Genomic DNA, 72,089 nt, shown 5'->3' with positions numbered 1-72,089 from the left:
ACCAACAAATATCTTCAAAATGAATAAAATAAATCACAGTATTCAGTGCAACACGAGCAACAAAATTACCTTTTCAAGTATTCAAATATCTTGGATGAGACATGAAAACAAATTCAATAATTTTAGTGTAAGTAAAACAACAAAAGTCCCTTTAAGTCCAAGTATCTCTTCTTTTTTTAACAAACCAACAATTTGCATGGACCTAAAACTAAATAACAAATTTTGGTGTAACAAGGTTATGACTAGCAGTTTATTAAACCATTCACAAAAGCTTTGGTGCACATGTGTACAGTTGCAGACATATTGTTGTAGACATTACAGTTGTCAGGGTTCTTGCACCAAAGTAAAATTCAAGCACTTTTCAAGCACTGCCAAGGTGCATTTTCAAGTTTTTCCAGCACTGTGGTAAATTACATGTTCACATACATGAGTTCTTCATTTTTAAAACAGATGTTATTGTGCTATTAAAAAACAACTGTCTGGATTGCATATAACATTGCCTAATATAAATAGCCAACATACAGTAAACAAATTCTATAATTTAAATATATAATTAATATAATTTACAGAGTATCTGCACAAATAAAAGTAACACTGTATGAGTGGGGTAGGGCAATGTCTGGCAACATATTAATGACTGGTATGAAATGACTGTAAAATAAAAATAAAAACATGATACTAATGGCATTTCAGCCTTTATACCATTAAAAGGGATGAATCTAGTATATAATTGATTATATTTATTTAAAACATAAATATTACTGTCTTAATTGTTTAGATTTTTAGAAAGCACATTAACTTGTTTCACATTTACAACTCTATGTGTTTGCTGGGTAAAAACGTGGGTCGGTATTTGCAATAATCTGACTATAAACAGCTGAAAATTTGCAAATTCATTCTTTTGTCACGAGGTGGCGCTTTAGAAGCGCTGAAATATTACGCTTTCCATAGTAACGGCTGAACACAAAGCAACGCTGTTTTATCAGGCACGGAATGAAAATGCCAACGACACGTTTCTGAGGACAGTCTGTTCCCTTCAGATATATTTATATAAAGACATCCGTGCCGCGTTTTGACTTTGAAACATGCAGTACATATATTTATTCAGTGACATCAATGCCTTTTGAAGTTTTATCCAGCCTTATCGCGATTCTCGTCTTTCTGTCCCCCAACTGTAAGACGTCTTAAAATTATAATTAAGCATTTTCTTTTTCTATTTAACATATTTAAAACTTTTTATGGCCTTAAATTTGATACAACTAACGTTAAATTGAGGAGTTTTTAAGAACCCGCAGGAGCCCTATTTACGATAGACCGTCGGGCAGTCCGGTCAAACATTTTGGTAGCCCGACTAGAAAACACAATAGCCCCGGGACGTCGGGCTGGGGATTTTGCGAGCCCCGAGATCTCGTTTTAAACATAATTCGTATTTGTCGTTTTCAAGCCATCGCGGACTGATGCGACAACCTCCCGGCATGTTTTCGCTTGATCGCTTGGCTTCTGACTAGCTCTTCCAGGTGTCAGTCCTTGGTTTCCAGGGCGACGCTGATAGATGATTGGGACGCTCGTCACACTATACGCTATTTTTATGTCATCAAAATACAGAGTCTCTGCTGTAAATCGGTCGAGGAAACTCTTTTATTTTTTGAACACTAGGACACTAGTGCTGGGGTGGCAAATGGGGTGGCAAGGCTTTTTCTTAGGGTGGCAATTGCCACCCCGTGCCACCCCGGTAGATCCGCCCCTGGTTCCGTATGTGTTCAATTCAGAAAGTCCTTTCCAGTTCCTTGAGAGTTTTAGACCGCATGGCTTCGAAGAAGGGTGAGTAGGCCGCATGGCTTTTCAAGTAAGTTAGGCCTCATCTCCTAATGCTAGGTGAGCCGCCCCTCCCCCATGGATATGGGGGAGGTGCGGGATGACGTGTGTCCGAGTCGAGAGAAGGGAAGAGAGAGGGTGGAACTGTGTGTGAGCCCTTTAAAGTCTGGAAGAGTCACACCTCTCAGCATGGGCTTGACCAATGAAAGAAGCTGAAATTCCAAGCGGGAGGTTTGGATATAAAGTGGGCTTTTATTACCCTCTGTCTGACAGCAAGGTACTTTGCATGTGGGTATTCATGCAAATCTACTAGGGATTCATGAAACTCTTAATATGTTACATGTGTATCGACATATAATATGCATCATCCTTTAGACCATTAAAATACGAATTCAGAGATACCAAACATGACCATGTGGTTATACTACACAATATATCTATCTATATCTATAGTAACACATGTATAAAAACATTACATAATACAAAAGACAAGATACTTAAACCACAATGGAATTAATGAAAGGAGTCAGTTACTATTGCAGTCTGTTTAAGAGAGAGTTGGTTGGGGAAGTTTTGATTCACATACTTGAGTCGTAAAGTTTATCTGGTCTGGCAGAGGTGTCCTGGTCACTATAGCAACCGAAGGCTTTGTGGGCCATCTGAGACTTCCCTGCACCTACAGGGGTGGACTGGGTGAAAGGGGGGGGGGGGGTCTGTGATTGTTTGATACTCTAATGAACAATTGTGTGTTTGATTGGCTCAGACACTACATCCATTCACTCTAGAGCAGGGAGAAAAAACTCCGGTCCTGGAGAGCCACCGTCCTGCAGATTTCAGCTCCAACCTTAATTAAAACTCACCTGCCTGTAGCTTTCTAGTAACCCTTCAGATCTTGATTATGTTGTTCAGGTGTGTTTGATTAAGGGTTGAAGCAAAACTCTGCAGGTCTGCAGCTCTTCTGGACTGCCGTTCGCCACCCCTGCTCTAGAGGATCTCCAATTAGCACGCCGCTCCCAAAGACAACACCCGGTTCCCCCTCTCATCTCTGAGAATTAAGTCCTCTGCTCCATGGAGCTTTGTGAGGCAACCATACCAGGTGTATTATGCTTCTGTATGCATGCTTCTCCCTGGAGCTCCAATTATGTGACTGCCCTTATGCTTTAGTTGGCAGTGTCTCCTAACCTTAACTCAATTTATGTCCTGTTATGTCAAGCTCTGGGGGCTGTTTCCAAAAGACTGTAAGAAAAGCTGGGATTAAAGTCCAAAACCTGACTTGAGATAAAATAACAAATCTATCTGGTTAAAGTGGTTCCATAAATGACCATTTAAGGTCACACAATCTCACTAATGTGATCCTGGTTCAGTGAGTGAAAGCAATTTGATATGCACGCTTGTTTTTAAGCAGTCCTTAATGTCGGTTATGAATCTGTTTGTATTGTTTAATACATTTGAGATGTGTTTTGCATATTCTATTCATATGTTTGCATGACTTTCTAACATTCACAGATGAAGTTTACTGTAAGGAGTGGACAGGGTTTACACAAGTAAACGAGTGCTGCTGCACGCTAAACAGACTGAGCACAATATATTAGTAGCTCAATAATTCTGGAAAAAGTACACTGTAAAAGATTTAACGTAAAATCAACAGTAACTTACTGGCAACAAATATCCAGCAAGCTCCAGTATTTTATTCCACGGTAAAATTACTGTAAATCTGACAACAGTACTTCACAGCATACCGTATATTAACTTACAGTATATTTATACTGTAAAATTAATTACAGTTCTTATTTTTGCACTGTATTTTAAAATACAATAGTTAACAGCATACTGTATAATAACTTACAGCATTTTTATACTGTAAAATTAATTACAGTGCTTGTTTTTGCACTGTATTTTAATATACTGTAAAGTTACTATGCAGTATAATTGATTATGGTATTTATATATATATATATATATATATATATATATATATATATATATATGTGTGTGTGTGTGTGTACACACAACATATAACCAACTGCAATCTGTTACATGCTTAAAAAAAGAATGAAAGCTAAAGGCACGTATGCAAAAAATATTTCAGACAGTTATATTACTGATTATTAGATGTTACGTCAATTATGACAACACACAGAAGTCAGTTTAAAATTCTTTATTAAAATTTAAAGTAGAAACACTCCAGACTTGGCAGGGCCAAGCAAAGAGTGAAACTCATCCTCAGCACGCTGAAATCTTGAACAACTGTACACACTGAAAGAAATGAAAAACATATTCAACACTGCATAGACGTACACACAGATTACTTTTATGAATTTTAGTGCATTATTCAATAACTGAAATGACTTACCTCTATTTATAATGAAGGAGCGAACTCATCCTCAGCACGCTGAAATCTTGAACAACTGTACACACTGAAAGAAATGAAAAACATATTCAACACTGCATAGACATACACACAGATTACTTTTATGAATTTTAGTGCATTATTCAATAACTGAAATGACTTACCTCTATTTATAATGAAGGAGAGAAACTCATCCTCAGCACGCTGAAATCTTGAACAACTGTACACACTGAAAGAAATGAAAAACATATTCAACACTGCATAGACATACACACAGATTACTTTTATGAATTTTAGTGCATTATTCAATAACTGAAATGACTTACCTCTATTTATAATGAAGGAGAGAAACTCATCCTCAGCACGCTGAAATCTTGAACAACTGTACACACTGAAAGAAATGAAAAACATATTCAACACTGCATAGACATACACACAGATTACTTTTATGAATTTTAGTGCATTATTCAATAACTGAAATGACTTACCTCTATTTATAATGAAGGAGAGAAACTCATCCTCAGCACGCTGAAATCTTGAACAACTGTACACACTGAAAGAAATGAAAAACATATTCAACACTGCATAGACATACACACAGATTACTTTTATGAATTTTAGTGCATTATTCAATAACTGAAATGACTTACCTCTATTTATAATGAAGGAGTGAAACTCATCCTCAGCACGCTGAAATCTTGAACAACTGTACACACTGAAAGAAATGAAAAACATATTCAACACTGCATAGACGTATACAGATTACTTTTATGAATTTTAGTGCATTATTCAATAACTGAAATGACTTACCTCTATTTATAATGAAGGAGCGAACTCATCCTCAGCACGCTGAAATCTTGAACAACTGTACACACTGAAAGAAATGAAAAACATATTCAACACTGCATAGACGTACACACAGATTACTTTTATGAATTGTTCTAAAAATTAGAAAAGGTTAGACTTTTTAATTGATTTATAGAGCTAATAAAAAAATCTGATGTTTAAAATGTCGATTTGTGCCGTGCAAAGAGCATGAGTGCTTCCCAATACACAAATTGATGCATCCTTATTTTCTCACTCCGCCCTTCACCCCGAAACTGCGTCTTCCCTCGAAATTGGGTGTCGAAATTTTATTGAATGTTTAATGTTGTGCTTGTTCAATTTACGCAGCTCCCCCGTTAATGATCTAGCTCCCCCTTAGCACCTGCGTGGCTGCGTTAAGAATTCTCTGGTGCTGCCCCACGGGGATTAACGCTATATTGGTCATTTTCGTGAATATTGAAACTAATATCAAATATACAACTAAATTAACCGCAGACCGTTGGCAGTGGTTTTATCCAGACATTAATAAACTAATACAGTCCACTTGAATTAGGCTAGGGAATGAAAACGAATGAGCAAAATCGAACTAAAGTTTGAGGATGTCGAGACTCGGGAATTCATTCGGCGGGACTTTCACTGCCTGTGTATTCACTTTAAGTGTGCATCGTACTAACGTTATAAAATGCATAATATGACTAATAACACTGTGGTTGTCCATTCAATTCGTGTAACGTTAGGCCCTATAACATAACTTGCTACCGGTAGGGTTATGTTATAACGTTATGTTAACATATTGTTGTATGAGGCCTCGATCGCGACAGGCAACACGCACACAGTGTAATTTACACACAAGTGTTCAGAAATAAGAACATTTCGATTACTTTGTTCTAAACTTAAAAAAAAAAAACATCAAACCTTGTGATAACTAGTATTTGACTAACTGGCTAGAATGTTCGCGTTAAAAAGCTAACGTTACCTTAACTTTACCGGTAACACTTTACAATAAGGTTCATTACTTAAACATTAGTTAATGTATTAACTAACATGAACTAACCATGAGCAATACATTAGTTACTGTATTTACTAATCTTCATTAACATTAGTTAACGGAAATACAGTTGTTCATTGTTTGTTCATGTTAGTTCACACTGCATTAACTAATGTTAACAAGATTTTATTAATGCATTAGTAAATGTTGAAATTAACATTAACAAAGATTAATAAATGCTGTGTAAGTGCAGTTCATTATTAGTTCATGTTAACTAATGTGGTTAACTAATGTTAACTAATGAACCTTATTGTAAAGTGTTACCACTTTACCTTTATATCAAACTCACCACCGATTAGGATACTTAACAGTTAATGGTAAAACGAATATCTTCACATTTGTAGTGGTGAAACATTTCGAAATACACATTTTTAAGATTTTGAATACAATTTTACATCTTACCTAGCTAGTTCTTGCTGGTTCTGCGTGCTCCGTCCGAAGTCTCTCTCAGTCAGGATGAAATGGAAAATCCGAGAAGAGTGTGACGGCTGACGGTTAGATGATTGGTTGCCAGGTGTATATCCCGTGCGATTCGCTCTTTATGTAATTAACTTAAGTGTGTAAATCGAAAGCAAAATAATAGTAATAATAATAATAAATCATAGAAATAGAATTTTATCTATTTACATTGCCTATATTATTGATCATTGGATGGGACTACATCTCCCAAACAAACATTTTAGGCTATAATAACCTTTGAGATTTGTTGTGTTTGTGACAAAATCTGGCAACCATAAAGAAAAAAAAAAGAAAAAGACACCCAAGCAAATTTAAACTTTTTTTAACTATAGGATAAATGCCTTAATCTATGGGTTACCTTATGAAACGATGTATTATAAAATTCCTAAGCTGAAATAACCTCAATAAACCAAAAAATGTCCTCTGTCGGGCCTGTCTGTTGGAATATTACTGTCATCAATTTAACAGGAGTATAAGAATTACTGTAATTATTTTTTCCCCCCACCAAAGAAAAGCATAAATTGACAGCAACTTTCCTGTAAATGGTTATACGGTGACAAAGCTGGAAATTCAGCAAAAATGATGTAAAAGCTATAAAATTGACAGCAACTTACTGTAAACTGTTTCTACAGTAAACTTTCACTGAAAATACAGCAATAATACTGTGAAAACAACAGAAATCATTTACAGTGTAGACATTTTGTAAAAATATTTGGTTTTGGACAAAATGTGACAAATACAATTATAATCCTAAATGTAAGTTATTTTTATCAGAGCAGTAAATGAAAACAAAATGTGAGCTGACTAATACGGTCTTAATTACTAGCTCAAATGACTAAATGTCTGTTCCTCTTCCCAGTTAAAATGTAGGCTGTTTTCTGTTATTTCATTTTTAATGTAGTTCCTTAAAGACTCATTTTAGATTTGTAATTTTTTTATATATGTTTTAAAACAGCATCATTAAATCTTGGGCACAAAACAATAAATACAGTTGTACAAAGTCTATGGTTTTTATTCATTTATTTATTTATTTTTTTTTTTTGCGTTGCATTTCCTATTTACTTTTATATTTAAAGTGATTGTAAAGTTAAATATTTGTGTGGGAGAGAGTGCTCCGGGTGTGTGGGTGTGTGTGTGTGTGTAAAGTTAATTTCAGTGTGTGTGTGTGTGTGTGTGTGTGTGTGTGTGCACCTGCGTTCGTGTCTATGCACGCACACTTGGATGGATTAAACGTAGAGCACAAATTCACCGTACTTCAGCACATATCACTTCACATTTAATTGGTGTTAAAATGTTGCCTGTTTTCTTTTAAAAGATATGTTCTGATGCAATGTGTTTTTATAAGGCTGTCAAAATGAACACATTAATAACGCGTTTCACTTTAACGGCACCAATTTTTATTAACGCGCAATTAAGGCAGCGCACATTTTCTGTTTGACCCACTACCTAGCCCATAGTAAAAGAAATGGATGCACAATGTTGCCAACCTAGCGAAAAGTGTCCAGCAACAATACATAAACACATAACTGGACAAACCCAATATAGTTTCTGAGGCTCTCTGGTTTTGCTAAACGAGCGTGAGGTCTCCCAATGCGCACACTTCCCTCTCTTTATATCTGCGTCTGCACTGTTCAGCGAGCAGTGGCAGTGGAGCAGCGCTTTCAGTTAAACCAGATATTATGTTGCTTCCAGTGCTTGAAGTAAGCAGGTACGCAGGCACGTCTGTATTTTATCCTTTTGCGTACTTGCACTTTTTCATGCATACCGGCACTTCGGCCATATTTAATGAATGCAAGTGGAGTCGGTCTACGTTAGGATTGGTGCTGTGGGGTTGATGCGTATAGCCACATAAGAGTATGCAAGTGAAAACGGCGTATTATATGCACATCAAATACATGCATATCATATGCACGTCAAAGTTAATTTCAGCTTATTAATTGCACACCAAAAAGAAACAGAAAATCGTGCTACTATTACGCATTTTCATGAGACTAGGCTCTCGAATCAGTGCATTATAACGAAAACAATACCTTAAAAAATTAAAAGAAGCATGTTTTTGGGATCACATAACTTTAAATGGGTAAACTCCTAAAAAGTCAAAGGATCGTGAAGGCATTCAAGCAGGAAGTTAAAAACAACGATAATAATGCAGAGAATAGTGACTTATATCCAGATGCCGGCAAATGATTCTTTTCAGCAATTGAATCATGATCATAATTCAGGGTTTTTTCAGTTATTATTTCATATTACTTTGGTTGTCTGATAACAGAAACACTAAATTATAACAATGGAAACAGTTTTGTTGAGAACTTGGCTGCATCAAATTACAGTATGTGGGCACCGAGGGGGCAAACAAATGTATTAATAAATGTACATTTTGCACGCTCAGAGAAAGGGAGCTGCCCTGTCCAGCAAATGGGAACCTGGTATTTATATGTTCTTTTTTTCCATGTGTCAAATAGACATGAACAAGTTATTTGAAAAACATCTATGACCTTTGAAACATGTCTAGTCTTCATGCTCTACGTCGAGTATGGTTTAACTAATAATAAACGCATATTTGCTTAAAGCAACCATATTTGCCCATGCCAATGTTGATTAGAGTATTAAAAACTTAAAAAAATATATTAATTTAACCCTCATGTGGTGTTCATGTCATTTTTGACTGGAGAAGATTTTCTTTTTCCTGAAAATACTAATTAATGTTATCGTATTGAACTGAAACTTAGTGACTTTGTTCACAGAGACTATAACAACTTGTCCACATTTTTTATTTATTTATTTTTTACTTTTTTGTGTTGTTTTTTTCACCTTGTTACACCTATGGTGTTCCCGGTCAAAAATGACAGGCCTACACAAAATATCTTATAAATCCCTCGTTATGCTATATTATCCCCAAAAATTGGATTCAATCTTTTTATCAACTTGTTTTCTTTCAATTAGGACTGGTTTTGTATTCAATTTTCAAACAGTTTAATTGTAGGAGTCATTTATCCGAGCTTATGCACCTCAGTTTTTGAGTGAAAAAAACATTATTTGTTAATAATTTTGGCAATATTGAGAAAAATTTGAAAATAAATTGCAGTGTTGATCACACTAGTCTACTTTACTGTTTAACCAGGAAATTTCTTTTGAAATGCTTTTATTTTGTACAAAATGACACAGAGTCACACTTGTGATGTTCCTGGTCAAAAATGACGAGCCTACACAAAATATCTTATAAATCACTTGTTATGCTATATTATCACCAAAAATTGGATTCAATCTTTTTATCAACTTGTTTTCTTTTAATTAGGACTGGTTTTGTATTTCATTTTCAAACGGTTTAATTGTAGGAGTCATTTATCCGAGCTCCTGGTCATTGAAAGTGAATGGGGGAGACTGAAAATGAGAGAGAAATTTAGTTGTCAGGAGCATGTTTATCATGTTCACATATGTATATGTGTGCTTGCAGACATAGAGCCATTGGACATGTGCATGCATGGATACATGTATGCCACACACACACACACACACACACACACACACACACACACACACACACACACACACACAAACTATTTTCTGAAAGAAACATTCTTTTTCACAGTGATACATTTTTTTTATCTAATATCCATTCATCAATCTGACATTACCACATTCGAACACACACTCACACACCTAAACTCACACTCACGCACAAACTGGCTGTGACTGCAGTGACCCTGCTTCAAAAGAATCTCTCTTTCATGTTCTTGTTTCATCACACCTTCCAGACAAAATATTATGACATTTTGTTTTGGAACTGTGATGTTCTCATTTTTTTACTTAAAAAATTAGATGCCTACTCTCAGATAAATGAGGCCCACAATTAATTAGATGCAAATAGAAATATAAAACCAGTCCTAATTGACAGAAAACAAGTTGACAAAAAGATTGAATCCAAGATTGGGTGAAAATGTGGTTAAATGAGTGATTTATAAGCTATTTTTCATAGGCCTGTCATTTTTGACGGGAACACCACAAGTGTGACTATGTGCCATTTTTTACAAAATAAAAGTTTTTCAAAACAAACTTCCTGGTGAACCATTAAAGTAGACTAGTGTGATCAACAGAACCAATATTTGTTCATATTTTTTTAATGTTTCCAAAATTATTCAAAAATAATGATTTTTTTACTTAAAAAATTAGATGCCTACTCTCAGATAAATGAGGCCCACAATTAATTAGATGCAAATAGAAATATAAAACCAGTCCTAATTGACAGAAAACAAGTTGACAAAAAGATTGAATCCAAGATTGGGTGAAAATGTGGTTAAATGAGTGATTTATAAGCTATTTTTTATAGGCCTGTCATTTTTGACCGGGAACACCATAGGTGTAATAGGATTTTGAACACCACATGAGGGTTAAGATACATTTAGAACAGATAAAAATGCGCGATTAATTGCGAGTTAACTCGTGACATCTGTAACGAAGACGCGGAGTCATCGGGATCCATTTGCAGCTTTATTGCGATATCAAACAGTACAAGGTCAATCACCAACAAATGGGGTCCTCAGAGAAATAACACAGAGCGTAAACAATGAAACAGGCGGAATTCGGGGGAAGGCGGCTTAACCCCCTGGGGTCTGAGGGTGTTTTGGGGACCTGAAGAAGTTTTGACATGCCCTGACATTTGTGCTTTTTTCAGTATCTTAAAACATTTTAATGGTTAAAGTCAGATTACATTGTAATCAGCACATATTGGGCTACATAATGTGCATGTTTGTGTTTTTGAGAAAACTATGTGGTTATTGAAAATCTAAAGTCATTGAAATAAGGCCATGAAGCACATACAGAACATTTGTCATCAAGGCTGTTGATAATTGGATGTCGTAGGCTAGAATTTTTTCAACCAAATGATGTGAAAATCATCTCGTTCACTTGTTCAGAGAAAACAATATATTGATGTAAATTTTCGAAAACGTGTTTTGTGATCGAAAGGGATTATTCATAGGTGTGGCAATGACCTATGAATATTTAGCAATTCACACCCGAGAGACAAAAGAGCCCTCCCTAATGGCCCCATCAATGACTGACTTTACTAGCAGGTAAGAAAACAATGTGAGAAGATTCAGAGAATGGAGTTTTAGATTATTTGTATTTTATTTACAACACTGTATAACCAAAACATACATAATGAAGGTCAAAGACACATTATTGAGCTCCCTCATCTAACCACACAGATGTGCACAGACTTTGGCATTTCTGAAAACCTTTTTCTGAATTCTGTTCAACAAATGAAACAAGTAAATCTTACCTGCTATTTTGCGTGCACTTAAAAAAATACAAAAAATAGTCAAAAACTTGTTTTACACTAGAATATCGGTGTAGTTGAACATCTGAAGTTTCTAGTGCTCTCAGAGGAAAACAGTTTGAAGGGACTCAAGGGAAAGAGGGCAGGATTCATCTTTTGAGCATCACTACAAAAATATCAGGACAATATGTCAGTATACAGTCATAGACTCTAGCATTTGTACTAATGTAAAAAAGGACATGTAATATCTGAGAAACTAATAATTATCGTTTAGCACTATATTACTAATAAATGTGATGTAAACATACATTCAGTGTAAGCACTCATATTACTTTTACACCCTACTGTTATACAATAAAATAAATAAATATGATTCTACAGTCATAAACATATCATCATAAATGCATCTCACAGTCATAATCACATTGTTTTTCTAGAACATTATAAATATCCTGGCATCGTGAGAGATGCAATGCAATCAAACGTACTTCATAATGTTTCATTTGATATAGTCAGGAATTTTAGTTTGGAATAAGTCTAACTAGTAAAATGTGTACACGTTTTGTCAAAGTAAATACTGAAAGCTAGTAGGAAAATGAAAGTAAGACTTACTCATGTAAATGTCTCCTCCTGCTGGGTTTGCATCGCATCGCGTCCTCCTTCTGATCGAGGTAAATATAAGTCTTATTCCTCACAGCATGTCTTCATTCAGAAACAAACTGTAACCAAGATGAACTTGAAAAGTCCTGTTGCTTTGTTTGCGTGATGTGGGAGTTTCCTCGCGTACAGATACTCCAGTCCTTGCCGCGCTTGTAGCACATGGCTAATTTGAAGGCCAAAGGGATTTCGCTAGTGGGCGCTGTCACATTAAAAATAATTAGTTGCAACTGGATAGACTAGACATCTCCTTGGTTTCATATAGATTACTTTATCATAGATTATTTGTTTTCGACAAAGCTTACTTCATTTGAAAGCATAAATCTCAAGCTTTCTGTAGATACCACTTTTCTGTTTGTGTGCTGAGTATTCACCGTGTTTGAATGATTTAAGTGACGCATTTCTAAAAGCAGTTCGCGGAGACAGAGAAAATAGAAATCACCCTGTTTGTTTTCTTTATTCTAAAAAAAAGCACAACTTTCTGCTGTTCTTGTAAGTGTGCACAAATAAAAGTACACACTTTACAGTTTCCAATGATGTATATCTCTAATTTGTATGACTAAAACCGACAGAGCATTTTTAGTGTCTTTTGCGCTGATCTAAAAAAAAATGAGCTGGTATCGCAGGCGATACAGCTGTCCTCAGGGAGTTTACAGCAAAAGTCAATACACTGTCCAAGGTCGAAATACACAGAACAGAATCACTAACCGTAAACAGTCCAAGGTCTATAATGGGTAGGCAAAACAACAGATGAATAAACGCTCAGAATGATAGCCGTGGCAAATCAAGACTTTGCGGTGTACATTTACATTTACATTTACATTTATTCATTTAGCCGACGCTTTTATCCAAAGCGACTTACAATTGGGAATACAACAAGTGATTCATCCTAAGGAGGCAGATCAACATAGGAAGTGTTCAAAAATACCATATATCAGGCGTTGTTAGAAGAGTGCAGGCTAGAAGGAGAAGATCAAGAAAGAGAGGAAAAGCAGGCTAGAAGGGAGGATCAAGAAGAGGAGTTTTTTTTTCTTTTTTTTTTTTATTGAGTCACATAGTGTCGAAAAAGATGGGTTTTCAGCAGTCGTTTGAAAGCTGTTAAGGAGTCTGCATTCCGGATAGGGGTGGGAAGATCATTCCACCAGGCAGGGACATTGAACGAGAATGTTCTGGACAGTGATTTAATACCTCTCTGTGGTGGTACAATGAGGCGTCTTTCACTAGAGGATCTCAGTCTTCTGGAAGAAGTGTAGATGTGTAGTAGTGAATGGAGGTAGGCAGGTGGCTGTCCTATATGCCAGCATCAGTGTCTTGAATGTGATGCGTGCTGTAACCGGTAGCCAGTGCAGAGATATGAAGAGAGGTGTGACATGGGCCTTTTTGGGCTCGTTGAAGACCAGTCGTGCTGCTGCATTCTGAATCATTTGTAGAGGCCTGATTGTACATGCTGGAAGACCAGCTAAAAGAGCATTGCAGTAGTCCAGCCTGGAAATGACCAGAGCCTGTACGAGGAGTTGTGTAGCATGCTCTGTTAGGAAGGGCCTGATCTTTCTGATGTTGTACAATGCAAACCTGCAAGATCGAGCGGTCTTAGCTATGTGGTCTTTAAAAGTCAGTTGGTTGTCAAAGATAACACCCAGATTTCTGGCTGAAGTTGATGGGGTAATTGTTGATGAACCTAACTGGATGGAGAAGTCATGCTGTAGAGATGGCGTGGGAGGAAAGATAAGGAGTTCCGTCTTTGCTAGATTGCGCTGTAGATGGTGTTCCTTCATCCATGCAGAGATATCCGCCAGGCAACCTGAGATCTGTGCAGCTACCGATGGATCGTCTGGTTTGAATGAAAGATAGAGCTGTGTGTCATCAGCATAGCAATGGTAGGAGAAGCCATGTGCCTGTATGATGGGGCCCAGAGATGTAGTGTATATGGAGAAGAGGAGAGGTCCAAGAACTGAACCCTGAGGAACCCCAGTGACCAGTTGATGAGTTTTGGATACCTCGCCTCCCCAGGCCACTCTGAAAGACCTACCAGAGAGGTAGGATTTGAACCAGCGAAGTGAAGTCCCTGTGATGCCCAGCATTGAGAGGGTGGACAGGAGGATCTGGTGATTTACAGTGTCAAAAGCTGCAGATAGGTCCAGCAAGATGAGTACTGATGATTTGGACTCAGCTTTTGCCGTCCGCAAGGCTTCAGTGACAGACAGTAGCGCAGTCTCAGTTGAATGGCCGCTTCTGAACCCTGATTGGTTAGAGTCCAGTAGATTGTTCTGTGAGAGGAATAAGGATAGCTGGTTGAAAACAGCCCGTTCCAGTATTTTTGCTATGAATGGAAGGAGAAAGACAGGTCTGTAGTTGTCTATGAGTGAAGAGTTACGTGTAGGTTTTTTGAGCAGTGGGGTTACCCGGGCCTGCTTAAATGTAGTGGGAAAAGTGCCTGTGAGAAGAGATGTGTTGATGATGTGTGTGAGCACCGGTAGGATTGTAGGGGAGATTGCTTGGAGAAGGTGTGAGGGGATAGGATCTAAAGGACATGACGTCAGATGGCTGGAGAGGGAAAGTTTGGTTACTTCTGCCTCCGAGCAAGGACAAAAGGAGAAGTGGGGTGTAATGGTGTGTGTGTGCGGCTTATATGTTGTGTGTGATGAGCTGCAGGTGTGTGTGGGTGTGTCAGTCCCAGGTATGAAGGAGCATGGGAATTAGAGTCCGAATGTAACCGAATCAAAATTCAGGAGAGGGTTCCCTCTGGTGGTGAGGAGGAGGTGGTACGGAAGCCTTCGCTGTAAAAGAGCCTTCCCCCTGCGAGTGGCTCCTGATGCGAGGAGGCGCCGGGGTCTACCTCGTGGTCGAGGGGCTGGTTTCTCCGGGTATCTCCGATGGAATTCATCCGTGAGAGAAGGGTCAAGAATATCTCCAGCGTTGACCCAGGAGCGTTCTTCCGGGCCGTACCCCTCCCAATCTACCAGATATTGAAGTGTTCCTCACCGGCGCCTCGAATCCAGGAGTTCATGCACCTGATAAGCCTCCTCGACGTCAACCAGGATGGTTCTCCTCTCGGACCACCAGCGGGCTTCAGATGGGACATATGAAAAGTGGGAGAAATACGATAATTAGCTGGTAAATCTAAGCGAAAAGACACGTGTAATTTCTTTGATAATTTGGAATGGACCAACATACCTTGGACTGAGTTTCCTGCACGTGAGTTTGAGATGTAAATCCCTGGTGGATAGCCAGACCCACTGTCCGGGGGTATATCGAGGTCCTGGGCGACGATGTTGGTTGGCTGTTCTGGTTTGTTTTCTGATTGCGCGTTATAAGTGGGTGTGAGCTTGATTCCAAGTTTCTTTACTGCGACGTAACCAGTCGGTGACGGATGGTAAATTAGATGGTTCGCCGGACCAGGGGAACATAGGTGGTTGATAGCCAAGGATGCATTGGAAAGGTGTGATGCCTGTGGCGGGTTTGACGAGGGAACTCTGAGCGTATTCTGCCCACATGAGGTAGCGGCTCCAATCCGATTGATTGTTATAGCAGTAGGATTGAAGGAATCGTGCAATCTCTTGATTCAAGAGTTCAGTCTGTCCGTTGGATTGCGGGTGGTTTCCGGAGGTTAGACTAACATTCACGCCGAGAAGCTTAAAGAATGATGACCACACTCTGGAGGTGAACTGGGGATCGCGATCTGAGACAATCTCTTCGGGGATGCCATAGAAACTAAATACTTGATTGCAAAGGTGTTCAGCTGCTTCGAATGCTGAAGGAAGCTTTGGCAGAGGGATAAGGCTACAAGCTTTGGAGAACCGGTCGATTATGGTGAAGATGACTGTATTCCCTTTAGAGTTGGGGAAGTCTGTGATAAAGTCGATGGCTATGTGGGACCATGGCTGTTGAGGAAGCGATAAGGGTTGTAATAGACCAGCAGGTAGGTGCTTGGAAGGTTTGGTGGTTTGACAAATGGTGCAGTTATTGACAAATCATATAGTTTCAGTTGCTAATGTGGGCCAACAGAATCGATTTCTAGGTAGCTGGATGGTGGCTTCGATCCCGGGGTGACCAGAACTGGGAACATTGTGAACTTGAGAGAGCAGCCGATGACTGAGTGTTTCAGGTACAAATAGCTTCCCTGGCGAACATTCAGTAGGTGGTGGTTGTTGTTGCTTAGCTTGCTCAATCTCTGTGATAATGTCCCACTGAACAGGTGCCAGCAGAAGGGTAGTAGGGATTATAGTTTCTTGGTTATCTGGACGAGGAGAGGTCTCTGCCTGTCGAGAGAGGGCATCCGCCTTAGTGTTCTTAGAGTCGGATCGGTAGGTGACTGTGAACTGAAACCGAGTAAAGAACAGAGCCCATCTGGCCTGCCGAGGCTTTAATCTTTTCGTTGACTGAAGGTATTCCAGATTTTTGTGGTCAGTAAGAATGGTAAATGGATGTTTTGCCCTTCAAGCTAATGCCGCCATTCTTCCAGAGCCAACTTCATGGCTAGAAGCTCACAATTTTCTACATCGTAATTGCGCTCCGTAGGTGGGAGTTTTTGTGAAAAGTAGGCACATTGATACATCTTGGCTGGATCTCCATGTCGCTTAGAAAGAACTGCCCCCACTCCAGAGTTAGATGCGTCCTCTTCGACTATAAATGGTTTATTAGAATCTGGATGTTGGAGAATGGGCGCTGAAGTGAATCGTTCACGTAGTTCATTGTATGCACGAAGAGCCTCTGTAGACCAGGTTAACCGATTGGTTTGGCGTTTAGTCATGGCGGTCAGGGGAGCTGCCACGGAGCTGAAATTTCTGATGAACTGCCTGTAGAAATTTGCAAATCCCAAGAAGCGCTGCAGTTCCTTGAGAGTTCGGGGTTGTGGCCATTTTAACACAGCCTCTACCTTCCTCTCATCCATGGCTACTCCTTATTGACTGATGATATAACTGAGGAAGGAAGTTGAGGTTTGGTGAAACTCGCACTTCTCTAACTTGGCATAGAGTTGATACTGGATTAAGCACTTGAGGACACTGCGTACGTGCTGAATATGTTCTGACAGAGTTAGAATAGATCAAGATATCATCAATATATACGATCACCCATTTGTCCAGCATGTCTCGTAAGACATCATTCATGAAGGACTGAAAAATTAATGGACAGTTGGCTAGGCCGAAGGGCATGACCAGGTACTCATAGTGTCCACTGGTGGTTGAAAAGGCAGTCTTCCACTCATCACCCTCTCGAATATGGATCAGATTATAAGCGTTACGTAGGTATAGTTTAGTGTAGTATCTGGCTTGACAGAGTTTTTCTAAAGCTGCTGGAACAAGAGGAAGGGGGTAGTGAAATTTGACTGTTACCTCATTGAGACCGCGATAATCAATGCATGGCCGAAGACCTCCATCTTTTTATTTCACAAAAAAGAAACCTGCAGAAGTTGGTGATGTGGATGGACGGAAGCCCTTAGCCAATTCTTCCTTGATGTAGTTACTCATAGCTTCAGATTCAGGTTGTGAGAGGGGAAAGATCCGTCCCTTGGGAGGTGATTGACCAGGTAGTAATTCGATAGCACAGTCCACTGAACGATGGGGTGGTAACTGGGAGGCCTTTTCTTTGCTGAAGGCCATCTTGAGATCCTCATACTCTAAAGGAATGTCGACTGTATCGAGAGTGAGTTTGGGTATTGGGGGTGTGCTTGTGCATAGAGGCCAGATGGTGGGTAAACAATGTTTCTGGCAGGCATCACTCCACTGTCGAATTTCACCGTCCCTCCATGAAATACTAGGATCATGTGTACGCAGCCAGGGAAGTCCCAGAATGATGGTGTGATGAGGTGAATGTATGGTGTAGAATTGGATGATTTCATTGTGCAGAGCTCCAATTTGCATCTGAACCGCCTCCGTGATGCTCTGCACCCGACCTTCTCCTAGGGGTCTGCCATCTAACGCCTCCACTGACAAAGGAGAGGTACAAGTAGTGAGAGTAATATCATGTTGATGGGCGAATTCAACAGATATAAAATTTCCAGCGGCGCCGGAGTCAATTAAAGCCGTGGTTTGAAAAGTTCTTTGAGCAATGCGAATCACAACAGTCAATTTCATGTTTGATGTGGAAACAGTGAGGAGACTATAATCAGTGGCTTGAATCAGTGGGAAATAACGCTGGCTGTTGATTCACAAATAAAGAGCATTGGAGTAAAAAGCCTTTACATTTAGCTGAATCCCCATCAAATTTTTCTGGGAAGGCGAGGCATGGGCTGACGGTGGCTGGCAGTGATGCGCGGATTGATCCGAAATGAGCGGGTTATGAGTCATCCAAAAATATTTTTAATGATATTCGGGTCGCGGTCGGTCGGGTCGTTTGAAATTAAAATGCCAATTAAACCTTTGTAATTTATATAGTACTAGACACAATTTTCTATGAAATACATAGACCTACACTTTATTGGCTGAATAATATTTACCTTTTGAATGTTGAGCGTTATTAACTGTTGAATAAATGCTGACGCAGGACAAAATGCCGATTTCCAACATGTTGAACTGAGCAATGCCATTGTACCATTTTAATAGGCTACTTTAAAACGCATATAGCTCAGTAATGTCAGTTTTATGTATTTTCTGAGAGGGGGTGGGATTTTTGTTGGGAAAGTCGGAGGAGAGGCACACTTCGATTAGACTGAATAAACACATGCAGCATCTTAATTGTTAAGAAACTGGTATTCCTAATAAATGTCCCGAATATTTTGATTATGTCCAATGCTTCTCTTTCTTTATGTAATTATTAGACACATTTCACTATGTCTTTTCAAATGCCTAGGTCTGTTTAATTTCCTTAATTATAAAATTTAGCACTATTTTTTAACGTTTATTCAAGCAATAATATATAAATTACCTCATGTATGCTTGTTTAAAACGAGGGATTAAAAATGAATTCCGAATAAAAATTGTATTTTTTCTTTACATTTACAGAGAGCGAAACGAACAAAATTAAGCATTACTTAATAAATTCAAGGCACTATAATTTCCTTATTCATTTGATACAACTATTATAGCTATAGCCTACTATATATATATATATATATATATATATATATATATATAAAAATGAAAATTTTTGGTTTTGAAATGCATTTGTTATGTTTGTATAAGAAAAGTCGTTAACCATAACCTATTAAGTTGATTTAATATTCTTGATAATTTTTAGAAGAATAAAAGTAAAAAAAAAGGAATTAGCTTGTAGTCTCTAATATTTAGGGCTATAGGCTAATCTTTTTCTTACTTTAAATACACTGTAGATCGAAATAAAATAATTATTGACCATATTTAACATCGGAGAATCACTGACATAATTTAGAGTACTTCGGAAACAAAACTATTTAAATCTGTAAAAAGGAATATTTTTAAATGTTTATTCAAGCAATAATATATAATTATCTTATGTATATGCTTGTTTCAAACCAGGGATTAAAAACGAAAACGAATTTTTTACAGAGAGCGAAACGAAGGAAATTAAGCATTAATTTCCTTATTCATTTGATACAACTATTTTAGCTATATATATATATATATATAAAATAATATTATTTTGTCATATTCGTGATTCCTGAATTTATATATGAAAACTTCGTTTTGAAGTGCATTGTTATGTTTGTATAAGAAAAGTCGTTAACCTAGCCTATTAAGTTCATTTAATATTCTTGATAATTTTTAGAAGAATAAAAGTTAAGAAACAAGGAATTAGCTTGTAGTCTCTAATATTTAGGGCTATATAGGCCAATCTTTTTCTTAACATTTATTACACTGTACAGTAGATCGAAATAAAATAACTGATTGATCATATTTCACATCGGAGAATCACTGACATAATTTAGAGTAGCCTACTTCGAAAATGGAACTATTTAAATCTGTATAAAGGCAAGACAAACTAAATCACAACAAGAACAATCTGTATTTTTCTTGTAATCAAGAACATTTCTTTTGACAAAATTACCTAATTAATGCCGAATAATGTTTGACAGTGAACGCATCTCCACCACATATAGCCGCATATAATCGCTGATGTCAGTCGCAAATATTAAACATGCGGGTCGGGTACAATATTTTCTTTTTTTACTTTGCAGTCCGAGTTGCGGGCGGGTTAGTTGAAAACGTCGGTCGGGTTCGGGTTGTTTATACATTGACCCGCGCATCACTGGTGGCTGGTGAGCTTGCGACTGACGAGATGGCGGGCGGGGCTGATGTTGTGCGGCCATGGGTGTTGGTGTATGTGGCATTATCTGCATGCTCTGCAGAGTTTTCACGAGCTCCTCCGTAAGCGTAGTCAATCGAGTCAACTGCAGGTGATGCGCGGCGAGCTGAGTGGCTTGGGCGGAGAGCTCGGACGATAACTGAGCCACTGCTGCTGGATCGCTGTCTGGCGAAGTCTTCTGTAACAAAGACGCAGAGTCATCGGGATCCATTTGCAGCTTTATTAAACAGTACAAGGTCAATCACCAACAAACAGGGTCCTCAGAGAAATAACACAGAGCGTAAACGATGAAACAGGTGAAATTAACAGCCAAAGTCAATACACAGTCCAAGGTCGAAATACACAGAAGAGAATCACTAACGATAAACAGTCCAAGGTCGATAACGGGTAGGCAAAACAACGTGAATAAACTCTCAGAATGATAGCCGTGGCAAATCAAGACTTTGCGGTGTAATGGTGTGTGTGCAGCTTATATGTTGTGTGTGATGAGCTGCAGGTGTGTGTGTGTGGGTGTGTCAGTCCCAGGTATAAAGAAGCATGGGAATTAGAGTTTGAATGTTACCGAATCAAAATTCAGGAGAGGGTTCCCTCTGGTGGTGAGGAGGATGCGGTACGTAAGCCTCCTCTGTAACAACAACCATGCGATTAATCGCGATTTTAAAAAAAAATTAATCGATTGACAGCCCTAGGTTTTTTTTTTTTTTTTTACAGTAAGTTATGGGGCGTTTTCCATTTAATAGGTCATTGTAACAGACCAGTGGTTCCCAACAGTGTTCCTGAGGGCCCCCAAAGACGGCACATTTTGCATCTCTCTTTTGTCTCACACCACCATTTTAGTGCAGGGGTGCACAACCCTGTTCTTAAAGATTTTACCATCCTTCAAAGTTTAGCTCTGACCCTGATCAAACACACTTGAACCAGGTAATTCATCATTTTATTAGAGAAACATGCAGTGTTGGGGGGCTCCAGGAACGTGGTTGGGACTCGCTGTAACAGCCCATTTTTATGATTGGCTAACATCATTGCCCCCTTAATAAAACCTCAGAAAGAATTATTGTGTGATGAATTGTTCATCTGATGGTTGAGTGGGGAGTTTGTCCATTTTCCTTGCCTTTGTTATATTTGTTGCATTTGATCCCCTAGAAGAAAAACATAGTACGTCATAATTGAGATCAGTCTATATCTAGGTTTCCTAAACTATTATTAGATTGAATAAATTATAATTATAGCAGCTGTATAGCAGCCAGCTTAAACTCTATAGGACACCAGCCGACTATGATCAGGTTTGGACACCATCACTGTAAAAAATTCACCCGTATATTTACAGTAAAATACTGGCAGCTGTGGTTCCAGCCCTTTACCGTAATTTTACGGTTTCAACAATGCTGTAATTTCACAGTAAAGTACTGCAGCTGTGGTTACAACCCTTTACCGTAATTTTACGGTTTCAACAATGCTGTAATTTTACAGTAAAATACTGGCAGCTGTGGTTCCAGCCCTTTACCGTAATTTTACGGTTTCAACAATGCTGTAATTTTACAGTAAAATACTGGCAGCTGTGGTTCCAGCCATTTACCGTAATTCTACAGTTTTAAATTTTACAGCTCTGCTTTAATTTCACTAAGTACTGGCAGTAAAGGTTCCAGCTATAATTTATAAAAAAGTTTTAATATAAATACTGTTTTCTATTTACTCTATTGTCCGATATCTATTAACATCCCTATATGTAGCATAATGTATAAAGACTATCTAAACAGACATTTTACTCAATGGAATAAATGAAGAAAATAGATTATGGTACAGTATTGTTTGCCATTTATTTAAAACATCTAACAGGTTAACAAATATATTAACAGTTGGGGGTGGGGGGGTCACAAAAAAAGGAACCAGTAGGCAAAAAGAAGAAACCTTATTAAGAGAGAAGTCCGGATTTGAGAGGACAAGAGAACCATGTGGTGAAAAAAAAACGTACGAAAAGGCAAAAAACAGCCAACACGTCCCACATCAGCTTTTGATCTGTTCTCAGAGGAAATCCAAATCTGAGAGGAAAAAAAAAAAAATCTTAGTGGTAAAATAAATCATGTCAAAAACTAGTAATCACATAGTCTACGAAGACTTTTAAAAGAGACATAAAATGATCTTATTATCGTACATAACTAATGTGTGTTACAGCATAGATGAAAAAAATAAAAAACATAATCTTGACAGAAAGATTATGGGGTTAAGACAAGATGAGAAAGTTTAGCTGTGTGTAACAAATCAAACAAGGTACTAATGAACAACCATCACAAAACAAAAACATTTACACTGCACTGGCTAATGGGATGTGTTTAGTAAAGTCATGAAAGATTATAATTGTTTGTCTATACATGTGACTGATGAAGACATTTTATGACAAATAATGCATAAAATCATGCAATTCCAAAGGGTTCAGATACTTTCACTGAATATGAATGCAGTTAAGATGTGTTGATTCTTTTATGAAGCTGCACAAATGTGAGTGTCAGTGGGCATTTAAGTTTAGTTACCTAGACGAAGTTCCATTCGAAATCGATGAAGTTCTTCAGGAGAGAAGCAACTTTGGGATTGACAGTGGTAGACTTCTTCCTGACAAGTTTTCCAGTCTTCTTTGAAACCACCTTGCCTCTGCAAACAACACGACTCTCTAGGGTAACCATCCAGCGTTCAGTGCAGTTCTCTGCCCTCCCTGAAATGAATTTAATTTTTTTTTTTTCAAATTATACACAACACTTAAAATAAGTTTACACAATATTCTTAATTTTCTGATTATTTAGGAGTGTATTACTTTTTCTTTGTCAGAACACTGCGGCGAGTGGGACGAATTTGAGGGACGTGAGAGAATGGCGCAAATACTGTTCATCATCAGCGTGATTACTGATGAGTGACACCTGCACAACGCACCGGTATAAAAGCATAAAAGGAGTAGCAACGACAGTGGAGATCAAAAGAGGAATAGGCCTGATTTTATGTTGGGTTTTGTTTCTGTTTTATGTGGCCAGCAGTCGTCCGTGAGGGGCTGCTGGCTTATACTTTATTTTTTTTATTGGTTTATTTATTAAAATAATTTAATGTTTGCTGCTTCCCGCCTCCTTCCCATAACAAAACCCAACATAAAATCAGGCCTGTTCCTCTCTCGATCTTCATTGTCATCGCTCCTCCTTTTATGCTTCCGCTACTCTGTGAGAGATACGAGACTGTGTCACGCAGGTGTCACTCATCATCAGTAATCACACCACCGGACTTGCGGTGTTCTCTCATGTCCCTTGACCTCGTCCTGCTCGCCACATACACAAATAAATACATGGCGTGCCTGTGAAACTCACCAAAGATTAGGGCTCAGTAAAACATCAAGTAGATGATTCCTAGAAAAAAGAAGAAAAAATTAATATTTCGTCATCTTAAACCAAGCAAAGAAATTCGACGTTGAGCACGGAGAACATTCAGCTGAGTGTAAGGCCTCAGCTGTTGAGAACTGTCAATCTACAAAACGTGTTTCGCGCCGAAAAGTCGAGAATATCCGCCTCGTCTTTCAAAAAGAACCTCTTTGACTTTTTAATACTATGTAAGTTACTTGTGGATTTCACAAAACACGCAGGTAACATCCTAACCGCAGCACTAAATCGAAAAAATATACATAAATATCTATTTTGCTTTGGGAATTTTAACAGATTTACATTATTTTCATGGAAACTAAACAAATTGACCACTAAATTTTAATTATTATAATGGATCTGGATATTTAGAGTAGTTTTGTAATTATTCTCCATTTTATGTGCACGAGATTATGTGAATAACGTTACCATTAATGCATCTTGTAAGATTCGCATCATGTAACATTACTGAATCAGAAATTCATGTAAATCGAGTTAAGGGTTACTACAAATGAAAGCCAAACTAATTTCTAAATGGTAACTTAACTTTAATCAAGCAAATAGTTCGCCGTGATAATTGGAGCTCAGAGAACATTCATTAGCAGGCGAAATGCCTCAACCGTTGAGAGCTCTGACAAAACTCGATTCGAGCACAGTCAAAAATACCTCGTGAAAAAGGCGATTGTACAGGTTGGGAGCAACATAACAGACTAAACAGTAAAGATATAAACTTACCTTGAACAGTGTCCTTCTTTAAGACCATTGATGAATGTTGCGAACTGCTTTCTGTTCGAAAGTAGACTGCATAGTGCGTTGAAGATGCCCCGCCCCCACGTGCTATTTTTTACAGCCCAATACTGCTTTTTTAAAGAAACAAATGGGTTTACACATAAATGCTGTAAATTTACGACAAGTAATTAATTTACGGAACATGGACTGTAAATTTACAGGATTAAACTGTTTATTGAAATAACAGTATTTTACTGTTGGAAATTGGCTGTATTTTTACAGCAATTTTTAACAGTGATGATATGAGATCTAGCATACATGCATTACATATCTACGTGTTTTTGTGTTACCTACTTTGTGGCATTAAACTGGGGTTAACTTTTATTTCTTTGTTTTCCCACCTTAGGCCCAACAGCACTGAAAGAGGAGAGAGAAATACTGAATGAAACTGAAGAGAAAGATCAGTTTGGGAATCTTCATGTTTTCATAACTGGAAAAAAATTATTTTGTTCCTTACAGTCAGAAAATACATTTACACAAAAAAGAGCTCAAAAGGCAAGAACTAGGAGTTTTTTCACTTGCTTTCAGGGTGGAAAGAGTTTCAATGAACAAGGAGAATATAAAGTCCACAAGAAAATTCACTCTGGAGAGAGGCGTTTCATCTGTCAACAGTGTGGAAAGAGTTTTAGTCACAAAGGAAATCTTAAAGTCCACATGAAAATTCACACAGGAGAGAAGTCTTTCATCTGTCAACAGTGTGGAAAGAGTTTCAATCAAAAAGGAACCCTTAAAGTCCACATGAAAATTCACACAGGAGAGAAGCCTTTCATCTGCCAACAGTGTGGAAAGAGTTTCATTCAAAATACAAACCTTAAAGTCCACATGAAAATTCACACAGGAGAGAAATCTTTCATCTGCCAACAGTGTGGAAAGAGTTTCAATCAAAAAGGAACCCTTAAAGACCACATGAAAATTCACACAGGAGAGAAGCCTTTCATCTGCCAACAGTGTGGAAAGAGTTTCAGTCAAAATACAAACCTTAAAGTCCACATGAAAATTCACACAGGAGAGAAATCTTTCATCTGCCAACTGTGTGGAAAGAGTTTCAGTCAAAAAAGAACCCTTAAAGTCCACATGAAAATTCACACAGGAGAGAAGCCTTTCATCTACCAACAGTGTGGAAAGAGTTTCAGTCAAAAAGGAACCCTTAAAGACCACATGAAAATTCACACAGGAGAGAAGCCTTTCATCTGCCAACAGTGTGGAAAGAGTTTCAATCAAAAAGGAACCCTTAAAGTCCACATGAAAATTCACACAGGAGAGAAGCCTTTCATCTGCCAACAGTGTGGAAAGAGTTTCAGTCAAAATACAAACCTTAAAGTCCACATGAAAATTCACACAGGAGAGAAATCTTTCATGTGCAAACAGTGTGGAAAGAGTTTCAGTCAAAAAAGAACCCTTAAAGTCCACATGAAAATTCACACAGGAGAGAAATCTTTCATCTGCCAACAGCGTGGAAAAAGTTTCAGTCAAAAAGGAACCCTTAAAGACCACATGAAAATTCACACAGGAGAGAAATCTTTCATCTGCCAACAGTGTGGAAAGAGTTTCAGTCAAAATACAAACCTTAAAGTCCACATGAAAATTCACACAGGAGAGAAATCTTTTGTCTGTCCACAGTGTGGAAAGAGTTTCAGTCTCAAAGGAAACCTTAAAGTCCACATGAAAGTTCACACAGGAGAGAAGCCTTTCATCTGCCAACAGTGTGGAAAGAGTTTCATTCAAAATACAAACCTTAAAGTCCACATGAAAATTCACACAGGAGAGAAATCTTTCATCTGCCAACAGTGTGGAAAGAGTTTCAATCAAAAAGGAACCCTTAAAGACCACATGAAAATTCACACAGGGGAGAAGCCTTTCATCTGCCAACAGTGTGGAAAGAGTTTCAGTCAAAATACAAACCTTAAAGTCCACATGAAAATTCACACAGGAGAGAAATCTTTCATCTGCCAACAGTGTGGAAAGAGCTTCAGTCAAAAAAGAACCCTTAAATTCCACATGAAAATTCACACAGGAGAGAAATCTTTCATCTGCCAACAGTGTGGAAAGAGTTTCAGTCAAAATACAAACCTTAAAGTCCACATGAAAATTCACACAGGAGAGAAATCTTTCATCTGCCAACAGTGTGGAAAGAGTTTCAGTCAAAATACAAACCTTAAAGTCCACATGAAAATTCACACTGGAGAGAAATCTTTTGTCTGTCCACAGTGTGGAAAGAGTTTCAGTCTCAAAGGAAACCTTAAAGTCCACATGAAAATTCACACAGGAGAGAAATCTTTCATCTGCCAAAAGTGTGGAAAGAGTTTCAATCAAAAAGGAACCCTTAAAGACCACATGAAAATTCACACTGGAGAGAAGCGTTTCATCTGCCAACAGTGTGGAAAGAGTTTCACTCTAAAAGAAAATCTTAACAGGCACATTAAAATTCACAATAGAGAGGGCTGACAGATCCCCTCAGTGTGGGAAGAGTTTCAACCAAAATGTATAAAACGGACAGTTCCAGTCCTTGATTCTGATTGGTTGAGCCACATCTGAAGCTGTTGTAAATTACTCTACAAACCGACATTCTTTTGTTGCCTGTGTTGCTCAGAAAAAAACAATGTAGGGTCCTGACCAATCAGACACAGTTGTTCAACAGATATACCAAATGATAAATTTTTCATTATATTAACAAATGATCACAATCCCCCCTCACCCAATCCACAACACTGGCTGCCATGATGTCTACAAATGGTCTTACTGTGGCACCCAGGACTCCTTTGCCAGACCAGATAATCTTTACGACTCAAAAGTATGTAGAGAGAATTTTCCCCAACTAATACTCTACAAAGGACACATACTGCCATAGGAACTGACTTCTTTCATTAATTCATTAATTTCATAGGACTTCTTTCATTAATTCTTAGAAAAACCTTTCTGTGAATTAACACACATATCCTCAGGTCATTGTGTATGTTACGACCGTTCATTTATTTTGTCTTTTGTATTGTGTAATGTTTTTATGCATGTGTTATAATAGATCACTACGTAGTATCACATATAACATGTTGTTAGTCTCGTTGAATTCATCGATGATCTAAAAGATGGTGTCTTATCTTTTGATACTTATGCAACATATTAATGTTTTAAGAATCTTTAGTAGTTTTACATGAACAACCAATCCCAGTACATATGCAAATACCATGCTTACAGACAGAGTCGTAAACTTTCCCTCACCATTGGCTCTCTAGCCTTCCACTGATCAATTAACCTGGCCTCCCAATTACCTTTATCTCTTAAGTGTGACCCCCATAGAAGATAAAGTCTTCACAGAGTCATTTGCCTCAATTCTCCAGGCTTTTCTCAGTTCTTTTAGTCCCGTGTCTCATCACCTTGCCATCTTCTGGTTGATAAGTCCCAGAGTCGATGCTTCTGCACCTGGGAGGCCTTAAACTCCTAGGAAGATGAAGAAAATGAGCTAGAACTCTTCAGAACCCTAGGCCTGTGCCAGGCCCTGCAGCCTTGTCTTTTCATTCCCCAAACATCACAGGATTTCAGCTGGGTCTCTCTCCCCTCTCAGCTCATCATTCTTCTTCACTTTCCACCTTGGAAGAAACTCCAATTACCACAGAGTCAGGACACCTTTAGAATTCATCGCTCCTTAAACCCAGAAAAATGTGATGCCAAGTCCAAAACCTTGAAACCATCAAGACTTCAATCTGAGACTACATCCAAACACTTGTCAACGACCAAGGCAATGCAAGTATTATACATTTAACTAAACAAACATATTTGTTTAATTTGTTTAACAAGTTTAATTTGTAGACTCTTTTCATAACCTTATTTTTCTTGTTTCTCTAATGGCTCCATTCATCCAATCTGACTTGTCATTCCTCCATGTATGAGTGATTGTATGTTTGTTCATTTAGATTAGTTACGTGTTAGTCCTTACATAATAAACTCTTGTGCACCAATTACATGAGTTTCTGATTCTGTCTTGTAAATTAATGTCCCTTTACGATTCTGATCAAGCTACATGCTCTAATGCATTAAAACTGTAAGAATGTTATTTTTTGTGGCCAAGAAAATATCATTGCTTAGAGTTGCTGTGAAATTAACCTGAATGTTCGCTGGACGAACAGATTAGTCGATGGCGATATTTAATTCTGCTACAGTTAATACTGACAGCTGATATAAATAATTGTAATCATAATTAGTCATAAATTATTTATATACTTTTCCCTTTTGAGCTGATTCACAACAACTATTTGTGAGGAACTACAGTTAAAGTCAACAGTTTACATCTCCTTTTCAGAATCTGCAAAAAAAGGATTCTAATTAGAATACTATCATTTTTTGGAAGCATTCCTTGGATTCCATTAGGAATTGTATTATAGGACAAGACATAAATGTCCTGTAGGATCATTTCTACATGATTTTTATGGGATTCAATTTTATCTTGAATCTTTTAAAAATGTTGAAGAATACTACTTTTTCATTGCATCTATTACTAACCAATAGTTTTTGCAGTTTACTTAAACTCACCTTGATGTACTTTGTTCAGTTGCAAAACCTACATTAGTGCACAGCATTAGTGCAAACATTTCTAAGGAACTGATTAGATTGCTGAAACAAAAGACATTTCAAAAGTATTTTAACTCTTTCCCTGGCAGCATTTTTTTTTTAAAGTTGCCAGTAACTGCCAGCATTTTCGACAGTACCCTGTTTTAGAATCAGAATCAGAATGAGCTTTATTGCCAGGTATGTTTACACATACTAGGAATTTGTTTTAGTGGCAGCAGCTCCACAGTGCAATAGAGTGACAGTGACAAGACAAGACATAGATTATAAAAAAGAACAATATACAAGTACACAAGACAAAGTGCAAAATAGCAAAAACACAATATACAGAGTATGCCATTACTAGGTCCAGGTATATTAGGTGCAAATTTGGATGTAAGTAGGTATTAATAATTACTGAGTAGATTAATAAAGTATATAATAGTGCTGCATGTTCCACGTTTACTGACAAGTGTTCATGAGGTGGATTTCCTGGGGACAAAAAACTGTTCCGGTGTCTGGTCGTCTTGGTCGTCAGTTCAAAGAGCGAGCGTGCTGGATGTGAGGGGTCCAGAGTGATTTTGCCAGCCCTTTTGCGCACTCTGGATAAGTAGAGATCTTGAAGAGTAGGAAGGGTTGTACCAATGATTCGCTCAGCAGTCCGGACTATGCGACGTAGTCTTCTGAGATCAGAATTGGTAGCTGAGCTGAACCAGACAGTAATTGAAGTGCAGAGGACGGATTCAACGATGGCAGAGTAAAACTGTTTCAGCAGTTCCTGTGGCAGGTTGAGCTTCCTCAGCTGGCGGAGGAAGTTCAGTCTCTGCTGGGCCTTTTTCACAAGGGAGTCTATGTGAACATCCCACTTCAGGTCCTGGGAGGTGGTATTGCCAAGGAACCTGAATGACTCCACTGTGTTAACAGTGCTGTTCATGATGGTGAGTGAGGGGAGAGCAGGGGGGTTTCTCCTGAAGTCAGTAATCATCTCCACAGTCTTGAGCGTGTTGAGCTCCAGGTTGTTATGACTGCACCAGACAGCCAGCTCTTTAACCTCCTGTCTGTAAGCAGACTCATCACCAGACAGCCAGCTCTTTAACCTCCTGTCTGTAAGCAGACTCATCACCGTCTTGAATGAGGCTGATGAGTGTGGTGTCGTCTGCGAACTTCAGGAGCTTGACAGAGGGTGTCTTTAGAGGTACAGTCATTCGTATACAGGGAGAAGAGCAGTGGGGAGAGAACACAACCCTGAGGGGCGCCAGTGCTGATAGTCCTGGTGCTGGATGAGAATTTTCCCAGCCTCACTAGCTGCTGTCTGTCTGTCAGGAAGTTGTTGGTCCACTTGCAGAGAGCGGTGGGCACGGAGAGCTGAGATAGTTTGGGAAGGAGGAGGTTTGGGATGATTGTGTTAAAGGCTGAACTGAAGTCCACAAACAGGATCCTCACATAAGTCCCTGATTTATCCAGATGCTGCAGGATGAAGTGTAAACCCATGTTCACTGCATCATCTATGGACCTGTTTGCTCAATAAGCAAACTGCAGGGGGTCCAGTAAGGGTCCGGTGATGTCCTTCAGATGAGCCAAAACCAGTTTTTCAAACGACTTCATGGCGACAGATGTTAGCGCCACAGGTCTGTAGTCGTTGAGTCCTGTTATTTTGGGTTTCTTTAGAATGGGAATGATTGTCGAACGTTTGAGGCAGTTCAGTACTTCACACATCTCCAGAGACCAATTGAAGATTAGTGAGAAAATGGGGGCCAGCTGGTCAGCACATGTTTTCAGACAGGCTGGTGTCACACCATCAGGGCCTGGTGCCTTCCTTCTTTTGTTCTGTCTGAAGACCTGGCGAACATCTCTTTCACTGAAGTGGATTGTCAGAGTGGGGGAGAGCGGTGTTGTTAGGGCTGTTGTTGGTGGTGTGAATGGAGTTTTTTCAAATCTGCAATAGAACTCGTTCAGATCGTCTGCCAGTTGCTGATTCTCTGACATGCAGGGGGATGGTGTCTTGTAGTTAGTGATGGCTTTCAGGCTGTCCCACAGTGATGAAGAGTCACTGGAAGAGAATTGATTCCTTATCTTTTCGGAATAATTCTTCTTTGCCACTTTGATCTCCTTTTCCAGTGTGTATTTGGCCTGCTTATACAAGACACTGTCCCCTTTCCTGTAAGCATCCTCTTTGGCGTGATGAAGCTGTCTGAGTTTTGCAGTGAACCATGGTTTGTCATTGTTGAAAGTTAAACGAGTCCTGGTAGGAATGCACGTATCCTCACAGAAACTGAAATATGAAGTAACAGCGTCTGTGAGCTCATCCAGATCGGTAGCAGCAGCTTCGAAAACACTCCAATAAGTACATTCAAAACAGGCTTGTAAAACCCGCTCTGTTTCGTTGGTCAATCTCTTCACAGACTTTGCCACAGGTTTAGCAGATTTAAGTTTTTGCCTGTATGTTGGTATAAGATGAACCAGGCAGTGATCAGAGAGTCCCAAAGCTGTCCTTGGGACTGAGTGATATGCATTCCTTATTTTGGTGTAACAGTGGTCCAATATATTACTGTCTCTGGTTGGACATGTAATATGTTGACTGTATTTTGGCAGTCAACGGGAGAGATTTGCTTTGTTAAAAATCCCCAATAATGATTAAAACAGAGTCCGGGTGTTGTTGTTCCGTCGCGGTGATCTGATCAGCGAGTTTCTGCAAAGCCAGGCTCACATGCGCTTGCAGAGGAATGTAGACGCTCACCAGAATGAACGAGCAAAACTCTCACGGCGAGTAGAACGGCTTACAGTTAATGAAGAGCGCTTCTAGATCAGAACAGCACATCTTCTTTAAAACTGTTACATTTGTACACCACCTTTCATTGATATAAAAGCACATCCCGCCGCCACGCGATTTCCTCGTTGATTCTGCATTGCGATCGCCTCTAAACAGCTGGTAGCCCGGCAACTGGATCGCGCTGTCTGGTATCGCGTCATTCAGAAAGGTTTCCGTGAAACACAGAGCGGCAGAGTTTGAGAAATCTTTGTTAGACCGGGAGAGCAGGAAGAGTTCGTCCGTTTTGTTGGGAAGAGAGCGGAGATTTGCCAGATGTATGCTTGGCAACGATGTGCGGAGACCGCGCTGTCTGAGCTTCACGAGCGCGCAGGCTCGTTTTTCCCGTCTACACGTCCTGTATCGCTTGATCAGCGCTACAATTACAACATTAAATAAAACGTCCGAATAATCGAAAACCGGTTGAAAGTTTTGTGGTGTGTTCTGCCGAATGTGCAGCAGTTCATTCTGGGTAAAACTGATTGTGTTTGCAAAACAAAAAAACAGGAAAAACGAACAAAAACACTAAAACAACTGGAGAGCTACGCACAGCGGCTGCCATCCGCGGCGCCATCATTTGTCAAAAAATATATATATATAAAAATCACACAATATGTAGGATTTTATTTCATATTTGCTGTGTTTTTGAGCATTGTACACCCTGAAAGTGAGATGCCACAGAAGCATCCTCTCATCAATGCATATTGATGCATTGTTGCAAAGTTCGGCAACAATGTTAGGCTGATACGGTTCACGGAATTTGAACAAGAAGTGATTTAAAAAGAGGAAGACTTTTGTACAGCCTGTCAGTGTCATTGGCTGGCCTTGCTGTATTATCACTGCAGTGAAGAAAAGGTTTGCTGCCAGTTCATTGTTCAGGATCTTCAGCTGGATGGCTCACAGCGGACTCTGTCTGGTCAGCAGCAGGACCATGTTGACATGCTTCACTAGTCTGACCTCTGTCTCGTTGCTGTGTTCTACTTGTAAATAATTATATGAATTATATGTGTATTGGTCACCCCTATACAACAATGTTTGCAGTGATGTCTGTTGTTGCTTTGGTAGTCGTCACATCCACTGCTGCTCTGGGCCCGTATTCACAAAACATTTTATCTTACCACTAAGAGTTCTCCTAAATAGCAGTAAAAGTTTTTAAAACCTCTTAAAACCTATTAACAAAGCTGCTAAGACAGACTTTTACTAAGGAATAGAGAGAAGTCTTAAGCTAAGAGTAAGGGCAGGGTTGACCTCATTACTAAGGATTGTAAATATTGTTGTAAATATTGCCATATTCAAATAAAATTTTAAGAAGTTAGTAAAAATGTTGCCACATTCAAATAAAGAATTTAAAATACGGGGCAAGTGTCACTTATTAAACAAGTGTTCAAATGATTGACAGCCTTTTACCTGTGTGTTTCTTATAATAAACAATTAGCTCATATGCATCTAAACAGACTTTTTAAAAGAGCTTTTTATGCTTTTAATGACACAGAATAGCGGAGAACTGACACAAAATCATTGGGTAAAGAGAAGGAGAACACAGCAAAACATTTCGAAATGGGAATCAAACTCAGGGCGCTTTGAGTGGAGTTACGCTATATATTGATGCACTAACCGCTAGGCTATCGGTGCCGATGTAAAAGGCTTTTTTTCTATTCATGATAGAATAATCATGGCTGATATGAGATAATACGCAAACGTAAAACAAAACCAAACTGGACGCAATAACAGCTGTTACTTCTTTTAAAATTTGGAGCTGGGATAACCTCCAAGACTAAAAAAATAAGTTGTGTGGGAATATGCATGCATATACATGCAGAGTGTTTCTAAAAAGTTTAAGTTCCGAGGCAGATCGCCAGCAACAGCAATATTAGGAAGGTTAGGATTTGATCTTGTGATTTTAGCCTGATTTATACTCGACGCGTTCTTCTGCACCACAAGCCGGTGCTGCCTGAGCGCGCACATCACCAAATTCTGGGCCCTTGTTCCTAAAAGATCTTAAGGATAAAAGTAGCCTACCTAAAAACTTAGCGAGTTAGGAGAAAATCTTAAAAATAATGCTTAAAACAATCCTAAATTTAGGACTCCTAATTTTTGCTCTAAGAGTATTTCACAAAGCATTTTAGCACTAAAACTAGCTCCTAAATCTGCGAAATGTTAGGAGTAGTGGAGAGGACTCCTAAGTCACTAAGATCAAGTCCTAAAACTATCCTCAAATGGCAGCTCCTTATGAATGTAATAAATATTTTAATGAGGCTAAGGATTTCAATCGGCAATAGAATAACAAGGTTACATGAAAACATTATCGGCAACTTGAAAGTAATCTCCGTTTAGCTGTAGCAGTTGTTTGTCACTTAAATTCTGCAACATTGCAATGAACATTAAGCATGATTTCAGAAAAAAATACAGATTCCAGCGTCAGCACCTTATTTAACAGAAAGGAATGTTTTATCAGCATTAGGTATGTCCGTGTCGTGAGATGTTCAAAAAAGTGGTGGGACAATATCGACATCGAGCTTTGCAAAAAGTGTCCCACCCATCCCACCCGTGAATTACGCCTATGAAATTAAGTAATGTGAAACACTAACAAAAGCAATTTTGAGAAATATTTTTATTACAGCAGTCTTCAACAGTAAAACCAACACAACAGTGTTAAAATGGGCAGTTTCACAAACTTTTTTGCAAACGTTTTCATCCTTTCCAATACAGGTCACGATGAGTTTTTTGCCATCTGACTATTTCTATGGTCACGCATTGATGGATTATAGAGATGTTTTAAAACAGCTTTAAAAAATTTTCGTGAGCAATGGGGTGACACACGAACGGTTCACTCGAGAAGCCATGCACACCGCCATGCAAAATGGGTGATTTCACAAACCCAAGTGAACTTGCGGACGCGTATAAATCAGTCTTTACATTGCACAGATTTAGGAGCTAGTTTTAGCACTAAATGCTTTGTGAAACTCTCTAAGAGCAAAAACTTATTAATTATAAATTTAGAACTGACACACCCATTATTTTTAAGATTTTCTCCTAAATCAAGCAAGTTATGAGCTAATTTTAGCCTTAAGATATTTTGTGAGTACGGGCCCAAATGTCCCGTATTTCCTTTTACACTGTCAGTTACACTAATATTAACCATATAATCCTTATGTTCATTTTGTCAGATATTATTAAAATTAGTATTAGGTGGAAGAAGGCTATTATATATATATCAGGGGTGTCAAACATACGGCCCGCGGGCCGAATACGGCCCACTAAGCTGTCCAATACGGCCCGCGGGATGCTTTGAACAATAATATTAATTTTATTATTTAATTAAATATTTTTATTATCATTATTATTAGTAATAGTAATATTAAATAAAGTCTATGTACAGGTATTCGCTGCAATTTTTGTCTTTGGTTTTATTCATTTTATTATTATTATAATTTTTTTTTATCATTGCGCTTCAGCCGGAACCTCTAACACGCATGCGCATTCTAAAGCGGCGCCAAAATCAAATTTCGAATACGTCGGCTAGCTGAAGATGTGTGGCAAGCACTCTCGAATTTAAAAATGTCCAAAAAAAGAAAAATAGATGTAGAAGGGCGGATGTTTCAGGAGAAATGGAAAGAGAAGTATTTCTTCTGTGAGGTCAATGGCAAGCCGGTATGTTTAATCTGCTCACAAGCTGTGGCTGTGCAAAAAGAGTACAACATTAAACGACACTATGACATACACGCAGAGAAATATGATAAATACACTGGACAGCTCCGAACGGAAAAAGCTAATGATTTAGCATCAGCTTTGAAAAAAAAGCAAGCAATGTTCACAAAAAGAGCAGGGACTGATGAAGCTGTAAAGGCCAGCTATTTGATTGCCAATGAAATCGCAGCAGCATCAAAGCCATTTTCAGAGGAAGAATTCGTCAAGAAGTTTATGGTAAAGGCAGCGGAGCTTGTGTGTCCTGAGAAAAAAACAGCTTTTGCCAGTATTAGCTTGTCAAGAAATACTGCGGCTGAAAGAATTGAGGAACTTGCAAGAGACATGAACCGTCAGCTGAAAGAAAAAAGTTAAGACATTCATTGCTTTCTCTGTAGCACTCGATGAGAGTACTGACGTTAATGACGTATCTCAGCTGGGGTTATTTATTCGTGGAGTTGATGAATCTTTGAACATCACTGAAGAATTTGTTGAGCTGGTTCCAATGACAGACACGACTGCTTCCAACGACATTTACGCCAGCCTCATTGGTGCTCTGGATAGACTGGAAGTTGACTGGAGTCGCGCTGTTAGTGTGGCAACGGATGGCGCTCCATCCATGGTCGGGAAAAAGGCAGGCGTTGTGACAAAATTGAGCCGTGCTCAAACGTTTCTTTGAACTGCGCTCAAAAATCATTCAGTTCATGAAAGACAAGGGAAGACCGGTGACTGAGCTGGATGACCCCGAGTGGGTTCGGGACCTTGCTTTTATGGTGGACGTAACCGAGCACTTAAACATGCTCAATACTAAGATGCAAGGCCGTAACAAAGTCGTTACTGACTATTACGATTGCATTCGCGCATTTAAGATGAAACTAGATCTGTGGGCGACACAGCTTTCACAAGGTAACCCAACTCATTTTCCCTCTTTAAAATCTGTGTACACCACTCGCGACAAAGCCAACATGGACAAATACAAAGAAAAAATTGTTGGTCTGCAGAATGAGTTTCAGAATCGCTTCCAGGTCTTCAGTAAACTTGAGAAGGAATTTTCTCTCTTCCGTTCACCGTTTACTGCGAGTGCAACAGATGTACCGAAGGAACTCCAAATGGAACTAATCGAACTGCAGTGCAACACACCTTTGAAAGACAAATTCGCAACAGTCACTGTGGATTTATTTTACCAAAACCTCGGACCGACGTTCCCAAAAATGATAGGTTTTGCGTCCAAAATCCTCAGAATGTTCGGGACGACATATCTCTGCGAGCAGGCATTTTCTGTTATGAACATTAACAAGTCAAACCTGCGCTCTCGACTCACACACAGACATCTTAATGACATTATGAAAGTGGCAACGGCTCAAAAACTGGTTCCTGATGTTGATGCACTGGTCGAGGAAAAAATAAGTCAGGTGTCAGGAAGCAGGTCTTAAAATCGTAATGCGTACGTGCCAAACCTAATGCATTACAAATGCAATCTAGCTTTATTTTTATTTGTTAAAGGCAAGTTCTAATTTCTAGTGTATAGTTCATGTTCACATCAAGTGAATGATTTTTTTTTCATGCGAATTAACCAAAGAATTTCATTTTGTATATATATATTTTGTCAGATGGACAATAACTAAATGATGCTAATTGAATTAATTGATGAACTGCCTTTAACTGAAAATTGATTGTTTACAATAATGCGTTACTTACACACTATTGTGCTGTTTAAATACTGTGCATTTGCTTTGACACAATCTGTATTGTTAAAATATATAAATAGAGGTGCCTTGACTTGACTAATTCTTGTCCACAAATGCCAACATCATTTTCAAGCTCTTTAAGGAAAAAGTTTTGGTTTCTAAAAAGCACTAGAATAGCACTAGAATACAAATGCAGCTTTATTGAGCACAATTTCTGTGTTATGGTAGGGCTTAAAGAGGACCTGTTATGGCCCTTTTCTTTAAGAAGTCTCAGGTGTTTTGAATTCCATAAAATCAGTATCACATCTGCAATCGTGCTAATATTCAGGAAAACAGCACTCTTCTTCCTCGATGGATATTGCCTAACTATACCATATGTTGTAAATACAGAAAAACAAGAACAGTGTTGACAGCAGCGGTTTTCAAAGATTGAGAATGACTTGCTTTAAGATGCTTTTACAAGATTAGATTGTGCCTTGAGGCCATTTGGAGAGGCAAGTTTTATTGCAAGTAAACCAAAAATTCCATTGTACTACGATGTTACATAATTTTTCTTAAGTAATGCTGTATTTGTATTTTCATGATGCTTGGCTTTGTGATTTCCTCCTGGGAGTCCTGACTAGCGTTTGCCCTTTGCATGTTGCTAATTAAACAGTTAATCATATTTTGTATTTTAAATACGAAATGACGTTACATTTATTTTGGTACTCTCCAATCCTGGAGCCAAACAATAAAATAGAAACCAAAAATCACTCGTCGTAACTTCTGTAGGTTTAATTGTAAAATATTTCTTACTTGAATGCTGTACAATCTTTAAGTTGTTTTACATAATTTGGAGATTCAATGTGAAATTGTTTATTGTCAAATAGATAGTTTTTAATTGATTGCCAGCACTAGTCTGAATGTTTTGATGTCTGTTGTTTTGTGCCATTAAACTGCTGTTAACCTACATTTTTCTTATTTCACCTCAGGAAGAGGAAAGTCAAGAACTCAATGAAACAGAAGAGAAAGATTAAAATGAGAAACATGATTTCAAAACTGAAGAAAAATCAATTAGTTGCTCACAGAATAAAAATACTTCCTCACCAGAAATAAATATAAAAACACAAAGTACAAACCTTAATTCTAACATGAGAATTCACACTGGAGAGAGACCATACAGCTGCCCTCAGTGTGGAAAGAGTTTTACAAAGAAAAAATACCTTGATGTCCACATGAAAACTCACACTGGAGAGAAGCCTTTTGCCTGCCCTCAGTGTAAAAAGAGATTTATGCAGAAAAAAAAATCTTATTGTCCACATGAGAATTCATTCTGGAGAGAAGCCTTTCAGCTGCAAACAGTGTGGGAAGAGTTTCACATGTAATAGAAAACTTAAGACTCACATTATTAGTCACACTGGAGAGAATCCATTCCAATGTGATCAATGTGGAAAGAGTTTTACTCTAAAATATCATCTTAATATCCACATGAGAAATCATACTGGAGAGAAACCTTACTCCTGCAAACTGTGGGAAGAGTTTCTCACGAAGTGGAGTTCTTAAGACTCACATGAAAATTCACACCGAAAAGAAGCCGTTCATATGTCCTCAGTGTGGAAAGAGTTTTACACAGAAAAGTATGCTTACTGTCCACATGAGAATTCACACTGGAGACAAACCTTTTACCTGCCCTCAGTGTGGAACAAACCTGCAAACTTGTCGCTTTTCGGCGACAATCGCCGTTTTCATTGTCAATTGGGTCATTCACGTGAATCGTGTAGAACCGGAGAGTTTTTTGTAGGGGGGGGGGGGGGTGTTTGCGTTAATTGACATCTGGGTCGATCTGAATCTCAACTGAGCTCGCGCCTGTCAAGAGAGGGAGGTGGGGGTGGGCTTGCGTGCCATGTAGGCCATTATTGAACAATTCTTATAAATGACATTTTTTCTGGACCAATCGGAATCTCAGCACTTGCTTCAGGATCTTGAAACGTCACTGCCATCTGTATTCGCGCCTGTCAAGAGACACCTCACCTAACGTGGAAACTCTGAGGGAAATTGAATTCAAGGTAAGTCAGTCTTTTTGAAGCTAAACAACAGATATTTGTTTGCTTAAGTCAAATAATGTCAGCTAGCGTTTTTTTTTTTCATACAGTTAACGTTAGCCTATGCTTCGAGCAAAATATTTAATAGCAAGCAATACAAGCGGATCCAATGCTGGAATTTCCGTTAGCAAGATAGCAAATTTTCTAGCCATCTAACATTATTAGCTAGCTGTAATGTTAATTCCTGCATTGTCTGACCGTCTTGTTAACTAATGCCGCGTTCCAGGCAAACCGTTAACGTTACTCGTGTTTTTCCAACCTTCTACCCGTGAAAGTGCACCCGAACAGCAGTCAAACCCGTGACTTCCCACTCGTGAACTTGTACTAGATCGATGTAACGTTACTCCCAGTTCCGAGTTCTGACGTGACATAGCCCGCGAAACCACTATCAGGGCTTGACATTAACGCTTGTCCGGGACAAGTGGATTTTGTGAAAGGGCAAGTGAAAGGGGATTTTACTTACCCGACCGGACAACTAACCTGGTTAAAACAAAAATTACAAACAATAACTAGCGCAGCAACGAAACTTTGGTGATAATAATTCTGATTGTATTACTTAAGATAACGTAACTGAAAACGGAGAGTATCAAGTATCAAGCTCGTGCAGGCTATCTGACTCACGGTAAACCAACACTAATAGGCGCAACAGCATACGCAAAGACAAACATACTGCGGTAGGAAAGCACCATTACGATTGCAAACGTGACATTGATTTTATACAACAGTAATTCAATAAACTAATTAATATTAACTGACTTACATTTAAAAATAGTTCTAAGCAAATCAACAGCAGAATCTCCGAGCAACACAGCGGTGCTTCAGTACTGAATGATTTAGCTTTTTTTTTAATGAATCGAGTCAGTGAACGAACTGGTTGAATCCGTGACTCGCTCATTAAGACAGTGACTGCTGCCACCTATTGGTGGTTCGGTTATTTAAAGATATTGCATTTTTCCAACATTTTAGATATATAAAAAAAAGTAAAACATTAATCTTATAACATTATTTATGTATTTGCAATTTTACTGTGTAAATGCATTTTTTGGAACCTCTTATCTTCATTAAACAGTCTAAATAAATACAGTTAAATGTCAATTTCACTGCAGGCTCTGTTTTTCCTGTGCAATGGAAAGATGGAGTTTGTATGGTTACACAAATTAAATCAGTATCAACAGAGTCTAATTATTCTAATTTGATAAAATTTAAGAATTTGATGTGAATAATGACACATACAGTTAGTACGGTTAGGAAAATAGAGTTAAAAAGTGTCCTAGAACTCAGTTTAAGGCAAATATCACAAATATTCAGATTAAAGTAAGACCTTATAGAGTTGTGATGAGTCTATTGCTTCAGAATGGATTAATTTACAGCAAAAAAGCATTTTTTTTTTTGCCCTGGACAAGTAAATTTTTCACTCGGACAAGTGAATGTCTAATTCATTTTGTCCGAAGGAAAAGCACATGTCAAAGCTTAATGTCAAGCCCTGACTATGTCAGCACCTACGGGTGCAGTGTTTATGCAAGTAGTACACAGTGAAAAAATAGACTTTAGGACAATATAACGTTGCAAACTATTGAATAATAATGTTATAATAATAAATGCGCTCAGGCAGTTTGGGGTGACTTGCCTGGAACGCTACAAAGTCGTTATTCGTGATTTTAAGTCGTGATTTACGAGCTTAAAAACCTGCCTGGAACGCAGCATAAAGTTAACCATTTAGCTTGCTACATAAGTATATAGTATTTCAGATAGCCAACTTAGGTTGTAACCTTATCATTAGCCCCTAAATTAAACCTGGTGCTTTGCCCTGAGTTCTGGCTACTACTCCAATTCTGAGCTACCCTGATTAACTACACGTTATGGAGGTTGTCGTGTGCCCAAGCGTAGCCCTACTTTTAAAGCATTTTTTATGTTGATGTGGGTAGATGTGACTATTTAGACGACAACTGATGCGAGAGTAATACAGTGTAACATAAAGCAATTGGACATCTTGTTGCATTAGATGTGCCACATTACGTGTAAACAATGTCTATTTAGAATCTGGCGAACGTGCAAGGCTAATGCACCAAACTCGCCGAGAGCAAATTTCTGTATAATAAAGGGCTACATTTTGCATCCAAAGCTGTCATTTGAAATCTTTGCATTGCATTGTGTGCTACAGCCTTGTAATGAATATTCATGTTAAATCCCACCCAGGGCAGCTCAGAATTAGAGTAGCCTTATATCTTGAAAACACCAATTACTCCTTGGTTCGATGAGATTGGCTAACTTATCCTGTGTTCATTTTCCATTTTAGAATGAGGGAGCTGAATGAGGAGGCCTCATTGTATGTAGCACAACTAGACTCAGCAGGGAGGTGCAAGTGGAGCTGGGCATGGCTCAAGGTGGAAGTGAGGCAGGAAGTGCAGGGTGTTGAGCATACAATGCCTCTGTCATTGTACTTCAGAAAAATAGATAAGGCAGGACATGCCAGATGTACCTTATGTACAAAAGAAATAAATTATGCCAAGAAGGGGGTGCATGCCCTAACATCCCACTGTGCCACATCCAAACACAGACAAAAGGTGTTGACAATTTTGACAACCAGGAGCATTTGTAGTCCCCCTGATAATGCTGTTCATGAGACCCATGGACCAGAAGCATTGAGAGAGAGGGAGAGAGGGAAATTACCTGTGTCCACGTTGCAGCGTGTTGCGAATGCAGAGGTTTAGTACCAAGTATTTATACAGAAAATTGAATGAATTGTTGGTTGAATTATATTTTGAACACTAGCACTTTGAGATTGTTTTATTCAGTGTAAAGAGCACTGCAAATAAAATGCATTAATTATTGAACAGAAATGTATTTTTATATATACTGTATATTGTATATCAGCCATACAATACAGGCAGACAATTTCATCATAGTAGATCTACGTAGGGAAAATTTGCAAGTTTGCATTTTAATGATTTTAATTTGCTTTACTAACAGGCAATGGTTCTGGGCACTTTGGCAGAGCACTCACTGCCATTCACAATGGCCCCTGTCATTGTCAACCTTGCGCAGACGCTGGCCCAGGACAAAGTGGCTCTGAGCCGCATGAAGTTGTCACGAACAGCAGCAAAATATAAAATGGTTCACGGCATGGGAAAGACATTTTCCGACCGCATCATCAGCAACATCAAAAAGTTACCATTCTCTATCAATCTTGATGAGGCTACCTCAAGTAGTGACAAAAAGGTAATGCAGTAATAGTATTAATAGAAAAGTAATTCCTAGGATTTATACAATGCTTTGACACCTAAAGCAATTACAGGAGAACACCGGCCATGTATATCCCATCAAGCTTACACAGTGCTTTCAGTTATTTGGAAAAATAACATTTGGTACAATATTTACTTTATATAAAGGATGTCTGCCCCCATAGGTTCGCTTTAGCTGCTGTCCTGATATTCGGTCATATCGTTATTTTTCCTACTGATAGCACTCAGTAACCTCGATCAAGGGGATGTGAGTTAAAAACAGTCAACATTCTCAATGGTCTTCTCATTTATACAGGTGCTCTCTATTTTGGTGAGCTATTATAACCCAGAGAGGAAGGCTGTTGATGTGGAGCACCTTGGGTCTTTTGAAGTACTTAAGGTAAATACAGCAACCCTGGAGCATGCCCTGGACAAATTCTTCACCGACAATGATATCCCGTGGTCCAACATGGTGAGCATGATGATGGATTCCTGCGCAGTGATGCGAGGCAGCAAGTCTGGCCTGGAAACTAGAGTTCGACACAACCACTGCTCAGAGCTTCTAGATATCGACGGGGACTCATGCCATCACATGCATAATGCGTCAAAGAGATTTTCCAGTGCTTTCAACGGTCATCTAGAACAGCTCTTCAGTGACCTTCATACTGATCACAAGTGGGCTTCTGATCAGGTAAATTCATACAGGAGTGTAGAGCGCTTGTGTATAGCTCTTTTCCACCTTGACAGCACGGAATGGCCTCTTATTCACCCATTTCGCCAATGGCAGCAGCTGCCATGCGGGTATCCTGCTCATTAGAAGTAATTTGGGTTTCATTCTCTTTCCCAAGGACATTTTTGACAGAATTTGAATGCCATTTGATGGCCTTATTATTGTTTTATGTATATGTATGTATGTGTTCTTTCTATTTGTCAGCGGGCTTATCTCCAAGAGATCTGTGATTACATGAGCATTCCCGGTTCAACTCCAAAGAGATTGATCCCACACCGTTGGCTGTCGTCTTATGATGTTGGACTCAGCACTCAAACCATGCTTCCTGCTTATAAGGTCCTTTTCTTTGGGTTCATGAATGCGGAAGACAAAGCTCTGTACAAAGAACCTTTGGAAAAACTCTATGATGCTCATCATGTGAATGAAAAGGCCCAGAGACGCATTCAGACTTTTCATAAGGACCTCAGTGGGAAAGGTAAATCAACACATTGCAGTTGTAGATTGGCTGGGTAATGTGGCCAAATTATGGGAATATCTATGGTGTGTCAACATTGGCCTGCATGTTCACTATCTGACATTTGCTTTGGTAAATCCACAAATTAGAGCTTTGATATATTCTCTTCCAGGAATGACACAGCAGGGCAGAGACAGAAAGCAGCGGTTGGTTAAGAAACTGTGGCATGAAGACACAAAAACAGAGCTCCATCTCAGTGTCTACATAGGCGTCCTGGCTCTTCTGAAAGAATATGTTATGGTGTTCCAGGTATATTGAAATAGTGTTTCACAACTATGTTTTATCATAAATTTTGGATAGTTTTAAATGCTACCCCAGAGGTATTTTTACATCTTTTATTTTAAGATTGCTTGTATGGTGGAAATTCATATCCATCTCTCACTTGCACAATATAATTACTTCCTCAGGGTCGTGACATCCTTGTGCACAAGTTGCATGACAAACAGCTGCAGGTTTTCACCAACTTTCTTGCATGCTTTGTGAAGCCAGAACACCTGCCACCAATCCCCAGGACCCTGGCAGGTCTCGAACTCAAGGGAGACAAACTGCTGCCTGCAAGAGATCTGTATGTGGGTTGTGTGGCAGATAGATTCAGACGGGAGCATCCAAAACACCATGTGAGTGGTTTAAAATTAGTTACCCAACTTTTGGACAAAAAACATTTGCCAATGGTAAAGGAGCACTACAATAACAGTGTGTTTTTGTTGATATTTATCCAGATGCTGAAGCCCTTCCTGGACCAAGTACTCCAGGGATACATTGCTTGTGGGGAATACCTGCAGAGCAAGCTGCCACTGGAGAGCATGACCCTGCAGTGCCTGTCTGCTGTTGACCCTATTGCAAGGGGGCACTCCAAGACTGGACATCTGCTAAGAGAACTGATGGAGATGCTCAGCAAGTTTCTCCCTGCTGATGTGGATGTTCAGCAAGAGGTTAGCTGAATAATGAACGTCCCTATTATTAGTATGTAATGTGTTTGTGACTCTTGTGTATGGATGCTTTTGATGTTTACTGTTGTTGTTTAGTTTTTAACCCTTTATCTTGCTTCTGTGGAGGTTAAATGTCCCTGGTGGGATAATTAAATAGATCTTATCTTGCCTTAGATTCTCCAGTATGGTGTGGACCAGAGCCTGCCAACATTCACTGATGGAGAAGATGCTGTCAGCTGGTGGGCAGATGTTTCTGATACAGGAAGGTACCCAGCACTCACCAAAACAGCACAGACAGCATTGTCTGTGTTCCATGGTCCACTGATTGAGTCATCTTTCAGTTACATGTCAGAAATCATTGACTCAAAAAAGTGGCAGCATGAGCATCAGCACTCTGAGTGCCATCCAAACTGTGAAACACACCATGCTGACCCAAAAGAAGAATGCAGTAGAAATGTTCAAAAGAGAAAACATAAAGTATGGGCCAGTGGATCAAAAGATGTGTCAAAACATCCAGTTGGCTGGAAGTAAGGACAAAGCTTTAAGAAAGCAAGCAGCCTTGAAGGAGATGGAGAGACGAAGGGTGTTCGACTGCCAGCCATCCTCAAGCGCTGCCGCAGCCAGAAGAACCAAGGCTGAAGAGGAGGCTCTGGCCAGAAGGAGGCATGCGGCCAAACAATGAAAGCGAGCTTGTGAAACCCTTGTCCAGGCTAAGAAGAAAAAAAAATGAATGTTTTTCAGTAAAACATAAAAAAAATTTGTATGTTTTTCAGTTTCCCTCCATGGCGTTTGCGTGTGTGTTTGTCCAGGCTAAGAAGGAAAAAATAAAATAAATGTTTTTCTGTATAATATAATTTGTATTTTGGTTATTTTGTTGCCAAAATACCCCCCCCCCCCCCCCGGAACTGTCACCTTTTTTTCACTGATGAGTTTGCAGGTCTGGTGGAAAGAGTTTCACGTATAAAGGAAACCTGAAGACTCACATAAGATGTCACACTGGAGAGAAACCATTTAAATGTGATCAATGTGGGAAGAGTTTCAGACACAGCGCAAATCTTATTAATCACACGAGGATTCACTCAAGAAAGAAGAGCTTTAAATGTCATCAGTGCAAAAAGAGTTTCACAGAGAGGGAACATCTTAAAAATCATGTAGTAACTCACATGGGAGAAAAGCCTTTCATGTGTCATCACTGTGGAAAGAGTTGTTCAAGAGAAGGAAACCTCAGGGTTCACTTGAGTATTCACACTGGAGAGAAACTTTTCACCTGTGAACAGTGTGGATAGAGTTTCACGCATAAAGTAAACCTTAAGATTCACATGACAGTTCACACTGGAGAGAAACCGTACAAGTGTCTTCAGTGTGAGAAGAGTTTCACATGTCAAAGCAACATGAAACGTCATTCACAAACTCATTCTGGGAAGAAAGTGCCATTTTCCTTGTGTGAGGTTTAGAAAAAGGAAAGATTTATACAATCATCTACACATTTATTTTTAAAGACATTAAAGACATTAAATTGTAGTCAAAGAACTAAAACAATTTTTTCCATCAAAATCATGCAAATGTAAGACTTTATCTGTGTTTTTTGTTCAAGAGTACAATGAGAACAAAGGTGTGTAAAATCAAGTCAGTTCACACCAGAGTTGAATGTGGGCTACATCTGATCACCTTCATGCATCCTTCATTTCCTTATGTTTCACAATAAGGCTTTTTTTGTACTCCTGTGGCCAAACCTGACCATCTGCTTCACTGTAGTTTTTATTGAGTGATTACAGAAGATTCACTCAAATTGTGACTATGAAGAGATTTCACTCAATTCCATGTGTTGATATCTCTGAATCAAAATATTGTCAAATTTGTACCTTGCTGGGAAAAGCAACAATGTAACTGGAAGATTATAAACAAATTGACATAAACTGAACAAAATGACTTGTTCCCATTGATTTTAAGTGTAATTTAGCTTATTGTTTAGTTAATCTCAATTTAATATCGGTATACGTTTATGGACTTTATCAGGAGAAGCATGGAAATATTATTCTAGTTTTAATTTTATTTTATCTGCAGTTCATGCTTTGTTGTGCTTCCAGTAGCCTGTATGTACTAGAGATGCGCGGATCAACCGAAGTGTCACCCGAATCCGCGGCCTCATACTAATCATCCACCCGCCACCCGCCCGCACATTTAATTTTCTCTAATATAGATATCTGCACCCGACCCGCACCCGATCGTCACTTTAATAATTCTAATTCTAATGATGATAGGTCAGCGTGGATCGTTTGTTAACAGCAGATTCAGTGAGCTAATCTGCTGGCATTTCTGATAGTAAAAAAATACACTAATCATAAACTGTTTAAATGAACATTTATTTAAAAAAATAAATAAATAAAGTTTGTCTTTAGACAACATTTTCTTCATTTCAAATACTAGATACACAAAGTAAAAATAAGAACTTTTAGTTTTTACAGATACAGGAAAAAGATAACAAAAACGGTGCCACTTCAGCCTAAACGCCAGCTGTGTTATGTTTACTTGCCGTTTTTCTTTGCACTGTGCAAAAACAGAATAGCATCTACTGTGCCAGGATTCAGGCGATTCCGCCTCGCCTCCAAAACGCGGCCAGCTGCACTGAATGAGCGTTCGCTCGCACCGCTTGTTGCAGGAATGCACAAGATTCTCCTTGCAAGGCGCTGCAGTCGTGGAAATAAGCGATCTTGTTTCTCCCAGAACGATAGCAGATTTTCCTCTGACGACTCCTCTGACTGAAAGTTTGAAGAACAGTACTCTTGCACTTCATCCATTATTTTGGTCGTGTCATCTTCCCATTCTGCGAAGTCCACTCTCTGCTTTTCGCTCGTCCACTGCCATGTTCCGCTACAACGGGCATATTAAACTCATTAGCGCACACCCACCAACAGTTTCAGTGGTCTAAGTGCCAAGGTAATTCGGAATAAAAAAAATAAACTGATTTTATAAATAAAATGTAACAATTAATTTATCATTTACACATTTTGTAATAAAATTTAGGATACCTTGTTCTGCCACTGGTGAGGAGAGAATGGTGCCTTCTGCGTTCTGGCTGAAACTGGGTACTTCACATATAAGTTCCCGCACTTGTCTCTTCACCTCCTCTCTGTCGTCTGGAGTCAACATTTTCAGTGATTTAAATCTGGGACAGAGAAAAGTGCCGACCTTGTGTGTGGAAGTTAGGAGCATCTTCTCATCAAGCAGGCTGGTTGCGCGAGCACGGAGGAGGAGTATGTACGACGGATCTCCAAACTTGGGCTCACAGTGTCTCTTCAGTTTGAAAAACCAGAGTAACGCCATGTGAATTGTTGGGTATTTTTCTCCTTCAAGCTCGTTAATGGCTAATTTTAAAGGTCCCATATTGTCAAAATCAAAATTTCCTGGCTTTTTTCATGATAACTAAGGTCTAGGGGCTATGTAACTACCATATGAGTTTTAAAACAGTCAATCCACAGTAAACTGCACACAGCCTGCTTAAAGTAGCTGTTCATTTTCACGAGCAGCTGTGACTTCCGTAACGATGTGACGTCCGATCGACTCAAGTCACCGCCTTCAGTCACCAACCAACGTCCCACCCTCCTTTTGTCAAACCCCCAGACAACAACGCATCCATTCCATTATTGAGCAACAACAACACGAAAACAAGTGGAGAAAACCCTGTTCAGTCGATAGATGTCAAGCTACGATCATTGCACAGGCTTCAGAACAACGTGAATATAAGAGACCAGCGGCACGTCAACTTCAGCCTTTTTCACACAGCGATTCCGGTAAATACACGCATAATGTGTCCCACGATTTGTTCCGGAATTGTTTAATTTGGTTCATTCACAGTTGTTTTCCGGAATCTGTGCGTGCTTTACACACAAACCATAAAGACATGTGACGTTTGGATGTGAGATGTAATGCGACGCGTACGTTTCACTAAACTGAAACTAACCTGAACAAACTGTGCTTCAGCGCTGTTAGTGAGGAGCTGGCTCTGCCTGATGATCGCTGCTTCATTCCACTTTGCACGTATTTTTTGTCGTGAAGAGTCGCTTGATAACGTGCATCATTACTACAACACTGCCTTTATGGCTCTGGCTTTTGTTCACACAGCGCTCGTTCCCGTAATTTTCCAGAATCAGCGCGCATTGTGAAAGGGGCTTTACTAAAGCAACAGTTATGTAGCTTACTGCATTCGGTGTTTGAAAAAGAAAAAACATTAATGATCATTCTAAAATATCCTGTTGAGTATCAGCTCTCTCTGAGCTCGCTTACGCTTACAACATACATGACCGTAGTTACCTGTGATTGGCCTGGTTGTGCGTCACTCAGAGAACAACAGGCCAATCAGAAGAGAGGCTCATGAATATTAATTAGATGGGCCAAAATCGACCTGTTTTTGACAGAGCTCCTAAAAAAGGAGCTGTAAAAATATATTGAGATGGATTTTGGCACTTATACCGCAAATATATATTCTTAAGGACACCAACAACTAAAATAAACCTCCAGAAATGTGTACAATATGGGACCTTTAAGAGAGCGAGAAATTCAATCAAGTGCATGAGCTGGTCTTGAAAGATGCCTTCCATCCGATGCAACTGGCCTTTGTCTTACAGGAGCTGTTTGATGTCACTGTACTATTTTAGTATAGATTCCAGCATGTCGACTTTACTGTTCCATCGAACTTCACATTCTTGAAGGACAGTGTGCGCTAAACTTGCAACAGCACCTGTTCTCATCAGAAATGTCACGAGGCTTTGGACATTGCTGTGTATCAAAGGTAAAAAATTATATAAATACGGTTCAGTTTCTCGTAAAAAATTATCGTTTGGTGTCTTAGGACATCAATGTATCGTCACAAGCCGCAGGGTGTAATTTGGATTTGCCTGTGCATGTTTTTTCTTTACTTTCAAAGGTTTGGTGCCTATTGACTGCCATAATGTGACTATCAGACTGCAATGATTTGAGTTAAAAATCTTTGATTGTGTTCTACTGAAGAAACAAAGTGTGAAAGAAAAATTCATTTATACCCTTTCTGTGTGATTTTAGAAGCATATACTTTTTCTTTAAATAGAGACACCCAGAAAGCAAAGAGACATAAAAGGTAAAGAATGTCATCTAGATGAGGGGAAGCAGCTGGGGAAGCAAATGGGCACCTTTGGTGACCCAAAAGGTCTCTTAGAAGGTTTTTTATAGGTTGACTAGTATGCTGAAAAAGGAGTTTTCTTTGGTCCCTGGGGGATAGGGAGTTACAGGCTGTTTTAAGATATAACCTTGAGGACTAGGGAAGGGATATAAAAGTGGAGGAAGCCCTCCCTTCTTTGTCGCATTCTGCAGCAACCTGTGTTCCTGTATGACTGTCTGACCTTCTTTGCAAAGAATAAATCCTTACAAAAGACAATTGATTGAGTTTGTCTCTTATGCGATGAGAGTCGTTTGATTTCTGCCACGACACAAAGTCACCTACATCTTAGTCTCACATAGCCAGACCTTTAAGGCGGGCATACACGGTGCGATTTTTGAGGTCGTACGAGCTTTTTTTTTTATACATATGCTTGTTAGGACTGCTGTAGAGGTAAGGTTTTGTCAAGTTTGCAACGAGTGTACACACACAAGGGTGAGCAGACGCTTCCTGCATGTGTAGCAAAGTGTCACGGCTCATATTTTTTATATGCAGTTATGAGATAGATAGAGAGCAGTTGTATTTAACAGTACATACACAGTATATTATACACAGCCTTTCTCTCAAATTTCATGGGCAAACAATCTGATCACCCTAAATATATAGAGACACACTGCATGATTTAACATTTTACCAGATTTTTTTTCTGGTATTGTTTATACATAGGGGTGGCACGGTTCACAAAACCCACGCTTCATCTCGTGTTCGAGATCCACCTATGGGAAGGGCATCCATACCTGACCTCTGCAGAAGCATCCAATTGCACCAAGTCTGGCTTGACAGACAGGAGCGTGTGCCCACAGGCAGGTAAGGGGCCGCCCCTTACCGGGCGAACAAAACCAATGCACGCGCTACCTTTCCTCAGTTGACATTCGCTTCTCGCGATCTCTGCATTTACACAGTTCGGCTGGATTACACTACGCACAGAGTGTCTGGGCGCAGTGGAAGGGTTGGCCACCGTCCACAGCCAGAGTGTTCAGTGGCTGTTGTGTGTTATCCCCCCACGTTCAGGGAGTCAGTCATCAGGGAATGTGCACAAGCAGTGTCACCACACAGCATTTTCATTGTTCCCCAGACCAAACAAATAAAGGCTTCGGCCCCAGTGTTCCCCAACACAAAGAACACACAAAACACAAAGAACACACTGAAAGAAACAAATCTAATAAATTATTTCAACGAGAGAATATCTCTCAGGTTCCCTGCACGCCGTCCCTAGTCTGTCCGCTAGATGGCGCCATTGCATCACATGTCAGCGATCCGGCCATATTAGCAGCCCAAAGCTGCTCTCCAATTTGTGTGGGGTCTCTAATGAATCATGTCGCAGCATGGCGGTCAGTTTCTGTTCCCGAATGGGTGATTCGTACAATAATGAAGGGGTACAGACTTCAGTTTGCCACAAGGCCCTCTCTTTTCAACGGAGTTATCTCTTCTCACACGGAAGAGAGCTCCGCTCACATTCTGAATGACGAAATCTCCGCTCTTCTCGAGAAGGGGGCGGTGCAAGTGGTACCACCGCACTCAAGCAGTCAGGGATTTTACTCCCGTTATTTCCTAGTCCCGAAGAAGGACGGTTCTCTCCGCCCTATTCTGGATCTCAGAGTGTTGAACAAACATCTCAGGAAATACAATTTCAGAATGTTGAGTCACTCCTCTCTTTTAAGATCTGTAAATCACACTGCATTTTTTACAGTGATCGATCTGAAGATGCCTTTTTCCACACAAGAATCTATCCTCCACACAAAAAATTCCTTTGTTTCGCCTACCAAGGCGTTTGTTACGAGTTCACAGTTCTTCCTTTCGGGCTCTCACTCAGCCCGAGGACGTTCTGTCTGTGTGTGGAGGCAGGACTCGGTCCGCTGAGAGCACTGGGACTCAAAATCCTGATGTACATAGACAATTGGCTGATCATAGCCGATTCGAGAGAGGAAGCGATACAAAGCACTGCCCGTGTGCTCGCTCACATCACAGCGCTCGGCTTCATAGTGAACGTGAGCAAGAGCAATCTCACTCCTTCGCAGAATGTTATTTTTCTGGAGCTGGAGTTGAACTCTATCACAATACGCGCACGGCTTTTGCAACAGCGCACTCTCTCCCTTCTGAATTGCCTCTCGCTTTTCAGAGAAGGGGCGAGGGTACAGTATCGCACATGTTTCAGACTTCAGGGTCTTATGGCCTCGGCTGAAGGTTTTATCTCCTCATCTCAGCCCATTACGCGATCTCTGCCGCTCTGTCTCGGTGACGCGCACATGCACTGCAGCGCTGCGCCACTGGAGGAATGTGGAGTTTTACGCTCATGGAACTCCCCTCGGGGCAATCATGATGCGCAAAGTTGTGACGACAGATGCCTCCTTAACAGGGTGGGGTGCCATACAGGAGGGCAGAACAGTGAACGGTGTGTGGCCAAACACACTTCACTCAGCCCACATAAATAATTGGGAGCTCCTCACGGTTCGGAAAGCTCTGAATCACTTTCTACCCCGCCTGCAAGGGCATCACGTGCTGGTGCATTGCGACAACACCACAGCCGTGGCTTATATCAACCGTCAAGGGGGGATGCGCTCTTCAAAACTCCATGCTCTAGCTCACAGGCTGTTAGTATGGAGCAGGCGACACTTTCTGTCGTTACGGGCGACTCATGTCCCAGGCATTCTGAACAGAGGAGCAGACCTTCTATCAGGGGGAACCCACTCTATGGGGAATGGCGCCTCCATCCTCAGATAGTGGGTCTACTGTGGAGGAAATTCGGTCAGGCGACCGTTGATCTCTTCGCCTCGCATGAAGATCTTTTTCCACTATTAAGGTTTACTTGGCGGCTATCGCTGCATGTCATGTAGGGTTTGATGGCACGACAGTGGGGCAACACCCCCTCATTCGTAGATTTATGAAAGGCGCCCGCCGCTCCCTTCCAGTCACTAAAAGAGTGATTCCAGAATGGGACCTCTCCATGGTGCTGGGGGTCTTGTCTCAATACCCTTTTGAACCGCTGGGAGACATTTCTCTCAAGCTTCTGTCTCTTAAGACAGCTCTGCTTCTGGCACTGGCATCAGCCAAGCGTGTCAGTGACTTGCATGCACTCTCTGTTCATTCCTCATGCACGAAATTCTCCATCAGTGGATATAAGGTCTTTCTAAGGCCTAACCCAGCCTTTATGCCAAAATGCTTCCCAGCATTTGCATATGAGGTGATTCAGCTTTCTGCTTTTCATCCCTCTCCTTTCTCCTCTTCAGAGGATAAGAGGCTGAACGCTTTGTGTCCTGTTCGCTCCTTACGGGTTTACATTGACAGGACCAGTGCTTTCAGGAGAAGCGACCAGCTCTTCATTTCTTGGGCCCCCCAAACACAGGGAATCCCATTTCTAAGCAACGCCTCTCTCATTGGCTTGTGGAAGCCATCTCCTTGGCATATGAATCTAAGGGAGTGCGTCCTCCAGAGGGCCTCAGAGCTCACTCCACTAGAGGCTTGGCAGCCTCCTGGGCTCTGTTTAACGGGGTTTCCTTGCAGGACATTTGTGCCGCTGCAAGCCGGGCCTCACCACATACTTTTGTCAGATACTACCGGCTGGATGTCACCCACACCCCGGTAGCTCATTCTGTTTTAGGTGTGGGTTCGGTATCCGCAACTGCCAGGCCCTGCTTGACTCCGGAGCAGAAAGTAATTTCATGGACCTCAGTCTTGCCCAACACCTTCACATCCCCATAACACCCCTCAAACAGAAAGTCTCTGTCAATGCACTCAATGGACAGACACTCCCTGCATCACTCACACTACCTGCTCCATGTCTATGATTACCTCTGGCAATCATAGGGAGGAACTTGCCTTCCTGCTCATTGCCTCCCCCCTGGTCCCTATTGTCCTGGGCCATCCCTGGTTGGTCCGTCATAGTCCCAGGGTGGACTGGGGTCACGACTCCATCTCCACATGGAGCGAGAACTGTTATTCTTCCTGTCTCTCTTCTGCCTGTTCGTCTGTGTCTTGTTCTTTGTTGCATAATAAGTCGGTGAACCTGTCTAATGTGCCTGAGGAGTATATGGACCTGAAGGAAGTGTTCAGTAAGTCCAGGGCTGCTTCTCTCCTTCCGCATCGTCCCTATGACTGTGCTATAGACCTATTGCCAGGTATGTCTATCACGGTAAAGAATACCTATCCTTTGCCGCTGATGTCTTCAGCTTTCGAGAGGTTGCAGGGAGCATCCATCTTCACCAAATTAGATTTAAGTAACACCTACCATTTGGTCCGCATAAAGGAGGGGGATGAGTGGAAGACTGCATTTAACACCCCCAGGGGGCACTTTGAATATCTGGTTATGCCCTCCGGGTTATCCAACTATTTCTGGGGTTCGCCAATTTCTACCGGCGTTTCATTCGCAATTTCAGCCAATTAGCCGCTCCTCTGACTGCCTTAACCTCCATCAGAACACCTGCACCCTGCGCTACCAGCATCACCATCTACTTCTCTGGCTGCTCGTCATTTGAGAATTACCTTGTTTGATTTGTTATCAATAAACAACACTTTATTTCATTCGCTCTTGAATCCTCTGTTGATTGCCGTGACACACTCCCTATCCAATCAGCACGAGAAAGAATCCCTGTAAATAACCAAAGCAGACCTACCTTCTTCCTCCCCCTTTTTTCAGCACCCTTCCACCACCCTGTCTCCTCACCTTCAGCCCGGGGGCAAGAGAAGTGCCCCAAGCTCAGGAATTACTGCCGAGCTCAAAGCCCTCTCCCAGACAGCATGCCAGATACACCTAGTTTATGAACCGTAAGAGTGAACTTGTGAAAGAAAGACTAAATTAAATCACTATTGAAATTAAAACAGAACATTTGTTTATTTGTCTTTTGTTTCATCAATCTTATTAGTTTCTTTGAAATTCTTGCACTTAACTCACTCAAGGTGAGTTTAAAGGTGCAGTGTGTAATACTTAAGATGATCTCTAGACAGAAATGAAATATAATATACATAACTATGTTCTCAGGGGTGTATAAATACTTTACTTAATTAACCATTATGTTTTTTATTACCTTAGAATTATCAGTTTATATCTACATACACCGCGGGTCCCCTCACATGGAAGTCGCCGTTATGTTTCTACAGTGGCCCTGAACGGACAAACTGCTCTTCAGATCGCGTTTCATCACTGTTGTTCTTTTTGAAAAACACTGATACAATGATGAACAAGTAACAATAATATTCACAATAACATATTTTTATTGAATGATTAAGTAAATAGAATTCCTTAAATTATGTTTTAAAAGAAACCTCATTATTTTTGCTATCTAAAACGACGACATCTTAATCCTGCGCGCTACCGTAGCATCTGTAAAGGGAGGGGTGAGCGGTGAAATAAACGGTTGGTTGCAATTCAATGACTCACCACTAGATCCCGCAAAAATCTACACACTGCACCTTTAAGTAAACTGCAAAAAAAATATTGTTTAGTAATAGATGCAATGAATAAGTCCAATCCTTCAAAAATTAAGGATCCCATTAAAATCCTGTAGAAATGATCATGCAGCATATTTATGCATTGTATTCAGCTTCCACAAAGCTGCCAATGTTGGTGGTAGAAGTGAGCAAGTAACTGATGTGTGCAAATTAAATCCATGCACACTGATGTTAAAATGCTAACAGTGTCCTTTATTGTGCTTCAATCGAAAAACAGTGCACTTCCTGTGAGCTCTCCTTTCAATTCATGACATACAAATGTGAAGTTCTTACTTTGTAAACAGAGCAAACACATTGTCCATAGTCCATATTATTCTTTGCACGTTTATGCATTAAGCTCAGTCCAACACAATATAGTTGACAAGGTAAAATATACCATGGACAAAACACAGTGCTCTAAAATTTGAATTAGAATTTCTATCATTGTAGGAGCCCTGTATAGGATTCTTATTGGAATCCTTTAGGATTGTTTTGACGAGGGAACATTTTGCAGATTATGAAAGGGGGATGTAAACTTTTGATCACAACTGTAGTTGTGGTTGCCGAGAAACAAAGAGGTATAAGTTTGTGGAGTAATTTACAACAGCTTTGATTGTGGCTCAACCAATCAGAATCAAGGACATTTTGTTTGAAACTCTGTCCATGCTAAGGGGATCTGTTAGACTTCTCTCTATTGTGAATCTTCATGTGCCTGCCAAGGCTTCCTTTTTGACTGAAACGGTTTCCACACTGTTTGCATGTGTAAGGCTTCTCTCCAGTGTGAACTCTCATGTGAATGTTAAGGTATTCTTTATGAGTGAAACTCTTTCCACACTGTTGGCAGGTAAAAAGGCTTTCTGTAATGTAAACATTTTGGTGAACTTTAAGGTTTCCACTTTCACTGCAACTCTTTCCAGACTGAGGATATCTGTGAGGCTTTTCTCTATTGTACATTTTCATGTGACTTTCAAGGTGTCCTCGCTGACTGAAACTCTTTCCACACTGGTTGCATGTGTAAGGCTTCTCTCCAGTGTGAACTCTCATGTGAATGTTAAGGCATTCTTTACGAGTGAAACTCTTTCCACACTGTTTGCATGTGTAAGGCTTCTCTCCAGTATGAATTTGTATGTGTCTGTTAAGGCATTCTTTACGAGTGAAACTGTTTCCACACTGTTTGCATGTGTAAGGCTTCTCTTTAGTGTGAAATCTCATGTGTCTGTTAAGGTTTCCTTTTTCAGTGAAACTCTTTCCACACTGCTTGCATGTGTAAGGCTTATCTCCAGTGTGAATTTGTATGTGTCTGTTAAGGCATCCTTTACGAGTGAAATTCTTTCCACACTGTTTGCATGTGTAAGGCTTCTCTCCAGTGTGAATCCTCACTTCCCTCTCCTCTTTCAGCGCTGTTAGGTGGAAAAACAAAGAGATAAAAGTTAACCCCAGTTTAATGGCACAAAGCAATTAACATCAAAACATGTAGATATGTAATGCATGTATGCTAGATCCTATACCAGGGTGTCCAAACCTGATCCTGGTCTGCCAGTACCTTACAGAGATTAAGTTAGCTGTTATGCAACTAATTGAATCTAGGAAATCTATACAGACTTATCTCAATTATTATTTACCAGTTTTATGTCTCCTATGGGATAAAATTCAACAAATTTAGAGAGACTAGGAAAAAAGAAAGAGGACAAATTTCCCACTAAACCATCAGATGAAAAATTCATCACACAATAATTCCTTCTGAGGTATTATTAAGGGGGCAATTATGTTAGCAATCCTAAAAGTTGGCTGTTACACTTGACCTTTAAAATGGAAAACACCAAAAAAAAAAAAAAAAAAAAAAAAAAAAAAACTGTCAGAGGATGAGAAACAGTCATTAATATCTTAAAAATCTTATTTAAAAAATTTAATTCACTCAATTTTAAATGTTTCTGTCAAGAACATTAGTAATATTATAAGTTCCCCGCTGGAAACTGTGGTACTTTTCAGTTTGAATATGTTTTATATATTTCCCATTTGCATAAGAAGGCTTTAATAATTAAACTATAGAGTGCTAATTACTGTGAAACTGTCTGAAAGGGTTAAATGAAAAATTATGTGCGGAGTGCTGCAGACTGATGAGAATAGAGCTTCCTGTGCCTGCATAAGATAAGAACAGATACTTTTGAAAGTCTAACAGAATGTATGAGCTGTGTGTGTGGACGGTGGAAAGAAACTTCTGTTTTAGGCACCAGCAGAAGATGCACAGAAGGAGTCAAAAGATAGCGAGAATTGTGACATATAAGGGTGCGTCGCTGGAAGAGAATTCAGAAGCACATAGAGAACCTAGAGAATTGAGCTTCTCCAGCGCTGTATGTTACTTCTGGTCTCTCCTATTTGCTGAGCTTGAATAAAACTTTTAAACTTTGACTGATTGACTCCAAACCATTTTTGAACACGCAGTGGACTCTTTGAAAGTCCAACAAAACATAATATAAAAAACTACTTAAAACTTTCTTTAAAAATAAACAGGCAATATTTTTGCACCAATTGAAAGTGAAAAAGTGAAAGTGAAGTGACATGTGCCAACAGCCAAGTATGGTGAATTGTGCTCTGCATTTAATCCATCAAAGTGCACTAATTCTGTTAAACCAACCTGGTCCGAGGAACCATCAGGCTAAGTCCTGTAACACGGACCAATAAGAATGCACTGATTTTACTTACTACTGACTCTCTCATATACAATTATTTGTGCCCAAGTTTTAATTACATTTCAAGATATATAAAAACAATTTACCATGGTTGCTACTTGCACATTCAGTTGATCAAATGTTTCTAGCCATGCAGCCTTTCTCTCTGGTTTTTTGACAGTTGTACCTACTTTCTCTAGTATTTAAAACACTAAAATAAAAAATAGAAAACAGCCTACATTTTAACTGGGAAGAGGAACAGACATTTACTCATTTGAGCTAGTAATTAGGACTGTATTAGTCAGCTTACAACTGATTTACATTTACTGCTATGGTAAAAAATACACTTACATTACAGTTTATAATACATGTCACATTGAATGTCCAACACAAATATTTTAACAAAATGTATGTTTTCCTCAGAATTACTTGTGTAAACCTTGTCTACTCCTGACAACAAAATGGATGTTTGTATGACCTTGTAACATTTACATATTCTTATGAAGAATACACACTGAAGAAAACACATTTCAAATGTATTAAATTGTACAAATATATTTGGCATGGTGGATCTACTTGATCTATAATTGAAATTAAGGACAGCTTTAAAAATAAGCGTGCACATCAAATTATCTTGACTCACTGAACCTGGATCAAATTAGTGAGATAGTTTATTAGTTTATTAGCAGTGATGGGAATAACGGCGCTATAAATAAAGGGCGTTACTAACGGCGATACATTTTTCAGTAACGAGTAATCAGACGAATTACTGTTTCCCCCGTTACAACGCCGTTACCGTTACTGACTTTAAAATACGCGTTACTATAACTGAGAACACTGGACCTCTCTTTCATTGAGGTGTGTGTGTTTGTGTGTGTTCGGGCGGGACACATAACCAGTGATGATGATTGGTGTGTCTGTAAACGTGGTGTAACTGAGAACGCTTAGATTGAGTAAATTTCCATTGTTTGCCAATCAGAGGCAGAGTAGTGCGGGTGAAGCACACGCACACTGAAGCACGCTCACGGTCAGTCGCACACAACATCCAGGACTCATAACGATGGCGAGTCCAACAAGTTCAAAGGTAGTTTTTGCAAACTGGAAGTATAAGCACTTGCTGAGGTGAAAAGCAAAAATGTTTTTGCAACATGCAACTTTTGCCCAGGAAAAAACAGTCTCTCTGCGTCAGTGACAAGTAATTCAAATCTACTAAAGCACCTCACATCGTCACATGCCGACACAAAACTAATTGAATAATAATTATTATTTGTTTGTTTTTGGTACATTTCTTCAGAAGCATAATTTATATTTAGTCTTATTTGTTGACGAGTTGTGATCTGTGCAATAAATATTTAAAGTTCTAAACCATCTATTGTGCTTTATTGTTCCACTATAGTAATGATAATATTTATAATAATATGTTTAATTTGATAGTTGTCTCTCACGTTGTGCCACAACAACATTAAAATAGTGTAGATTAGTGTACAATGTTTTATATTTATTGTATAGCTATATTAAATTAGATTTTTTTTAAAGTAACGCAATAGTTACTTTGCCTGGTAATTAGTTACTTTTATAACGATGTAACTCAGTTACTAACTCAGTTACTATTTGTGAGAAGTAACTAGTAACTATAACTAATTACTTTTTTAAAGGTACGTGCCCAACACTGTTTATTAGTCACTAATAACATAACCTAAATGGTAATTTATGGCACAACTTTAGCCCTGATCGATTTAATAGATAATTTCAGAGTGTCTTTTTTTTTAAACAGCCCTCAGAGCTAGACATTAAGACTTAATATGTGCTTGTCCTTTGGACAACTAAATCAATCATCCATTTGTCCAAGTAAAAAGTTTGGCTACATCCACACAAAGTCAGAGCTTTCCATATCAATTTTTTTTTTCCTCGCCTCAAGAAATATCTGCATCCACATGTAACCAACACAAAACTATGTAGTGTATTTGCCAGATTTTGGCAATGCCAATAAACCTTGCTTGCAGTATACACAGGGAGAACAGTTACTCTTACGCTGCCATGCTGAGGGGAGTGCATGCTGAAATAGCGGGCACTAAGTATCAATTTGGATATGAACTGCAAGTTAGGACGTAGTGACGGCTGTCAGAGCGTTATTCCCCACGGCCAATGGCCTGAACTGTTACCGACTTACCTGGATGGGTCAAAGGAGAACCCATGGTACAGCTCAAGTTTGAAACCAAGCGATTCCTTCGGGGGAAACACCTAAATAGAAAGACTATATAGAATGGGAACTGCCACCACTACCAGGTCTAATTCCCTCCGTGAACTGACTCACAGATAGGGCAGCAGGCCTGTCCCCAGAAGAAACCATTCTAAGGGTGTACTCACACTAGGCACGGTTGCCATGAACCGAGCCCGAGTACGATTGTCCCCACTCCCCACTCCCCCCCTGGCCTGCACTAACATAGCATTCAGCATTCGTGCCGGAGCACGCTTACGTCATTATGGTGTGACGGTTTTAAAGGTCTATCGCCTTTATGGCACAAAAATTTTCGCGCAATCGTGCTGCTCGAATGAGGAGATTTGCAAGGTACCAGCTGAAGTGCAGCAAGGACTTTGCAGCTTTGATTACGGACTATAAAAATGTTGATTACCTCGCAAAAAACGCGACGTCACGTGTCCTGTTCCGTGCTCCAGCACGGTTAGCGCTCCCACTGCATGCGAACCGCGCCTGAGTCCAACTGAACCGTACTCTGGCCCACCTCTTCCAAGCGGGCCAGGGACGGCTAAACGAGCCGCGCCCGGGCACGGTTGGGAGCACTCACACTAGTCAAACGAACCGCGCTTTGGTGGTCAAACGCACTCGGGCACGGTTCAAACTGCCTAGTGTGAGTACACCCTAATAGGGGTCACCGTAAGGTAGGGTTGCACGGTATACCGGTACTACGGTAGTATCGCGATACTAAAGCTTAAAAATACCCACGGTGCCATTGCGTTTTTGAAATGGTAGTATCGTCCACACAGTAGGACCGTAAGATATGTTGTATGCATGGCAGGAACATTGTTTAAAATGTTCATTTGAACATGAACGCCAGCACACCAAAATCAGTCCCTCCAGAAATTCGCGATGTTGCGATCGCGCCAATTCACGCAAATTCAGCCAATCCCCGCGATTTATTTGCAGCCTTGCAGTTTCATCTAATCACCACGACTTTACCGCAAATTACCTACAAATATCACTGCCAAAGACCGTGCAAAGCAATTCAGGGCTCGAAATTGCCACCATTTCTTTACTGCCTTTAATGCCTAAATGCATCTTTATGAATTGGTTATATAGCTAATGAAAGAGTTTTGTTTTTGATTTGAATTATTTAAATTATTTCTTTACAGATCCGGATGATATATTACTCTAACCTTTATGAGCAGAAATTTCACATCACACCGGCGCTTCCATGTCCTGCAAGGCGAGCTTCAGCATTCACAGCATTTACTTTAAAAAACAATGAATTCAACAAGTAAAAAGTGTTCCAAATATATTTCTAAAATTACTTTATAAACTAAATAAACAAAAATAAATGTAATCACTTTGCTATTAAAAACAGCAGCTGTGTAATAGGAAAGAGAAAAAAGGTCCAGTCGGACTCGGGACAGTAATTCTGATGAGCTGTCAGACAAGGTCCAGGCGAGGTTTTACAAATTTTTGCAACGAATGTTTGTTTAATAGCCTATATAACATTATTATTTAGGCTAGTTACATATTTCAATTTATTATTTATTTGATTTATTTTAGTGTTTTGTAGGCTGCTTGTTCACTGACGGAAGTGTTCAAATAAACACGCATGTTTGTTAATAATGTTTGAGCCTCATTTATTTTGGGTTTCAAAATAATATATGCATTTTATATATAGACATATATACACAAACGTTATGTATATGTAATATAAAATATAAATACCGCGCCATTTTTTACATTCGTCTTTTATTTAAATAGCCTACCTTTTAGGTGTCAGTAATTACTGTGCTGCTAATTTCTTATTTGGGAGTAATTTGTTTGAACGAATATTCGGTGTTGCGCTGAAGCTCTCATCTGTTGACATTTCCGAACGCCTTCCTGCAGTTGCTTAATAAAAGCGGGCTTTCCACACAAAAAAGTGCATGTGTCATTAGTATGAGAAAAAAATTGTCGGGCTGGGATCGGGCTCGGACATAAATATCTTAATGCCTGTCGGGTTCGGTTACTGCTCTGTCGGACGCGGGCCGGGTACGGACAGAAAAATGCGGCCGATCCGCACTCTAGAAAGCACGTTCAGCACCGCCGAGAGTTTCATGCGGTCGTTAAAAAGAAACCAAAAAGTAAAACGCCTACACACATTCAAAAGCAATTTTAATACCCTGCGTTTGAAGAGAGACTGCCCAATGCGCTCAAATTAGGTTATATAAAATATCTAGGCTGTTATTAGTATATTTAGTATACTATTTGCACTTTGAATATTGAAAGAGTAGCCGCCTTTGATGATGGCTGCATATATTGTCTACACGATTAAGTAAGAGATGTGTTGTTTGTTTTTTTGTTTTTTATAGGCTACTGTAATTGTTTAAAAATGCAGTGGTTGCCTCTAATTTAAATGTCTGTACCTATAATAGGGAAAATAAACATCCAGTTCATGTACTCATTTTCCTTCATTCTTGTCCCTTGCTTTAGGCATGAAATAAATATATAAAAAAGGTTTTCAGATTCAGACCATTGTCTTGTAAAACAATCAGAATCGGGCATGAAGAATCTAGATCGGCAGATAACTAAAAAGAAATTGGGTGCTCGTAATTTTTTTTTGGTGCTCCTAACTTTTTGAAACAACAGAACTTCATAACGTTTGTAAAACTAGGTCTGTGGTGGTTTGCTTTTGTCAGTTGTCAGGCAGGCCTTGTGTGGGCAAAGGTGATAGTGCTAGCGAGTTTGAGAGGGGCAGTTAACAAAACTATTTTTCATGCTTTCACACGGTAGTTTCATCAATCATTTATTCCAGTGTTTATCCTACATAGACTTAGCCGTGTCACCGCGGCAACAAAATGCTAAAAGTCTAAATATTTTACGGGGACAACATGATTTTGTCTTAATTGAACCTGCGCTGCAGCCTCCCAAGGAAGCAGCGATTGTCTGCTGTCAGATCTGCATGTGATCAGAGCGTGCAGAAAGCTGAATTTTTGAATTTCTGTGCTTTGGGGGAGTAATCTTGCAAAGAACACTTAAATTCATAACATGTTTGTGAAATCTGTCTAAAAAAATCGCAACTTTTCGAAAAAGCTGCCGCAAAATCTGCCATTTTAGGCCGCAACAATCACAAAAAAATCCTGCGAAATCCTGGACGGACTGCAAAATGTCTTTCTGCTGTGCTTTGTGTATTACAGGCTGTGTCTACGCTTTATATGTTATTCAATGTTTCCCGACGCTTCAGTTCAGTTTGAAATGAGAAGTTGCACGCGCACGTCATTTTTGACGCTGCAGTTTATTAGAAGAGAGGGTCTGATTCAGACTGTCTGATGTTATTTAAAAAATAGCAGTTCAAGAATCACTTATTCACACATTTAAAGTTTTTTTTTCGTATTTTCATTCCTTTGCCCACTTTTAGAACAGGTGAAATAATTTGTTTCTGGAAGGATCTTTGATCACAAATGCAATTCCATTCATTAACATACTAGCTGCTTTCCACTTGGTTCTTATTAATCATTATATATATTTTTTTATATTATAAATTAATGTTTTAATATATAAGCTGCTTACTTTCAAGATATGCAAGCAAAAATGCTCCTGACAGTTCAGAAAGACGTTTTTGTTTCGTTTCTGTGTTCAAATCTATATCCGCATTGGTTTGGCCGAATCACTGATTCACTAAGCCATTCATAAAAACAGTCATTTGATTCACTCCTGAATGATTCAGCCGTTTTGAAAGAATCGTTTGAACGACTCGGTGATTCAATCATGAACACTGCTGCCACCTGCTGACGGGTTTAAGTTTCTCATCATATTACATTCTTTACCATAATATTGCTATATTCAGAGTTTAAAACATTAATCTTTAATCTATTCATCTTTAATAATTTTTAATCTTTTAATCAAGTTGTTATGGTGCTGGTGAATGTTAGGTGCAGTGCCACACGCTGCATGTCTCAGTTTTGGGAACACTGGTATAAGTGTCTTTTAAAAACGAGTCATTATTAATGTATGTATGTTTGTTGTTTGTTTGTTTTTGTATTATTGTGTTATTTCTTTTCTTTTTTGGATGGACCATGAGTCTGAATAAAGATACTACTTATATAATTTGGAACCCAGCAGAGCGCTCGCTCCAGGATCCGATGATGTTAATGAAACAATGTCATCGTCATCCAACAGCTCATCCTCATCTCTGGCTGATGAGCACGAAAGGGAAAGCCCCTTTTTTGAGGGTGTTGCTTTCAGAAGTATCCACTCTGGGACCCCGTTTAAATAAATATCGGTTTCACTCTCCCAAAACGCCAGAACCTATTCAATATAAAATGTATGCGTATACAGCTAACACATCTCTGTGTGGACAAGGCCTTAGTTCTATGTACGATTTGTTTTTATTTATTTGTTGAAATTATTTATTCACAAGCAATATTCTCAACAGTTTTATCAGCTCTATCAGGATTATTTTAAATAATTCTCATAGCATGTGATGTTTCAAGCATGCAGACGATCTTATGAAGAGCCTGCATGCTTGAAACACCCCACGCTATACAAACATTTTAATAAAATAAATGTAAGTAATAAACAAACATTTTAGAAAAAAATATATAACAGTAGTTCAAACAAATAAGTGTTAAGTTGTCCCCAGAAAATAATTTCCTATTCTATCTTTTAGGCCTGGTCCACACTAATATGTTTCCATTTGAAGGCTTCTGTTTTGGTCCCACCCACACTGAGATAGCATATATGTTAAAGGGGTCATCCAATGCCCATTTTCTACAAGTTAATATGATGCTTTAGGGTCCAAATGAAAAGTATGTAATATTCTTTGATTAAAAATTCTTTATGTTAGTGTAAAAAAACACTAATTTTACCTGGTAAAAAATGCCTCTGTTCTCAGCAAGCGATATCAGTACCTGGCCCTTTAAATGATATGAACCTCTGCTCACCCCGCCCTTCAGTTCTGTGGGGCGTGTCATTACATAGCACACGGGATGTTGCCTAGACAACAGTTGGGGTATAGTTGTATAGTTTGGGGGAAAATGGCACTTGGGGGGCTCTGAAGACACTGTACAACCCCATCCATTTAAAATTTAATTTAAAAACCAGAGTTTTATGGCCTAGATCTTCCAGCCGTTTCTGGCTCTTTCGTTCTCTCGCCCTAATCAGGCAGGGACACCTTGTCAGTATGGCGGCGTGGGCATACTCGTTCCCAAAGCATCTCGACGCAGCTCGAAGTTACCTGGAAGGGAACGTCTCAGGTTACGTATGTAACCCTAGTTCCCTGAAGGGAACGAGACGCTGTGTCAAGAGGCCATACTTCCGGCATCCCTGCAGCGCTTGCTTTATTCGAAAGCTAGTTTTGTGTTCACCTTGCGTGCATTTAAGCTTCACGGTCGGTGGTGTCATCACGTACATGACGTCTCGGGATTCCATTGGACTGATTACACACGTGATTCAGAGCGAGGGCACGCTGAGGGCGTTCCCAAAGCGTCTCGACGCAGCATCTCGTTCCCTTCAGGGAACTAGGGTTACATACGTAACCTGAGGCTACATTTACATTAATCCGGATACATTTGAAAACGGAGTTTTCATTTTAAAACGCTCTCCGTCCACACTATCGTTTCCAAGCGTTTTCCAAAAGTTTCTCATCCACACTGAAATGTAGGAAAACATCAAATTCGCCTTACTGCGCATGCGTAAAGCCTCCAAAATTATACAGACGTAAAAAGTTTTCACGCAGTTCTTCTGACGGGATAATTTACGGAAATATCTCATCATCCAATGACGCGTCTATGTCGCGCTCATTCATATTTTATCTGAAAAGCCGTTGTCGTCATGTTTTGCAGGACAGCAACTGTGAGTAAATTTTCTGTCATCATTTTAGGACTGTAATTTGAAGAGTGTACAAGGTAAATCTCTTTAGCAGCAGTGTGACAGTGAAAAGCACAGGCACAATTACTGGTGTAAACATATCTATTGGTACAATATGCGTCACATGACTAAATATGCGTCATCGTTTTCAAAAGCCTCCGTTTTCACAGTCCACACTACAAGGCGAAAACGGCATTTTCAAATTTTATCCACTTTGGAGAGCGTTTTCAAAAAGCTCAGTTTTCCTTGACAAAATTGCTGTCTCAGTGTGGACGGAAGACCAAAACGGAGAGAAAAAGATGCGTTTTCAAACGAAAACGTATTAGTGTGGACATGGCCTGAGACATTTTGTGACATTTCAGTGTGGATGAGAAACTTTAGGAAAATGCTTGAAAACGCTAGTGTGGATGGAGAAAATTTTAAAACAAAAAGTCTGTTTTCAATTTTATTTGGATTCATTTAGGTGTAGCCTAAGTGGTTTTCCTTGTTTTATTTGCTTACCAAATACTTTAAATGAACATGTAGACAGCATGCAGTAGCCAAATGTAATTACTCACGTTGCTTTGTACAAAATAAATTATTTTCTTAGTACCTTTGCATAATGAGCCAAAATGCAATAATTCAATGGTTTTCATATTAGAAGCAGATACTAGGTTTAATGTTACAATGTTTGGTTAAGACTCATTCCATATTATTGTTACAACTTAAATGCATGATGTCATAGTAACAAATGGCCAATGTGAAAGAAAGATCTTCTGAACTGCACTTGAAGGCAGAATTAGTATGTGATCTCGACACTTCTGTCAAATGTCAAAACATTTCTGTATATTCATTTCTATAATGAGTTTAGCTATGAGAATAAAAACCAACCTGTTTGTTCCTCAGTATCTTCATGTTTGACTCTAAATGTTTCTTCAATCCTCATGTCTTCATTCTCCTCTTTAATGAATGCCATCTTTGTTTGTTCCTCAGTATCTTCATGTTTGAATGTTTCTTCAATCGTCACGTATTCACTCTCCTCTTTAATAAACGCCATCTTTATAATAGTGCGTCACGTGGATCTCAGTTGATTCTCCAGGAGTTTTTCTGTGTTTGAACACTTTGTCCTGTTTAATATGACAATAATTAATAGAAAGAACAATCAATGCAAACTAAATCTGTGTGTGTCTCAATCAGCTCCTAGTTCAGTAGTCAGTGCACTAGTAAGACAGTCAGAGAGTCTTTTTACATTACATTTTATATAGACTTCTATATAAAATGTATAAAATATATACAAATTACACAGAAGGTTCATATTTAAGTATGCGATTTTGATATATATTTGGTATTCGATTATAATATCTAATATACTACACATTAATGAAAACATTAGCGGTTGTGATTCCATTCGTTTGTGTTTGTTGTTGTCGTTTCTAGTCCGCGTGCCGCTGAATTGAATCACTGAATCATTTATCAAAAGATTTGATTCAAATGACTCGGATTCTCAGTTTCTCACTTCTTATCATCACACGATTGATTCATGATATAGGGAGCGAAACGGAACGCACTTCTGTTATTAAAGGCTTATGTTTAAGTAACATTAAAAAATGCATAGCTTCTAAAAACGCTTTAATTGATGTAACAGTGTGCATTGGTTTAAAAACTTTAAAACCACAAACCTTTCTTCAGGTGAATCACAACAGAGGAGGAGCGCGGCGCAGCTTTATGGCGTCACATCACCAGACCAAAATAAAAGTCCCTTTCGTGCACTGCTCTCTAGAATCACAAACACACATAATAGAAATGTTGTATATAGAATAGAATTTCGTACCCATATGATGATGCTTTTCTAAAGTTATTAACATCGTAAATCTATTAATAGTATTCTCTATTTTATGTACATTTATAACACTGTTTTTTGTTGATATACCTTGACATTAAATTAACATAAAGTCAATGCTGCTGTGTAACTATTACAAAGAGGGTGTGATGGCAAATTTGATCTATCACTCTTTTGACTATTGTTATCAATCTTTTGTTATTTTGTTTGTGTATTTATTTACAAATCTTCTGTAAGGATTGGATGGAAAGATAATATGGTCTGTATTTGATCTTTTTTTATTTCAGTGGTAATGTTTTTTATGTAAGCAATTTTGTTTTAATACAGTTTTTGCAGTGTAAAGGAATATGGTTCATTGATTATTACCTTTTCAGTTTCCTTAATTGGCAAAAACCTCAGCTGTCACTCCATATCTTCCCTTATTAACAGTGAAAAGTTTAGGTAATAAATACAAGACACACTAAACAGTTTATTAAAAACTCTAACTAGAAGTACATCTATCAGAAAATAAAAATGTTATGTTGTATTAGTGTTATGATTTTAGTGAAGTTAAATGTTTTGAAAACAAAATACCTTTAATACACCTGCAGGAAAATGAAGAACTTGGGCCCGTTTCAGAAAGGAGGTTAAGTGAAACCTCTGAGTATGTCAACCATGAAATAAGGGAAACTCTGGGTTTTCTGTTTCAGAATGGGAGGTTTAACAAACTTGAGAAAGCAGGGTAAGTCAAGCCTGTTTCTGAAAGAGAGGTAACTTATACTCAGGGTCAGTTACCTTGGTAACTTACTCTGTGAATCAAACCTGGTCAGGAGCAGGTTTTCTTCTGTAAACCCAGAGTTTCTTTCGGTCTCCTCCCCCTTTTTAAAGCATAAGTGATGTTTAAATACCTCGTTAATTTATTTATGCTTCAAAAATACTTTTCTTAGTGAGTGTTTTGGAATGTAAATTTAGAGCATTTTACATAAAACAAGAAAAATAATCTTAATGCAAATGGAAACAAGATTATTTTTCTTACCCAATTGGCAGATAATATGCAAAATAAGAAAAATACACGTATAAAGATTAAATAAACACCTTTTAAAAAAATAAAATTATTGAAATAAAGTGCAAAAACAGTAATTTTACAGAGATTTTCATTAAAGGTTTTACAGAAAGAAAAAAAAACATTATTTTACAGATTTTTTCCTTGTTTCAATTAGGATATATTATATATATAATTTTATGTTTTTTGTCTGGCAGCCGTAGCTGCCACTCGTTTAAGCATTTTTTTTTTTTTTTTTTACAGTGTAAAACCCTTATTTGACAGATTTTACCTAGATTATTACAATAAAAACACTAAATGTTCTACAGAGAAACACTGTTATTTTACAAATCATTACAATAAAAAAACCTTCAATAAAGTGTCAAAGCATGCTCAAGGTGAAAAATTAACAGTTTTATTTAAAAGACAAAATTCAAAGTCTGTACAAATGCCATATTAAATTTACATTTTACATTTAAGCTCTTTTTTTTTAAGAAATACAGCACAATTACATTTAAAACTGTGATGATGAAGAACATGGAACAGTTTAATCAAAATGTTTAATTAAATATATATTCCACTTAAGACAACTTCACGTCCAGAGAAAATATTTCCTGATAATTCACTCACCCCCATGTAATCCAAGATGTGCATGTCTTTCTTTCTTCAAGTCAAAAAGAAATTAAAGTTTTTGAGGAAATCATTCCAGGATTTTTCTCCATATAGTGGACTTCAGTGAGAGCCAGTGGGTTGAAGGTTTCAATACAGCTTTCAAAGGGCTTTACAAGTTTCCAGTGACCCTTATTCCTGGGCTGGGATCATGTAGAGTCCTTTGAAGCTGCATTGAAACTGAAATTTGGCCTGTTAGCTCCCATCGAAATATGGAGAAAAGTCCTGGAATTCCTCAAAAACCTTTTTGACAGAAAAAAGAAAGAAATTTTTCTTAGAAATGCATCTTGATTTAAGAATCTTTAGATTTTTTAAAATTGGAAACAACAAGACAATAATGCTAAGTAAGAAAAGCATTTTTTAGGTGCATTAATTTATTGCACATATTTTCATAATGCAGACACTGTCAAAATGACAAACAAATGTTACATATATATATGTAAGGGATAATGTACAGGCAGCCGGTAGTTATCGCAGAAATAAGCCCCGACAGTGTGATCAGGTCTTGTATCACACTGAAGGGGCTTATTTCGCGATAACTACAGGCTGCCTGTACATTATCCCACTTATTACACGGCTACTTGCCACATAAGGAAAAAAACTGGACCTGAATATGAATTTGAAACCGTTTATTGGCATATTTGTTTTAAATTAACATTTTTATCCTTCCGCAAAACGATATAGTACCACGTGACTAACATTCAAACTATATACGTTAGTAAGACAATTTAAATAGATTAATGTCGAAATTTTCCATTGTTAATTGTGGTTGTCCAGTGTTTGTCACAAGATGGCGCCAAACGGTAATCTTTGTTGGCACGGAGGGATTTTAAACATACAAGTAGTACCGGCTATGCGTTATTACTTTGGAGCGGTGATTATTTGAAAAGAACGAACCTGCAAATGTCTCAACTGACCAATCAGAATCAAGCATTCCAAAGAGCCGTGTAATAAATATATATAACCACCACCACAGCCATCTTTTTTTCCCTAAATGCACAAATGCAACTTTTATTCTTTTTCATGTTGGATTTTAACATTCTTCCAGTACTTCCATCTCTTCATATGAGCCTTCTTGCTGTTGGCCGAGTAGGCGTAAAATGTTCATTTCATTACTCTAATTAAGAAATGCATCTGTTTGGATTAGAGAACATTTAATTATGTGAAAAGAGCATTAGACCATGTGGAAAAAGCTGCTGCTTTTAGACACAGAATTATATTTTACTGTCAAATATTAGTAAAGTCATGTAGCCTATACACCCATGGACCCTTTATGCTTAAAGCTTTACCTGGTTGAATTATGTTTTTATACTTCATGTTTAGCTGTTTCATTCTTATTTTATTTTATTTTTTTTGCCTGTGGGATACCATGAAAATGGTATCAAAATGGTAAAGTTCAGTAACTTACCGTTGTGCCAGTTTTTATCTTTGTTATTCTAATTATTAATAATTAAATTATTAAATTCTTAATAATTATTAAGAATTAAAGTTAAACATTGGCTCGAAGTATGCAGAGGTCTTTTTGGCGGGAGCTGTTGCCATGGTGAATCATAATTTCGGAGCTCCATTGATCAGGGCTTTTCATAGTCATGGTGCAAGCACTAAAATCAGTGTAAACCTACTCAGAGTGGATTGAACTAATTTAGTTCAGCTGTTCTGAAACCAAAAACTCAGAGTTTCCCATCTCAGGGTAAGTCAATTCAGAGTTCAAGTTTAAACTCAGAGTTGGTTGAACCTCCTTATTGAAACAGGCCCCAGGGAAATTTATCAGCAGCATGTCAGACTTAACGATCCAAGCTTGACAGGGATTAAAGAGGACTCCTGTTTAAATAAGCTGCAGTAACCAATTGTTATTCTCAATCTAAGAGCCTCTGACAATGCAGTAAATCAGACTGCATCACAAATGTGGTGCCTTTTGCAAGTGTTGCCCTTTTTAGTTGGCGATCTTGTTGACAAGAAAAGTCAACGCTGGCATCTATTCATTCTGCTGAGGGAAATATGCAACATTGTTTTTGCTCCTGTTGTTACTCACGGGCTTGCTGTATTTCTGAAAGAACTCATTGTAGAACACCACACTTTATTCAAGAAGCTCTATGATCGAAATCTGATTCCCAAACATCATTTCATGACCCATTATCCGAGGATGATGGTTATGTTCAGACCTCTTTCTCAGCTATGGTGTATGAGATATGAGGCGAAGCATAATCCATTAAAA

At 39.0% G+C, this 72,089-nt stretch overlaps 2 protein-coding genes across 2 annotated transcripts; one reads left to right on the top strand and one right to left on the bottom strand.

Moving 5' to 3' along the window:
• Positions 1–24,654: 24,654 nt before the first annotated feature.
• LOC141333033 (uncharacterized) lies at positions 24,655–27,598 on the top strand. The gene is made up of 2 exons (XM_073837978.1): positions 24,655–24,699; positions 25,362–27,598. The coding sequence occupies exons 1-2, from the start codon at positions 24,655–24,657 to the stop codon at positions 27,276–27,278; spliced, it is 1,962 nt and encodes a 653-aa protein (XP_073694079.1). The 3' UTR covers positions 27,279–27,598.
• Positions 27,599–55,857: 28,259 nt separating this feature from the next.
• Positions 55,858–57,092, bottom strand: LOC141333032 (uncharacterized; the record flags this gene model as incomplete). The annotated part of the gene is made up of 1 exon (XM_073837977.1): positions 55,858–57,092. A coding segment is annotated over one exon (786 nt), but the record flags the coding sequence as incomplete, so codon positions are not given.
• Between the last annotated feature and the right edge of the window lie 14,997 nt (positions 57,093–72,089).

Source organism: Garra rufa, chromosome 4 (genome assembly GCF_049309525.1).
Source record: "Garra rufa chromosome 4, GarRuf1.0, whole genome shotgun sequence".
In the NCBI taxonomy this organism is placed as follows: Eukaryota; Metazoa; Chordata; class Actinopteri; order Cypriniformes; family Cyprinidae; genus Garra; species Garra rufa.
Note: the sequence above shows the minus strand (reverse complement) of the source record. Positions and strands in the feature narration are given on the sequence as shown.

Coding starts and splice junctions, on each gene's coding strand:
- LOC141333033 (XM_073837978.1), top strand. CDS start 24,655: ATGCCTCAACCGTTGAGAGCTCTGACAAAACTCGATTCGAGCACA. Junction 24,700..25,361: donor CAAAACTCGATTCGAGCACA/GTCAAAAATACC, acceptor ACTTGCTTTCAG/GGTGGAAAGAGTTTCAATGA.